The following is a 72089-nucleotide window of genomic DNA, read 5'->3' on the forward strand; positions in this document are numbered from 1 at the left end:
ACAGTATACGCATTGGATCAATAAAAGGATCGATTTTTGGAATGGCGATCAGGAATTGGAATAATCCATTTGGATACCATCTGATCTCAGGTAAGGAATCTATTTTACCAGTCTTAGGATAATCAGACTTGTTTTCACGGAGATATAAGCTTTTCCCCTATATGTGATATGGCTGTTTGACTGTGCGAGCGATCAGGAACTAAGAGAATCGATTTTCAGGGGGGGCGGAGCCAGGCACTCATGGAATAGGACGTGTTTCATGAGAGCTCCCTACTAACGTGCTAAAATACACTTTTCACCCCATTAGGCTAATGTAAAATCGACCAGAGCCTTCTTAATTGTAATATCTACTGAGCTGCGTTGTGTTCTCATGGCTCTAAGTCTTTTTACCAAAAACTGTGTAGCACGGCAGAGGAAAGGAATCAATGAGAGTGTTTCTATCTCAGATCTGGTTTATTCAAAGTCCAAAAAGTATACAAAAATGTTCTGGTTCAATCAATGAAAGTGCAATGATATTAGTAGAACGAGCACTATGCCGCAAGTCCCTAATATCAGTCTAATAAAAGTAGTTAAGAGTAACAATCTTCAATGTAGCTTCGGTTGTTGATTCTTTGTTGTCAGGGGAGACAACGGCTTCTGTTCCCGTGGCAAAACGTCTCAAGCAGGTCCTTCTCCGTTCGGCTGTGCATAAAAGATTTCAGGAGCTTCTCTCCTCGTCTGCTCCGTGCAGACTCTTTTAACGACTCAATCCCGCCCCTGAACGAACGTCGAACTGGTTCATCAGGGGGCGGATCTCTAAGTCCTGATTGGCCAAAGCTCACATCGGCCATTTTGGATTGGGGTCGTCTGCCATTCTGAATCTTAAAGAGGCAGGTCCCTTCTATTTTAGAGGACTAATTACCTTTCTAAAGTTTAGCGTTTAAAGGTATACACAGTGATGGGCAAGCTACTTGGAAAATGTAGCAAGCTACACTACAAGTTACTCTCGATTAAATATAGCTCAACTACAATGGAAGCTATCCCCAGATAAATGTAGCAAGCTACACTACAAGAACATGTCAAAAATAGCTAGCTACATCGGCACTACTTTTTTTTTTTTTTTTAACTTCATGATCAAGTTTCCATCAAACAAATAGACAGGCAAAATAAATGCTCAGTTTGATTGTTTATTATAAAACTGAAACAAGCCCTCGTCTGGCTTTTTGTGTCATCCTTTTAACATGAACTTGTATTATGTACAAAATCCAGGAAGGCAAGTTTAGCTGGGTGCAGCCTCTACAAAAGAAAAGAAAGAGACCATTTGGTTTGATAAGTTTTTATAGTATAGTTTGTTGATTACTTTTGATTCAGTAATGGTCTTTTTCTTTTCTATTCTATCTTTATGTATTATTTATCCCTAAACTCTGCATCTTCTGGCTGCCTGATACCCTCTCCTAGCTGAAACCTGCCCACTTTATCAACCAAAAACACACTTCTTCAATATCTGAATTTTAACTAATAATAACTGTCTTACTGCATTTTACTATTATGCTACCATGTCTATACTACCACCAACTATGCTAATATGTCTATACTACTACAGTACAGTATGTACTCAAGAGTATAACACTCAAGCTCGACACTGCTAGACAAACAATACTACTTATCCTTGGCTGCTAGATGTACCACTCCTGCTGACTTGTTGTACACAATTTGTAAGTTGCTTTGAATGAAAGCATCAGCTAAATGACCAAATGTATTTAAATATGTAACTCACAAAACATTCCATGGCCCCAAAATCATGTGGGGACCCCCCCTGGGGGTCCTGACACACAGGTTGAGAACCACTGCTCTAGGTGATATTTTCCCTTTTAGTGTATGTACTATTTATGGTAGTTTGTTTTTTCTTTTCTCCACCCCCATAATATTGTTCATTTTCTGCCTACAGTGAAACATGTTAGTTAAATCTGTTGACAAAAAGTGCACTGACTTGTGTGCTGTTTGGGAACAGTTGACAATGTTTATGTAAAGCTTTTCATCAGCTTACCTGAATATATGTGTTCTCAAGTTAGTGCTGGCCGTGTGGGATGTTGAGAGAAGCTTCGTTTTTGGCGGACACAATAAACACATATGTTGTTGTTATTGACATCATCTTCATCAATGCCATCAGCCCTGGAAACATCGAATCCTTCTGCTATTTCGCGCGGACTAACGGTTCGTTCATTCATTCATGGTCTGTGTTTAGATTTTTTTTACTTCCTGGTTTGCCGAGCTGGAGTGGCATGTCCCGCCCTATCCTGCCTCTGATTGGCCTACCCGTAATGTTTTGGTCTAATCGTGAGTCGTCATACTCATACCTAAACCAACCAACCAATCATAGTGGGTTTTCTCCAATAGCATCCAGCTGCAGGACAGAAGAACACGACACTCTCAGGACCGAAGACACTCTTTTTTTTTTGTGTCTGTTTCTCCGGATATGTAGCGTGTAGCGTTTTGCTGACGCTACGGCACTACTTGATTCGAAAACGAGCTGCGCTACAGAGATCGCTACTTGATTCAAAAGTAGCGACGCTACCATCACGCTACTGAAAAATGTAGTTAAGCTATGTAGCGTCGCTACTTGTAGCTAGCTACTGCCCATCACTGGGTATACAGTATCTAATTTTCCTATCTTAATAATTAGAGATTAGTTATTACTTGGCTTAGACAGTCTTTTCCCGAATTATATGGCCTTCTATATACCCAATTTAGACCTATTGTTGGTTTTAAGACAAACTATTACTTTTTATATATTCTATAATATTGTCTTTGAAGTTAGTTTAGTCTTCTAAATAAGTTACACATGTTTTGCCACATTAATCTTCTATTTTAAACTATATTACTGGCTTAATTAAACTTAACAATGGTTAATAAGTGTCTGGTTTAGTCTCAAATTAATCAATACACTGTAGGAATGCAGGTAATAATAGTGAAAACGGAGTCGTGTTCCGATGCAATAATACTATTTTAATACGCACTCTACTGTCGCACAACAACACTGCCATTCATCTTTCATTCGTCTCACTTTAACTACATCATCCCCCGCTAAGGATCACGGGAGATGTAGTAAACACCACCTAAGGCTAGGATGCCGTGAATTATGTCCCAGTAGCCACTACACATAGTAAACACCACCTAAGGCTAGGATGCCATGAATCATGTCCCAGTAGCCACTACACACGTCCCCCCAGAATTCACAAGAACTGGCCCCAAAAAACGTCCAGGGGCTCTGACGACCCGCCCAAAACGACTCCGGTACAGGCACAGGAACCCGAGGCAGTGGTAAAGCAGTAGGCTGGCCCTGAACAGGCCTCGGACGGCAGGTCCGGGGGTCCGCCGTAGCTAGAGTAGGCGTCGGGACTGCCCTACCAGGGGGCCGACCGCGGCGGGGCGGTTGGGCCAACTCAATGGGGCGGTCCAAATCCAGGTGAGCAGGCTTCAGGCGATCCACCGAGATCCGTTCTTCCCTCCCCCCCATGTCAACGACGAAGGTCTTATCGCCTGCCTCCACAACCCGGTAAGGACCATCGTAGGGTGGCTGTAGGGGGCCTCGATGGGCGTCGCAGCGGATAAACACGTACCCCGCTGCTTGCAGATCAGGCGGGACACGCACCCTTGGAACGCCGTGGCACGAGGTGGGGATGGGCAAGAAAGCCTTGGCCTTGTCCAGCAGAGCATCCCGCTGTTCCAGTGCTGACCAGGAGGCCGTAACACAGGGAAGAAAATCCCCTGGGACATGGAGGGGTTGGCCGTATACCAGCTCAGCTGAAGATGAAAGAAGGTCCTCCTTAGGTGCAGTACGGAGCCCCAGCATCACCCAAGGAAGTCTGTCGACCCAGGTGTCGCCTCGGAGATCGGCCTTGAGAGCAGCTTTCATCGACCGGTGAAAACGTTCACACAGGCCATTGGCCTGTGGATGGTAAGCCGTAGTGCGGTGGAGGGAGACACCCAACTGCTGGGTAATGGAAGTCCATAACGCGGAAGTGAATTGGGCCCCTCGGTCAGAGGACAGATCAGAGGGAACACCGAACCGGGTGACCCAGGTACCGATGAACGCGCAAGCCACGTCAGCTGTAGTAGTCGCAGTGAGTGGGACAGCCTCCGGCCAACGGGTGGCCCTGTCCACCATCGTCAGAAGGTGAGTGTACCCCCTGGAGGGTGGAAGGGGTCCCACCAGATCCACGTTGATGTGGTCAAAACGCCTCTCAGGCACATCAAACCGCTCCAACGGGGCTTTAACATGTCGATGGACCTTCGCGCGTTGGCATGCCATGCAGGTCTTGACCCAACCTCCAATGTCAACCTTCATCCTGGGCCAGACGAATTTCGCTGCCATTAGGCGCTGTGATGGTTTCCTGCCCGGGTGCGAGAGGCCATGGATAGCGTCGAAAACTTGTCGTCTCCATGCCCGTGGAACAACTGGCCTTGGCTGTGCCATAGATATATCACATAGCAGCGTCGTGCCATCATCAACGAAGGGAACGTCCGCCAACTGGAGGCCAGTAACCGCCGTCCTGCATGCCTGGATGTCTGGGTCTGAAACCTGATCCGCAGCCATACGGGCGTAATCAATTCCCAGGTGGACAGCACCAATGGCGGCCCGCGAGAGGCAGTCAGCCACGGGGTTGTCCTTCCCCGCCACATGCTGGATGTCAGTGGTGAACTCAGAGATGAAAGCCAGATGGCGCTGTTGCCTGGCAGACCACGGTTCAGACACCTTCGACATAGCAAAAATTAATGGTTTGTGGTCTACAAAAACAGTGAAAGGGCGAGCCTCCAGCAGGAAACGGAAATGTCTGACCGCCAAGTACAGGGCGAGGAGCTCACGGTCAAAGGTGTTGTACTTCTGTTCGCTGGAACGGGGCTGTCGGCTGAAGAACGCCAGGGGTTGCCAAATGCCCTCGACCAACTGTTCATATACGCCTCCAACGGCATAATCCGAGGCATCAGTTGTCAATGCCACGGGAGCCTCAGGCACGGGGTGCGTCAGCATGGTTGCACTCGCAAGGGCCTCCTTGGTATCCGAGAACGCCTTTGACATGTCGTCGGACCAGGCGATGGCATGTTTGGGAGTCTTGCCCTTGAGAGCCCCATACAGGGGGTGCATTAGGTGGGAAGCCTGAGGGATGAACCGATGGTAGAAATTCACCATCCCCAGGAACTCCTGCAAGGCCCTAACCGTGGTAGGGCGTGGGAGCCGCAGCACCGCTTCCACCTTTACTGGTAATGGGACCGCTCCAGCAGTAGTGATGTGGTGGCCAAGGAAGTCCATGGCAGGCAGACCAAACTGACACTTTGCTGGGTTGATGATTAATCCATGCTCTCTGAGGTGACTGAAGAGGAGTCGGAGGTGTGTTAGGTGTTCCGCCTTGGACGTGCTGGCTACCAGGATATCGTCTAGGTAGACGAACACGAAAGACAGGTTGCGCAGCATGGCGTCCATTAACCTCTGAAAGGTCTGAGCCGCATTTTTGAGGCCAAAAGGCATCCTCAAAAATTCAAAGAGCCCGAATGGGGTTATAACTGCCGTCTTGGGGATGTCCTGAGGGCTAACCGGCACCTGGTGGTATCCCCTCACCAGATCCACCTTTGAAAAAACAGACGCTCCAGCCAGGTGGGCTGAAAAATCTTGTATGTGTGGAACCGGGTAACGATCAGGTGTAGTGGCGTCGTTAAGGCGCCGGTAGTCGCCACACGGACGCCAGCCGCCGTTGGCCTTTGGAACGAGATGGAGAGGCGAGGCCCAAGGACTGTCGGACCGACGAACGATGCCCAGTGCCTCCATGGAGGCAAACTCATTCCTAGCGATGGTGAGCTTGTGTGGGTCGAGACGACGAGCCCTAGCATGTACTGGCGGGCCCTCCGTGGAGATGTAATGCACGATTCCATGCTTAGTGGCAGCGGACGAGAAGGTGGGTGTTGTGATGTCCGAGAACTCCAACAGGAGGCGGGAGAAATCATCAGTGGGCGCGACGGCGCTGGACAGTGTCATTGTGGCCGTGTCACTGCGCTCACATGCTAAGGAGCCAAAAGTCTCAGCATTGACGAGCCGGCGATTCCCCACGTCTACCAAGAGACTGTTGGCGCAGAGAAAGTCAGCGCCTAGGAGGGGAGTAGACACCTTGGCCAACACAAAATCCCAGCTGAAACGCTGGTCAGCAAAACACAATGCCACGGTGCGTTTGCCAAATGTAGGGATCGCACTGCCATTGGCAGCTTCAAGGGCAGGGCCCCGTCTCGCTGAGTGAAAATCCTGAGTGGACGCCGGCAACACGCTCACCTGGGCACCCGTGTCACATAAAAAACGGCGGCCGGAGAGTGAGTCGGTGACGTACAGCAAGCCTACAGGATGGCCAACACTCACGGCTGCTAATGAGTGGCAGCCAGTGCGTTTCCCGACCCACCGTAGTTACAAGGTGGCAAACACTTTTTAGCTTTGTTCCCAAACTTTGCGTGGTAAAAACACAACCCCGATGGCCTCACCCGGTGGGGCATAGCCGCGGCAGAGATAGAGAGTGGCTGGAACCCCTGCTCATCAACGGTGTAGGCTGATGCTGCCACACACCTCTTCCCAGCTGAGAAAAATACATCTGCTTCCCTAGCTAGCTGGCGAAAGTCAGTTTTGATGGAATTAGCCATAGGTAAACGCACATAGTCTGGCAGCTGTTGCAAGTAAAGCTCCTTAAATAGAAAACATGGCCCATGGTCACCCAGCAGAGCTAACATGTGATCCATCAGTTCAGAGGGCTTTGAGTCACCCAATCCAGGTAGAGAGAGAAGCTGGCGAGCACGGTCAGATTCAGACAGACCGAAAGCCTCCTTCAGGTGTGTTTTTATAGCCACATATTTGTCATGTGTAGGTGGGTTTTCCAGCAAACTCACCACTCTCGCCGCAGTTGAGTTCGTCAGGGCTGCTACCACATAGTAGTACTTTGTGGCGTCCGCGGTAATGTCCCTGAGAGCTAATTGGGCTTCAGCCTGTGCAAACCAAGCGTTGGCACTCCGCTCCCAAAACTCCGGCAGCTTGAGTGAAACGGCGTTCAAAGTGCTGCGATCCGCGTTCTGTTGTTCATCAGGCATGTTCAATGTAATCTCCGAAATACGTCCAGGAGAAACGTCAGGGTCACCAATGTAGGAATGCAGGTAATAATAGTGAAAACGGAGTCGTGTTCCGATGCAATAATACTATTTTAATACGCACTCTACTGTCGCACAACAACACTGCCATTCATCTTTCATTCGTCTCACTTTAACTACGTCATCCCCGCTAAGGATCACAGGAGATGTAGTAAACACCACCTAAGGCTAGGATGCCGTGAATTATGTCCCAGTAGCCACTACACATAGTAAACACCACCTAAGGCTAGGATGCCGTGAATCATGTCCCAGTAGCCACTACAACACTATCTTATAACTATTGAGGCTATTTTCCATACTGAATTACTATTAGTTTTGGTTGCTGTTTTTCACAACTTTAGACAAATTGTTCCTGTGTTTAAATGTAAACAGGGCTGTTCTGCCTTCCTGTCTCCTACCATGTGAGACCAGATGGCTTCTTTGAAGTAGAGCCCCCAAATGGCTGAGGGGGGTTCTTCTCAACAGTTCTATCTTTTACAGCGGACTGTTGAGTAGCATATCTTACCCCCTATTGTTCTGCTCAGCTCGGTAAACAATCCACTCTATTGAAATGCTAACTTTAGCCAGCTAGTGGCTCAGTTTTTATTGTTTTACTGCTCCCAAGGGTGGGGGAGAGGAGAAAACCTATTTAACTTAATATTGTATGCTAAATTAAGCACTCAGGCTTGTCTTAACCCGTCCCTTCAGCAAGTTGAACCAGTCAATATGACTTCCAGATTTGCCTGACCCTTTTTGGTCCCACTATAGTATTAGTTTTGCTTACTTTATAGAATCTAATTGGTGTCTTATCTTTAGCTTTGCCACTTATAATTACTTCTAGAAGAAATGTATTTGAATAAACTCTTTGGGGGAAAAGCAGAGCACTTATATATAAATAACAGAGTGAATCTATTTAGGGTGTATGCACTGGACTCTTACATTTCTCAGTTATCTCCCAGTAGCGGTCGACCTTAATTCAAAACTCATAACAATATTTCATAACTCATAACAGTTTGAGACTGAGATTTTACCACAAGGCTTTATTTAATTTTTATTTGTTATTGATTTTCTTGTTGATTCGTCGAGTGTCAACTACTTTCGTCAACTTTTTTCAACTTTTTGCTGTGTTAATGGAGACCCGAGCCATGAGTACACCAGCCGGCAAACTATCACCGAAACCATCCTCGCCTTCACCCGAAATCAGTGAAATAAGTGAAGCTGTTCTCTCGGTCATGACCAATCTCCATGCAGACTTTGAAGTACGCTTCACTCACGCGCAAAAAAAGGCACAGGCGGAATCTTTTGATACTCTTCATCGGGCAGTGACGGAGGAAATTAGGTTGGCGGTCGACCCGTTGAGAGAGAAGATGGAGTCACTACACGCTACCTCCACGGCTAATGCTAACGAACTAGCTTCGCTAACGGCAGAAGCCTCGCAACAGGGCGAGAGGATGGCGTGTCTGGAGAGTTCCCTGCTGGCTAGGCAGGCTGACGTTTCCAAACTACAGACGGTAATTGTTGAGATGCAGTCCCGGGAGAGGCGTTACAACATCAGGATCATTGGTGTCCCGGAGGGCCGTGAGGGAGGTCGTCCCTCGGAGACCATACCGGAGTTGTTGCAAAAGATCCTGGGAAAGGATGTCCTCCCCAGCCCACCTGTGTGCGAGTCGGCTTACAGAGCGGGCAAGGCCAGTCCTGCAGGGAACAAGGGGCCGAGGCCCATCATTGTTAAGCTAAACAGGCTACAACAGAGGGAGCTCATCATGCGGTCAGCTCGTGCCAGGAGAGGTGAACTCAGTCTCTGCGATCACAAAGTGGCCATTTTCGAAGACTTTACGCCGGAGGTTCAAGCACAGAGAGGCGAATACAAAGTGGTCATGGCCAGGCTATGGAAATTGGGCCTGAGGCCTACGCTGCTCTTTCCCGCAAGATTATCTGTGCTGCTTAACACTTTCAGTGCCGGGCCGTGTTTTCCTTTTTACCCCGTTGATGCCACGCCACGGTCCACGGCCCATGTAACGTTAATATCGCCTAATCTATGTTTTAAATTATGCTATGTGTCTAATCTGCCCATCGCTTATCAAAGAATCATTTTCCAGTCAACATTGGCAAAGCAGATTGTGTTTTTATCGCTTCATTTCCTTTTTTATAGCATTTTGAAAACCACTCGGTTTCGAAGAAAAAACAACACATTCCATGATAATCGCCTTTTACTGGAATATTCCAGAACGTTATCATTTGTCGGTCTATTTATGAATCGTTTTCAAATAAACGCTAGATGGTCGATATTATGTGTGCGCACGCACGCTCGTGCCGTGCGCTGATAATCGCTGCTATTATTTCCTCATGGCTTTTACAGTGAAACAGCCATATCACATATAGTGGAAACGCTTATATCTCCATGAAAACGAGTCTGATTATCCTAACACTGATAACATAGATTCCTTACCTGACATCAGATGGTATCCAAATGGTATATTCCAATTCCTGATCACCATTAGAAAAAGTCGATAAGTATATTGATCCAACGTGTGTACAGTATAACCCATGATCGCCGCGGCTCAGAGGCTCCAGAATGAACTCTGGACTGGAATCTTTTTTTTCCCCATCCATTTTCATTGAGTCTATTCCAAAAGGGTGATTCACCATCTGGGAGATGATAGGGGCGCTTTTTTCCCATCTGATCGCCGGCGGCCCCTGGATCTCCAATGGTAGGCTCGCGTGATGCAATATGATTTCAGATCGCTAATAAAAAAATTAATAAAAAATTCAGAGAAAAGCCGTGACGTGGCTTTCAACGTCACGATCGTAAACCCGAGATTAGCCGTGAGTGGCGCTCAAAGTGTTAAGGGCGATGAACGTCGATCTATTTGGTCGATGGCTAAAGCGGAGGAATATCTCGGGGGGGGGGGGGGGGGTAGCCGAGACCGTAGCTTAATAACTGTGTCGGGTGAGTGACGTGACGATATGGGCCTAATACATTGATATGGCTGAATAATCACAAATATCTGATATCATGCCCAAACAGGCTAACTAGCCCTTGCCCATCCAAACTAGCGGGGCATCCTAATGACTTCTGTTACTTGCTAATGCTGACCTCGTGGTCGTACATGTGTGTCGCCTCTATGAATGCTAGCGAGCTAGCTGGACAATGTACATAATGGATGTTAGCGGGCTAGCTGGATTCATCACTAGCTGACGCGCTAGCCTCGGGCTAACTAGCATGCTATATCTATCGCCCTTATCGGGACATTCGAGACACGTTAATGTTTACATATTTCTTTTTATTGTTGCTGTTTAAATAACATCTGTTTGCACAATGTAACTGTGATCGGGTCCTGCCTTAACTAACTTCTTGTATGCTTTAATTTTTTATATCCATTTGTATTTGAGTGTCGGGAGTGGGACGCTAAAAGCTGATCCTACAGGAGCGACGCACTGTGGTAACCGGAGGTTTTGGGCACATGCTCAATTGTTTATTACACTTGTATTTATATAAATGCTTAATGTGGTTACAAGTGTTACTGTTGGCGGTGATTTAGGTTCTGATACAGACGTTATTTACTGCTGGCTGAAGCATTAGGACGGCGATACGCAGATTCAGAAGTAGTTAGTTACAGGGATGGCGTTGAGTTATTATATAATAATAGCAAATTTTTCCCTTATGGTTGGCTCATATTAGGGCCAATGTTCACGTTTGTTTTCACGAGTAATACCTTCGGTTGATCTGTTTTGTTGTGTTTCTAGGTCTTGTTATTTTGTTTAGACTGGGTTTCACCAGATTTGAGCCTTAGGCTCAGGTCATTGAATGTCAGGTTATATATATATATAATATATAATATCAGGTTGTGTCAGGTATAGCTTATTACTACCTCCGAGTTAATGAAGGTGTTTACTCCTATTCTTACATAGGATTTTTGTCATTTCCAGCCTATGTGCCTGACCAGAGGGACGGTGAAATGCTTGCACCTTGACCAATAACTTTATTGTTTTGTTTCTTAGACTAGTGGGGGGTTTAATCAGGGTTTTATCTAAAGAGGGGGTCGGAGTGAAAAGCGTCTTATTGGATCCATGATTCCAGTGGGAAACGGTAGGAAGATGACCATCCTTAGCGGATGGATCATAGGGAGGGGATTAGAGAGTGGGTATAGGAAGGTTAATATTAGGATGGGTGGGTTAGTGTATAGAGTAGAAGTAGGGAGGGTTGTAACTGGGGAGGTATATTTCTGTGTTTTCTGTACTGTTGTCCTGTATATGTGTAATTGTTCCTCCTCTGAACTTTTGGGATTGACCGTCTGGGCCCGCCTGGATCAGCGCCTCTGTCCTCAGCCTGGCTGCACTGGTATGTTCTCTACACATTTAGACAAATTCGACCATGGCTAAATTGAATATCTTAATTTGGAACACAGGAGGCCTTAACACCCCACACAAGCGTACCAGTGTCCTTTGGTTATTGAAGAGAAGAAGTATTGACATTGCTCTACTTAGTGAGACGCATTTATTGGTAAATGATGTATCAAGACTAGCAAATCGACAATATCATGTTATCTCCTCATCCTCAGCCGACAATAAGACAAAAGGAGTCGTTATAGTTACAAGACGTAACCTAGATATCAAAGTCCTGGATGTATGGTCGGACACGGAGGGAAGGATTACTATAGCAAAAGTTGAGTTTTCTCATAGGAAAATAGCAATAGTCGCATTGTATGCCCCTAACACATTTGATTCAGCGTTCTATAAAACAATCACAAAAAATATGTTGGAACTTAATGGATACGCTCTCATTGTGGGTGGAGATTTTAATGCGTGCTGGGATGCAGAGATGGATAGATCCGCGTCCTCTGAAACACATGAATGACCAAAAACAGTCCTCTAAGGCCCTCAGGATGTGGGCCCAGGACACTGGGCTCGCAGACCTCTGGCGCGTATCCAATCCCACCCTCAAGGATTACTCTCACCTGTCAGCCAGACACAAAACCTTCTCTCGAATAGACTATGCATTCGCGTCCCCTAATATTTTTGATAATTTCGACATCTCATTGGTTCCCCTAGATCTCTCAGACCACAAGGGGATTTCCCTTATAGCAACCTTTGGCAAGCTCTCCACAAGAGCTCCCAGATGGCGTTTTTAACTCAACCTTATTAAAAAGCGATGATTTCTGTACTGAGTTCAGAAGTAAACTAGTTGAATTCTTGCAGATCAACGTCGGCACAGTCGAAGACCCTAGGGTCCTGTGGAACGCATTAAAGGGATTTATCAGGAGTCATTTCAAATTTTTCGCCTCCAATTTGCGTAAATCCCGGTCAAAAAAACGAGAAGGACTGGAAACATTATACGCGGACCTATACGCATCTTTGCAAGCTAACTATAATGAATGACTAAACACACAATGCAAGATAGTCAAAAAAGAAATAAACTCCATACTTAAACAACAGTCTGAGTTTTTAATACATAGGACAAGGCAAAATTACTACTTTCACGGTTCCAGGCCTAGCCATCTACTGGCAATGAAAATACGCTCGAATGATCATTTCTCAGATATTCCTTCGATCAAGACACGACAGGGAACAGTCACTACTGATTCGAAAAAGATCAACAACACTTTTAAAGAGTTTTACTCACAGTTATATAGCTCAGAGGTCAATTTCGATAATTCTAAATTTGAGTCGTTCATTGGCGGGCTTGAGATACCCCACATTTCTGAGGAAGAGGCTAAAGAACTGGGAAAACCGATCACTCTTATGGAACTTAGGGAGACGATTGCTGAAATGCAAAGGGGTAAGGCACCAGGCTGGGATGGGATTCCACCCGAGGTATATTTAGCATTCTGGGACCAATTGGGTCCATTGATGCTCGATATGATCAATTACGCTATCGAACAAGGGGAGTTCTCAAGAGATGTCAACATGGCATTGATTTCTTTACTTCTCAAAAAGGATAAAGATCCCAATGACTGTGGAAGCTATAGGCCCTTGAGTCTTCTCGGGCTGATCTAAAAGTGTTTGCCAAGGTACTAGCCCGCCGCCTGCAGAAGTTTATGGCAGTACTGGTACATTGTGATCAAACTGGTTTTATCCCGGGGCGCCTGGCTGCAGATAATCTTAGGAGGCTATTACATGTAATCGATAACAGTAAAGACAATACAGCTCCGGCCACAGTTCTGTCCTTGGATGCCATGAAGGCATTTGACAGACTAGAATGGTCATACCTGTGGAAGGTACTTGAGGCTATGGGGCTTGGAAAACGTTTTATTCATATGATTAAAGTCCTGTATGCCTCACCGTCGGCAATGATACTGACAGGCAAAAACTGTTCCACACTTTTTCCAGTCTCCAGATCTTCTAGACAGGGTTGTCCTCTGAGCCCAGGACTATTCGCGCTTTCCCTCGAACCATTGGCCCAATTTATTAGGCAATCAGAGGAAATCATCCCCATAATAATCAATAATACACCACACAAAATTGCTCTCTATGCGGATGACCTACTGATTTTTATGAATGACCCCTCCCAATCAGCCACAAAATTACTGGATATAATCAACGACTTTGGTAAATTGTCAGGCTTTAAGATTAACTGGAACAAATCAGCCTGCCTACCTCTTAATGAGCTGGCCAAAGCGGTGCAACTACCAGCTGATATCCCCATAGTGGAACATTTTAAATACTTAGGCATAGAGATATTCCCCACACTAAGTCAAACTACTAAATACAACTTCACGGGTACTTATAATAAAATACACCAGGATCTAGATAGATGGTCGTCCCTTCCTAACTCTTTACAGGCCCGGGCTTCCATAATCAAAATGAACATCCTACCTAGGATACATTTTGTTAGCTCAATGCTCCCCCTGCCCCCTCCAATAGACCACTGGCGCAAGGTACAATCGATGATATCTAAGTTCATCTGGAATAACAAACGCCTGAGAATCAAAAGAACTACCACTCAATGTAGGAAACAAGATGGGGGCCTCGCAATCCCTGATTTTAAGCTTTATTTCTGGTCCTTTTCACTGAGACCTCTGATGAGCTGGCTAGACCCTGTAGATGCTGTATCTTGGCGCTCCTTAGAAGCGGCAGCGGTCTCACCGCAAAGATTACAGGATGTAGTATACTCCACAGTCTCCACTATCCCTATTTCAAAATGCCAACTAAGATAATAATAATAATAATAATAATGACTTGGATTTATATAGCGCTCTTCATGAGACCCAGAGCGCTTCACAGAGTCCATTATTCGTTCATACACAGTCATACCGGTGATATGGACCGATCATAACTCACGTGATCCAAACATGGCGTAATGTACAGAAGTCGTGTGCGGTTAAATGCCCATGGCACCTGGACTCTCCAATTTTTAATAACCAGCAACTACTTGTTGGGCACAAACCGGTTAATATTCCTCAATGGCAAAGGAGGGGAGTTCATACTCTGGGGGATATCTATGATAAGAACGGCCTTCGAGCGTTTCAGGACTTAAAATAATTTTATGATCTTCCCGGCGAGTCCTTCTTTCTTTACCTTCAACTAAGGTCAGCGCTGAGGGCTCATGGCGTGCCGTGGGCTCAAGCTTTGCACCCACACCCCTTCCTCAGGCTCATAGTGGACAGGACGACCTCCAGAGGGTTTGTCTCAGACTTTTATACGCTCTTAATTCAATCCATGTATAAAAAATTATCATTGGATACAATCTGGCGTGGGGATATCCCGGAGTTGGACCCCGAGTTTGACTGGGATGAGGTTTGGACAAATGTGGCATTGTCCTCCCGCAACCCCAATCACCAGCAAATTAATTTTAATTATATTCATAGGACCTATCTTACACCTAGGAAGCTATTTGCTATGGGACTGGTAACCGACTCTCTGTGCACTTTGTGCTCTCAAAGGGCCACTGGCACTTATATGCATATGTATTGGGATTGCCCACCAGTAGCCCGCTTCTTGAGGTCAATAACGGACAAACTTTCAGATCTATGTGGCTTAACAATCCCATTCACAGCTGTTACACTACTCCTGAATGATATAACGACACTAACCGCGTCCATACAACAAAAAAGGGTTATCCTGGCAGGTGTCACAGCAGCGAAGAAGCTGATAGCATTGAGATGGAAGGAGCCTGAGAAGCTCACAGTGATTAACTGGTCCCTAACACTGATGGATGTGATTTATCTTGAGATATCCACAGCGCGGGTGATTGGGGTGGGACAGGCTGGGATTGAACTGTGGGTCGCAGCAGCCGAAAAGGTCAGAACCGCTGTGTGCGGCTGAGCGGGGTTGGGGTGCTTGTCCGGGGGAGTCCGGCGGTCTTGTGGGAGGGGGAGGAGGAAATGTCTTGTTTGTCTTGTCTTTTGTGTTGTCCTCCTTAACTTTAACTGGGGTGATTTTATTGGGGGGGAGCTATTTTGCTATTTCTTTCACTATTTGGGCACTTTTTCAAGTACTCAAAAACAGCATTTTTCTACCTCAAGATCTTAAGCCGTTTTGAGGCTGGGCTCCATCCACTGTGTGGCCTGGTGGCAATTGCGTACGTGGGTTGGTCATTACCATTATTACTGTATTTATGACACCTTCTGAACATCAGGTTAGTATATTTTAATGTGTTGTTTTGTATATGATGTGTGTGTGTGTAAACATGAGAGCTAATGCTGTCTCTTCTCTCCCTGTCAGGTGGAGATGCTTCCAGCTGCAGCCGAACAGACCGCAGCGCTTACAAGCCCCGCACATACAAGCCCTGCACATAGCAACCCCTCGCTTCCATTGGCTGATTTTGGTCACGTGATTTGGGTCCCACCCAATGGCTGAGGTCTTCCGCGCTTAGATACCCCTCGCTTCCATTGGCTGATTTGGGTGGGTCACGTGATTTGTGCAACCAAAACATTACGTGAAACTAAGTGAAGAAGAACACTAACAGATATAAAGTTTATAAACAAAATGGGCGCATCTTTCAACACCCCTGCGGCGGCGTGTCCTTTGTGTAAGTCTTCATATCGCGACCCGATCACATTGAAGTGCGACCATCGGTTCTGCAAGCACTGTATTGGAGACTTGTGGAGTGACTCCACGACCGGACCGTATTATTGTCCCGAGTGGCAGTGCCACACAGAGTACAAGACGCTTCCCTTTGAGACAATAGTAACACGGCCGTCCGCATCTGGATCCCTCGCCCTCGCCCCTTGCTGCACCGCAGGTATGTCAGAGCTTCAATTGGTCATTCAAAACTAAATTAAAAGATAAACATGTTTACCACATGCCCCCCCACTCTGTCAGGATCTAGGGGTAACAGTACTGTATATTTGAATACCGTTATGTCACAAATGTATCAGTACTAAATACCTATATGTCCCTATGCCATAAATGTCATGTATGTTGTGTATGTCATAAATGTCTATATGAATTGAAAATGGGGGACCCTGATGGAAACAAGACAAACGTCTTTCTCAGGTCTGCATCTGAAAATGGGGGACCCTGATGGAAACAAGACAAACGTCTTTCTCAGGTCTGCATCCCCTTAACAATTGTATGTATTGAGCCGTACTGTATTGTACCCATTCTGCAATCTGTTAAATAAAGTTGTCATTAATTCATTCAGGCTTTCCCACGCCAGAAGAATGGTGGAGTGCTCCTTTGGCATCATGGCGGCTCAGTGGAGGCTGTATAGGAGGGTGCTGGGTGTGTCTCCAGAGGTTGCGGAGAAAGTTGTGAAAGCAACATGTATGCTCCACAACTTCATGAGGTAGGCTATATATAAATATCTGTATGTCATAAATGTCCTGATAAATTGAAAATGGGGGACCCTGATGTAAACAAGATGAAAGTCTTTCATCCCCTTAACAGATGTTTGTATTGAGCTGTACTGTATTGTACCCATTCTGCAATTAATAATGTTTTCAATCAATCAATCAATCAATCAGGTGGGACGATGGATCTGTGCCAGTGCCTGTGGAGCCAGCAGAGCCACTCCTTGGTGCCCAGGCCCTCAGAAGGATGGGAAGCAACAACGCCACCAGAGAGGCCATTACTGTCAGGGAAACCTTCACTGGGTACTTCTCAGCTGCTCAGCTGCAGGATAGGTGCCATGGCAGAATGGGATCATCTGAGGACCTCCTACTCCTACCTCCCGTATTCACCCAAAGGCTCTTTTCAGAGCCACCCAAAGGCTCTTTTCAGAGCCACCTACTTTGTGTTGAGAGAGTTGTTCCCATGCTCAACCAAGATTGTCCTTGTACAATAACTATTTATTACCAACAATTTTGTATAAATGTTATTCATAACTAGCATAATGTTTTGGCTATTACGATGCAAATCAAGATTAAACTTTGACCAATGCATATATACATATTACAATTATGGGCACAGATACATTTAGACATTGAATTGATTATTAGAACAGTGCATATTTATTTTATTTACAGATCATCAAAGGCACAGGTAAATTAAACTGATTACAATTAAATTAAATCATTAAAAACAAGTAAACCTAAAAACAATTGAACTGATTACAATAAAACAAAGAACCTACAACTCAACTGGAAACTGAGCCTCATGCAAAACCTGCTGGATTTTCATTCTGACAAGTGAATTCTTTTCAAAAAAGGAGGTAGGGACCGCACTCAGAATATCGTTGTTTTTATTTTCAAGTTGTTATAGCGCACTGCTGTGCACACTGATGAAGGCCGGATGGCTGAAAACGTTTTGTGCGCTATAACAACTTGAAAATAAAAACAACCTACCTCCTTTTTTGCAACTTAATTAATGTTGGACTACGCACCTGTCTGAGCGCAGTGGTTACCCCCTTTTTCTACTAAAAGTGAATTATTTTCACCATCAAGTGTGTCCAAAGCTGGCAGCAGGCTCAATAAAAAATGTTCATTGCTGTTTCCTGCTGGTAGGTAGTCAGGCGGGTGGTGGTGGTGGAGGAGGAGCCCTGCCCTGCGGTTATGTCCCCGTGTGCAGCAGGTGGTGGAGCAGCTATCTCCGCTGGTGGTGCAGAGCTGTTATGTCCCCGACGGACGATGGAGGTGCCAGGGACCTCCCTCTGTGGAGCAGGTGGTGGAGCAGCTATCTCCGCTGGTGGTGCAGAGCTGTTATGTCCCCGACGGACGATGGAGGTGCCAGGGACCTCCCTCTGTGGAGCAGGTGGTGGAGCAGCTATCTCCGCTGGTGGTGCAGAGCTGTTATGTCCCCAACGGACGATGGAGGTGCCAGGGACCTCCCTCTGTGGAGCAGGTGGTGGAGCAGCTATCTCCGCTGGTGGTGCAGAGCTGTTATGTCCCCGACGGACGATGGAGGTGCCAGGGACCTCCCTCTGTGGAGCAGGTGGTGGAGCAGCTATCTCCGCTGGTGGTGCAGAGCTGTTATGTCCCCGACGGACGATGGAGGTGCCAGGGACCTCCCTCTGTGCAGCAGGTGGTGGAGCAGCTATCTCCGCTGGTGGTGCAGAGCTGTTATGTCCCCGACGGACGATGGAGGTGCCAGGGACCTCCCTCTGTGGAGCAGGTGGTGGAGCAGCTATCTCCGCTGGTGGTGCAGAGCTGTTATGTCCCCGACGGACGATGGAGGTGCCAGGGACCTCCCTCTGTGGAGCAGGTGGTGGAGCAGCTATCTCCGCTGGTGGTGCAGAGCTGTTATGTCCCCGACGGACGATGGAGGTGCCAGGGACCTCCCTCTGTGCAGCAGGTGGTGGAGCAGCTATCTCCGCTGGTGGTGCAGAGCGGGGCAGTGTTGTGGATGGACCAGGGCCCTCCTCCTCACTGCTCAAACCCTGGGTCGTCTGGGTGACAGACGACAGAATATTTCAGTTTTGGAGATAAAACTAGAATAATTAAATTAAGTTTCCACTTTTTCCAGTTTTCCACAAAATGCCAAAGCTATATATATATATATATATATAGTTTGCCATTTATGTAAACAAACCTGATTACATCAGTGGTATCTCACACACATTCTGTGAATGTTTAACAATAAAAACCTTGTGACTGGAAATGTTATCTATGTCCATCTGTGTTAAATCTCTGTACAGCTTTTGACTAGTTAATATATGATCAACTAGTATACTAGGCAAAGACACTAGGTTACAGTCTGACGGCCTTCTTATAAACAACAGCCAAGGTTGAGGAAGGAGATATGACATTCTGGTCTCTGATGATGAACTGAGCACTTTTCTGTGGGCATGGAAACAGAAATAAACTGTTCTATATTTTTATACAAATTGACTCGATCTGAATTCCTACAGCTTCACTGTTTGGCTCATTGGAATATTCCACAACAACCTTCATCTCCTACTCCCTGCTTGCACTGAAGTGATCAGGCCCTAAAGTCAATTATTACCTCTGACATATATGATGGAGGCAAGCAAGGAGTCCACAGTCTGCTGGCTCTCCATCTCCCTGAAATAGCTGCTGGTCTCCCTGTCTTGCAAGTGTGGCTCTAAAAAACTGAGAATGCTCAAATATTTCCATCTTTTTCTTTCTCCAGCTTCTGCTCCACTCTTTTTCTCTTTGTCAGCCTTTCTATCTTTTCTATATTAGGTCTGGAGTTGCCCTCATTAAAAACTGATTTGGAGTCTTTGGGTAAAGGAGTAACCTTAGCCTCCTTCCATCTCTGTGGACATAGTCCCACTTGTATACATCTATTAATAATATGACACTGGACTTGCTATGATCGTAGCAGTAATTCTCAATAATTTACTATCCAAGTTGTCTGTGCCAGCTAACTTGCTGTCAGGTAGAGCCTGGAGTAACCTTTCAATATCACTAACCTCAACCTGTTGAAAATCAAATGTACACCCTTTATCTTTCATTATGATATTCTTAATTATGTCATTTGATTTTGTATTGTTTGAGATGTGCATTCCCTGCCTGAGCTGAGATATCTTACTTGCATAAAAATCATTAAAATGGTTGGCAATATCACATGGTTTGGTTAGGACAATTCCATATGACTCAACAAAAGGTGTACAGACATTGGATTTTCTACCCATAATTTGATTTAAAACATTCCATAGATTTTTACCATCATTTCTCACATCATATAACCATGGTTTAAAATATTCCCTTTTTCTCACCTTATTTAACTTTGTGACTTGATTACGTAAGGAACGGTACTTTTGTCTGTCATCTGCAGAACTGGAACACACTGATGCTTTTTTGGCTACAGTATGTCTCTCTCATTCATTAAAATTCATTAAAAGCTACTATCTATCCATGGGGCTGATTTGTTTCTGACATAAATAAGTCCAGTGCAACCTCTGGGTCATCCTCACAACATACCTCCTCCCAGTTTATACCCAACATTTCATTAATAAAACCTTCTACATTAAAACTCTTATATGACCGTGAGTGAAATTTCAGGGGAGCTCCCACAGACCGTAGTACAATATATACATACATGAAACACATATAACACTGTACATAACAGAATATTTTAAATAAAGTGCATGATGAGTGGTAACAGTGATTATCAAGTCCAGGTAAGTGCATGGTGCACGTGAGGGGACAGTCAATGAGCGTTTAACAGTCTGACTGCTTGGGGGAAAAAGCTGTTCTTAAATATTTAACTCTTGGCATGTATGGACCGGTATCTCCTCCCTGAGGGAAGGAGCTGAAAGAGGTGATGTGCTGGGTGAGACTGGTCCTTGATGATACACTTGGAGCGGTGGAGGCAGCGGGAGGTGAAGATGGAGGTGATGTTTGATAGAGGAGTCCCGACAATCCTGCCTGCCGCCTTCACCACCCTCTGTAGAGCCTCTTGCTCTGCCTTTGTGCAGCTGGATAACCACACAGACTTCACACAGACTGTCTGTACAATACTGCTGTAGGCCTATAATACTTATGTAAATAAGTAAGGCAATTGAAATATATCTGCAGTACAGCTCAATACACACAATTGTTAAGGGGATGCAGACCAGAGAAAGACTTCCATTTTCAATTCATCATAAATGTACAGTTCCCTCCCCCTTGTATATATTTACTGTATGTCACAAATGTAACAGTACTGCATGGTCTGCATCCCCTTAACAATTGTGTGTATTGAGCTGTACTGCATTCTGCAACCTGTTAATAAAGTTTTCAATCAATCAATCAATAAATCAATAAATCAATCAATCAATCAATCAATCAATCAATCAATCAATCGGTCACCGTACCCATTCTGCAATCTGTTAATAAAGTTTTCAATCAATCAATCAATCAATCAATCAATCAATCAATCAATCAATCAATCAATCGGTCAGGTCACGTGTACCCATTCTACAATCTGTTAATAAAGTTTTCAATCAATCAATCAATCAATCAATCAATCAATCAATCAATCAATCGGTCAGGTCACGTGTACCCATTCTACAATCTGTTAATAAAGTTTTCAATCAATCAATCAGGGCCTGTGGTGGTCACGTGTACCCATTCGGCAATCTGTTAATAAAGTTTTCAATCAATCAATCAATAAATCAATCAATCAATCAATCAATCAATCAATCGGTCACTGTACCCATTATACAATCTGTTAATAAAGTTTTCAATAAATCAATAAATCAATAAATCAATAAATCAATCAATCAATCGGTCACTGTACCCATTCTGCAATCTGTTAATAAAGTTTTCAATCAATCAATCAATCAATCAATCAATCAATCAATCAATCAATCAATCAATCAATCAATCGGTCACTGTACCCATTATACAATCTGTTAATAAAGTGTTCAATAAATCAATAAATCAATAAATCAATAAATCAATCAATCAATCAATCGGTCACTGTACCCATTCTGCAATCTGTTAATAAAGTTTTCAATCAATCAATCAATCAATCAATCAATCAATCAATCAATCAATCAATCAATCAATCAATCAATCGGTCAGGTCACGTGTACCCATTCTACAATCTGTTAATAAAGTTTTCAATCAATCAATCAGGGCCTGTGGTCACGTGTACCCATTCGGCAATCTGTTAATAATTCAATCAATGAATCAATCAATCAATGAATCAATCAATCAATCAATCAATCAATCCCGCAGTGCAACGTGACCCAAAATCACGTGACCAAAATCAGCCAATGGAAGCGAGGGGTTGCTATGTTCGGGGCTTGTATGTGCGGGGCTTGTAAGCGCTGCGGTCTGTTCGGCTGCAGCTGGATACTATTGGTCAGGTGCTGCCCATCCCTACTGAAGAGTGCTGATTGCTAATGAATGACAGCTGATTGGCAATCAGCTCAAGAGGGATGGGTAGTCAAATACCTGACGGCACACACACATCTCGGCGCCTCATTCTCAGTCAATTGCTCAGTCTTTGAGTAGAGTGAGGTTGCCATTGTGTTTACATGTTTGTGGGAGATGTATATACTGTTGGCCACCTTGGATTCATCCTGCACATGGGTAGAGTGGTGTTTCTATGTTTAAGAAGGTGAGCTTGTATGTTTAAAGTATATGTATGTGGATCTTGTTGGCTTCATGGCATCCTAAACCATGAGCTGTACGGTTAGAGCGGTGGTTCATCCCACACTCCATGTGATAGGAGGTGGATTGGTGTTCATCCTAAACTGGAGCGGCATGATTAGAGTGGTGGTTCTTTGTGTTTGTCCAGACTTGGTTACTATTATACTTCCCTTGTTTGTTCTCCCCTGATCTCTCCCTGTTTGTTAATTGTTGTGGGTTGAAATCCCCACCGACGACATCCCCTTTTCCCTTTGGGAAAAGGCCGTGGATTGAAACCCCCACATTCCAATAAAACCTTAATTTACCATTTGAAAACGTCTTGTGTTTGCTATTTCCTACCTGCCCGGGACTATTTTGAAAACATTTACTGAGAGAGGCTGTTTCTGTTCATGTACAGCCTGCTCCAGATACTCTTCAGGTGCGGTCGTTAGACCTTCGTACATGACAGTTATGCAGCTGAGAAATCTCTTGACATCACAGATATGCACATTTTAAGATGACTCAGTTCAGTGAGGGTGAATAATGTGAGTGGAATTGGAAGAATGCGCCAATGTGAGAATTAGAGACATAGGTCTTATTAATATAAGTCCACATGGCTGGGAAACGGTACTGAATACTGGGAGAGGCCATTTATAAGATAGTACCCCTTTAAATTTTAAAATGTTATACTCTGTTTTTATAATTTGTTATTTCTGTTGTTATTATTATTGTTGCTGTTATCTTCCTGTGAAGTTCTGTGTATTATTATTATGGTTATTGTGTTGTCTTGTTTTCATGTAAAATAATAATAAAAAATAAAAGAGAATCGATTTTCAGCTTGCGGCACCAGCGTGCATACGTACACATATACTATCGATAATCTAGCGTTTATTTGAAAACGATTCATAAATAGGCCGAAAAATGACAACGTTCTAGAATATTACAGTACAGGGCGTTTATCACGGAATCTTTTTTTTCCCCTTGAAAACGAGGGCTTTTCAAAATGCTATAAAACGGAAATGATCCGATAAAAAAACAATCCGCTTCGACAATGTTGACTGGAAAATGAGTCATTGATAAGCGACGGGCAGATTAGACACATAATTTAAAACATAGATTAGGCGATATTAATGCTAACATTGAAGTGGATGGTGGGCATTCAAGCACTAAATGTGCGCCCCCTGCTGGGCACTGAAAGTGTTAAAGGGAAGGTGTTATTACTGTGCCTAGCCCAGTGTGGGAAGAACTTGAGTCTGTAGTATAGAGCGAGAGACGGTGTTCTCCCTCGACGACGGAGACTATGGATACACTACCACGATCACTCACTACATCCCCACCGGGGACGCGCACCCCATCAAACAACGGCACCGCCGGATACCGCCTCACATCTTTCAGGAGGTGAAACGACACGTGCAAGACCTGGTCGCTCAGGGTGTCCTAGTGGAGAGCTGTAGCCCATGGGCGTCGCCAGCTGTGATAGTGATCAAGAAAGACGGCTCCGTACGATTCTGTTGCGACTACCGTCGACTAAACAATGTGACACACCGAGATGCGTACCCCCTACCCCGCATAGAGGAGTCCCTAGATGCCCTCGGGCAGGCCAAAATCTTCTCATCCCTCGACCTCACCTTATGTACATACACCGATATGCCCTAACATGTTACTTGTTTATTGCACAACGTTACTTGTTTATTGCACAATGTCGATTCTATTATATGTTATTTGCACATCGTTGCGGGCAAGACCACCCGCATTTCATTGTATACTTGTATGCCGTGACAAATAAATCTCTTGACTTGACTTGACTTGGCTACTTTCAGGTGGCGGTGAAAGAGGAGGATCAAGAAAAGACGGCCATCACGATGCCCTTCGGCCTCTATCAGTGGACCCATATGCCCTTCGGGCTGTGCAATGCGCCGGCGACGTTCCAGCGGTTGATGACCGCGGTGTTAGGGGACCTGGCCTTCGATGTCCTGTTGGTCTACCTCAACGACGTATTGGTGTTCTCACGGGACTTAGAGAGCCACTGTCAGAAGCTGGACCTGGTGTTGGGACGCCTCCGCGAACACGGCCTCAAACTCAAGCCCCGGAAGTGTTTCCTCCTCAAGGCGGAAGTCAAATTCCTGGGACACATTGTATCTGCGGCCGGGGTCCAAGTCGACACCGACAAAGTAAAGGCCCTGGAGGACTGGCCGGCGCCACGCTCGGCGAAAGAAGTGCGACAAGTGATCGGATTCATGTCGTACTACCGGTGATTCGTGCCCCACTTCGCCCAAGTGGCGCAGCCTCTACATGCCCTCATGGGGAAATAAAAGAAAGGGTTCGCTAAAGGACGGACCGAGGCCTTCCAATGGACTCCAAAGTGCCAGGAGGCCTTCGACCACCTGCGAGGGTGCCTAATGGACACAGTTTATCACCATCGGCGATACCAGTTCCACCCCGGCCCCAGTCAACCAAGGTGTCCCCCAAGGCTCTGTATTTGGCCCAATTCTGTTCACCATTTACATGCTCCCCCTCGGTCAGATCATCCGCCGCCATCGCCTCAGCTTCCACTCTTATGCTGACGACACACAACTCTACCTCTCCACCAAACCATCCACCCATCTCCCCCCACACTCCCTTATCAACTGCCTTCACGAAATAAAAACCTGGATGTCATCTAACCTTCTCAAACTCAACAACAATAAAACTGAGCTCATGGTTGTGGCACCCAAGGCCCTGCTCCGGAAGGTTGGGGATCTCACCCTCAACATTGACGGCTGCTCCATCTGCCCATCCCCAAAGGTCCGCAACCTGGGCGTTATCCTGGACTCCACCCTTTCCTACCAAGCCCATGTCAGTTCCGTCACCAAATCCGCCTTCTTCCACCTCAGAAACATATCCAGACTCCGACCATCACTCTCAGACTCCACAGCTGAGACCCTCATCCATGCATTTGTAACCTCCCGCCTGGACTACTGCAACGGGGTCCTGTCCGGGGTCCCAAGCAAAACCCTGGACAGGCTCCAGTATGTTCAAAATTCAGCTGCCAGGGTTCTATCCCGCACCAAACCCTGGCAGCACATCACCCCCACCCTCATCCACCTCCACCTTGGCGCGACCCGAGTCAGTCGCCATGGGTTTTGCTCAGCAACGAATGTGCACATTTTTTGTTATTATGTTTGTTTTTACTACTTTTTTTATCGAAGCATCACTGGCCAGTCACTTATTGACCTAAACTCCGGACTCAAAGAGGAGTTTAGAGACACTTTATCATGCCAAGAATGGCCAACGGAGATCAGACGAGACAAAGACAACGCGGGAGACAAAGACGGCCGCAAGACAAAGAAGAAACACAGGGGGAAGAGGAGCGGGATCAGATTAAGTTTAAGAAGATCTGCTTACCGTCCGGCTATTCCATCTATCTTCCTGGCGAATGCTCGTTCGCTAGAGAGTAAGATGGATGATTTACGAGCGCAGGTCCGATTCCAGCGAGAGATGAAGCAATGCAATATCCTGTGTTTCACGGAGACCTGGCTGAAAACAGTGACTCCCGATCACAGCATCTCTCCCTCCAACTCCTTCACCATCTTCAGAGCGGACCGTACAGAAGCCTCCGGGAAGAGCATCGGCGGGGGTCTATGCCTTATGACCAACAACGGCTGGACTAGCCCCGGGGAGGTGAAGATACTCTCCCGTTCATGCTCTCCCGACATGGAACACCTCACGATCCAATGTCGCCCGTTCCATCTTCCGTGCGAATTCACTGCAGTGATCATGACTGCAGTGTACATCCCCTCCCAGGCGAACGTCGGCAGGGCGCTAGGGGAACTACACGAACATCTGAACACACACCAGATCAAGCATCCAGACGCAGCCATGATCATAGCCGGGGATTTCAATCAGGCGAATCTGAAGAAAGTCATGCCGTCTTTCTTCCAGCACATCGTCTGCTCCACAAGGGGAGGAAATACACTCGACTACTGTTACACCCCATTCAGAGCCGGATACAAGGCTGTACCGGCTCCACCATTAGCGGGAGCAACAAACACGTCGGATCCTGCCGCCATCTTGCTGGTCCCAGCATATAAACAGAGATCACGTGACGCCGTCGTGTCACGTGAGGTAAAAAAATGGGACGACCAATCAGAGGCCACGCTTCAGGACGCACTAGACGCCGCCGACTGGGGAATGTTCAGGAGGAGTAACAGTGACGTCAGTGATTACACAGACGCTGTGGTGTCATTCATAACAACACTGGCTGATAGTATCGTCCCCACAAAGAAGGCGAGGGTGTTCCCAAACCAGAAACCATGGGTGGACAGTACCATCAGAGCAGCCCTGAACTCTCGCACCACTGCTTATAACCGGGGCAGAGAGTCAGGAAACATGGAAGAGTACAAGACAACAGTCTACACTCTGCGCAAGGCTGTCAAACTTGCTAAGAGGACGTATGCCGACAAGATGGAGGCACAAATGGCACAGAATGACACAAGAGGCTTATGGCAGGGACTGAGGGCTATAACTGACTACAAAGTCAGCGCCCCCTCAATGGGGAGCGACGACGCCTCCCTTGCGGACCAGCTCAACACCTTCTACTCGCGGTTTGGTGCAAACAGTGGCACTGCTAGCCCAACGGCTAGTGACGTCACTGGTGCGCCGGCTGGTGTGGAGGGGGGGGGGCATCCGCGGGGGGGCGGGGACGCTCTCTCATTGACGGTACACAGTGTGAGAAGAGCATTTATGCAGGTGAACACCAGGAAGGCTGCTGGCCCAGATGGTATAACATGACGCATACTTAAGTCCTGTGCCAACCAGCTTGCCCCGGTGTTCACCGCCATATTTAATCAATCCCTGGCGGAGTCAGTGGTCCCTGCCTGCTTCAAGATGTCTAACATCATCCCTGTACCGAAGAAACCCTCCCCAACATGTCCAAATGACTACAGACCGGTGGCATTCACCTCTGTGGTCATGAAATGTTTTGAGAGGCTGGTCAAGGACCACATTTGTGCCTCCCTCCCCAGTGATATGGACCCTATGCAATTTGCATACAGGACAAACAGGTCCACTGACGACGCGGTCTCCCAGGTACTGCACAGCACCCTCTCCCACCTTGACCGTCAGAAGGGGGGCTATGTGAGACTGTTGTTCATTGACTACAGCTCAGCGTTCAACACCATAGTCCCCACCAGACTGGTGGACAAGCTGATCGAGCTGGGTCTGAGCTCCGCCCTGAGCGCCTGGGTACTGGACTTTCTGAGTGAAAGACCCCAGGCGGTCAGGGTGGGGGGTCAGACCTCCAACACCATCACCCTGAGCATCGGGTCCCCCCAGGGATGTGTTCTAAGCCCCCTGCTGTACTCACTCTACACACACGACTGTGTGGCCAAGTTCAGCTCCAACTCCATAGTGAAGTTCGCAGACGACACGGTGGTGGTGGGGCTGATCTCGGACAATGACGAGAAGGCCTACCGGGAGGAGGTTGAGGTACTGGAACGCTGGTGCCAGGACAACAGCCTGCTCCTGAACATTGGTAAAACCAAGGAGCTGATCGTGGATTATAGGAGAGGACAGCAGGAGACACACACACCACTGATGATTAACGGGGCTACCGTGGACAGGGTGAGCAGCTTTAAGTACCTGGGGGTCCACATCTCAGAGGATCTGACATGGTCAACACACATAGACACAGTAGTAAAGAAGGCGAAACAGCGCCTCTACCACCTGAGACAGTTAAGGAAGTTCAGAGTATCGGGGAAGATACTCCAGTCCTTCTACACAGGAGCTGTAGAGAGCATCTTGACTGGAAACATCACTGCCTTTATCTTCTCCACCACAGCTACCCAGACTGCTATGCTGGCTTCATTAACACCTAAAATTCGTGCAGTGGATATCTCTAGATAAATCACATCGAGATAGGTAAGAACTAGGGATGTCCGATATTATCGGCCGACCGATATTATCGGCCGATATCGGCAGTAAAATGTGATATCGGAAAATATCGGCATCGGTAAAAAAAAAAAAAAAAACAATAACAATATTTGTTATATATATATCCAGTGAAATTATTAGTTACCTGAAATTATTCAGTTTTTTGGACAGGGAAACCCTGCATATATCGGTATCTGTTGATATCGGTTGGTATCGGTATCGGAAATTAAGAGTTGGACAATATCGGAATATCGGTATCGGTAAAAAAGCCAATATCGAGCATCCCTAGTAAAAACCCATACCTTCCGGCACATTTTATCTGGTTGAATCCAGCGTGACGCTATCAACTTTTTGGCAGCCGTAAGACCGGCCAAAATTTGTCTCTTTACATGTACAGAGGTCGATAACTGAGAAACATCATTCAACAACAATACAGAAGGCAGTGTAGGTATGGTCAGAGATAAAAATTCTGATAATTGAGTGGTTACTTTTCCCCAGAAAATCTTAACAGGAGGGCATTCCCAATACATATGCATATATGTACCAATAGCACCGTTTGAACACAAGGAGCATTGAGAGTCTTGTCTGAGACCCATTAGGTGCAAACGTCTAGGAGTCAGGTAAGTCCTATGAACAAAATTAAGATTAATCTGTTGGTGATCTGGGTTGCGTGATGATAGCCGAACGTTTTCCCAGACTGCATCCCAATCAAAATCTACTTCCAGGTTTGGGATATCCTTCCTCCAAACCGAGTCTAGGGGAAGGACCTCATATGAGGACGTAAGTAAGTGGCGATAAAAGTCAGAGACGAAGCCCATCAAAGAACTCTGTAGACTTTACGGGATCTCTAAGAGCCGTACTACGCCCTACCACCCCCAGGGGAACGGCCAATGCAAGAGGTTTAACCGGACCATGCATGATATGCTGCGTAGCTTGCCCGCGGACAAGAAGCGGGACTGGAAAGAACACCTGCCAGAGCTGGTACTTACGTACAACTGCCACGTGCACTCTTCCATGGGGTACGCCCCCTTCTACTTGCTCTTCGGGAGGGATGCAAGGATGCCCAGGGACGTACTGGGTGGCAAAGATGCCGTGGACGGCGATGCGGAGAACTTGGACGAATGGGTCCAAGGGCACCACGAGCGACTGAAGGCTGCTGCGAAGGCCGCGGGAGCCACAGCTAAGCATACGTCTCATAGACACAAGGATCTACGACCGAAAGTCCAGAGGCGCGCTCGTAAGGGCCGGAGACCGGGTTCTGTTGAGGAACCATCGACCCAGGGGTCGTAATAAGATCCAAGACAAATGGGAACCTACGCCCTATCTGGTGGTTGCACAGAGCCATGAAGGGACGCCTGTCTTCACTGTCCGGCCTGAAGAAGGGGGCCCGGAGAAGACTGTCCATCGGGACCAGCTCAAGCCCTGTACCTTTCCCAATTCCAACCGGGAAGGGTGTGCGCGGGTCCCCCGGAGGACTCCTACCTGCTCGCAGAGCTCTTCCGAGACAGACGTGGAGCCCGCCGTTTATCGTCCTCGGGAACCGTGTCCCAGAGCATGTAACCCACCCAGGTCCCCTCGGGTCGTCGCTGAGGTCGTGCCCGACGCGGGAGGAGAGGTGGAGTCGGACTCATCGGGAGAGGACGGCGAAGACGGAGGCGAGGAGGGCGATGCGGGCGACCAGCCTGTAGCTCAGGAGGACGAGGCCGCGGCCGACGACCTGTCGGTGGGAACGGACGAGTCAGACACGGGGTCTGAAATGGGAGGAGTCGGACCACTCCGGCCACAGAGGAGCACCAGAGGTCGGTTACCCGCCCGGTATTGTCACGACTACGTGCTCAAGAGTGTGTTCGTTGAACAGTGTTTGCAAATTTTGAATAGTTGTGTGAAACTGTTGGTCTAAGGACCGTATACATGTGTGCGTTTCACTGGTGTAACTCCACTAAACTGGGGGTTGTGTAACTTGCATGGGGACTTTGCAAGTTTAAAGTAGGGGGAAATGTAGACACCTGAATATGTCTGACAATAATTCAATGTGTTTAACGCTAATTCCTTGCATTCCCTGTGTTCGTGAGGAAGTTGTGTAACCGGCTGACCGCTCTTGATCCTCCCTACCCTAACATTGACACTTAACTTGCTACCTCTCTTGATCCTCCCTATCCTAACATTGACACTTCATAGTGGGACAGGATACAGGTGCCGCCAGGGGGAGCTGGTGACGACGTTGGGCAGGGAGATACAGGTGAAGAAGGATGGGCTCAGGGCGCGGCGCCGACGGAGGCACTTCCTCTTCATCGTTTTCCACAGAGGGAAGAGGACGCACAGAGCTGGAGCTCCAGACCTCGAGCACGCGAGATATAGACCCAGTTACGAAGCGGGTTAGTAATGAGTATGCGATAGCTTAGCTTTTAGTTAATGCGGAAGAGACATTGGGAGCGAAGCAGCAGACGAGCGACTGCCAAAGAGCGTGGTAGATATTGCCCACATTGCGTTTTAGCTGAAGTATATGCGTCATGACAGGGGGTTTACCACGACCCACAGCTTAGCTTCAGTTAGGCTAGCACCACAGTTTAGCCCGCGTGTTGCCCCACCCCTTCGGCCCAGCAGCGGACGTCACTACACTGCACGCTCCTCCAGCCCCTCCGAGCCGTTGCCCCAGCAGTCACCTGCCCAACGTCTACCCAGCCCGGCTGCCTGCTATCACGGGACCTCTGGACGGCCATCTCACCACACGGACGGTTGGTGGTGGGAGCGGGCCCGCCATTTGGATAAGTACAGCAAGTGCTCCGAGTGCTGAAGCTTTATCGGTAGACATTCGCCACTGGGCGGCGCGGGCGAAGAGAAAACAGTGCTTTGAACTGACGCTGATAACAGTGTCTAGGGGCGCCCTGACCATTTATTATTTTGGGGAAAAGCCGGCTATAGATAGGACTTTTATTTGTAACGTGGGCCCACTGTCATTTGGTTTGAGTGTGATAATAACGTGTGTTCTTTTATAAAATTCCCATTCAGTAGCCCTTTATCTTTCTCCCTTCTCCTCCCCTCTCTCCCCACCTATGGAGAAGCGGAACAGTATATAGACCCTTAAAGGGAAGGTGTTATTATTGTGTCTAGCCCAGTGTGGGAAGAACTTGAGTCTGTAGTATAGAGCGAGAGCACTAGGTGCCCAGTGTGGAAATAACTTTCATAGAGGTGTAATAATTTGTAACGTGCATCAGACTTCCAGTAAAGGAGAAGTAAATGGGACCACTGTGTGTGTGTCTGTTAATGTGCATCTTACCTAACCCTTTCCTTTCCGGGTAATGTGCATTACAATTTAACTCTTTCCCCACCCCCTGCCTATAGTTCATTGTGAAAGGTCTCTACTCATCATTCGGGAAGGGTACTACTTTGGGGAGCGAATATATCATCCATCTTTACTGCCATCGGGTGTGGGAGGGCCCAGGAAGTATTGGGGGAAGTGTGGGTGTGTGGGGAGCTGCTGTTGATCGCCCTGGAGGGCAAGAAGGACCAGCGCACCATTCCTAGGTTAGTGAATCCTAGGCCCCATCCACTCCCGCTGCTCAACCTCCACTTCAACATTCCTGGCCTACAGTCAGGGACCCAGCTGGACCCAGCTCTGCTGCGTTCTCACTACCAGGTGGCCGTGTACATCCACTCCCATAAAGCAGGGATAATCCACCCTGCTACACATGCTATTGAAGCTAAAGCTAAATTGTCCTTTTATGACAGATTTGAAAATTACTTTTGAAGGTGGCAATATTAGCCAGTTAGTGCTGCCCTTATTATGGATGTGCCTGTATATTCGTTATGTCAATTAATGTGTTCGATTGTTTGGAGGTGTGTGCAGGGCCGCCTCAGGGGGTGTGCGAGCAGTGCAGTCGCACAGGGCCTCGCGGGAAGGGGGTCTCGCACATACAATTTTTTATTTATTTATTTATTTATTATTATTATTATTATTATTTTTTTGCGATGCCCCCCTTCCCGCGAGGCCCCTTTTCATCACAGACCTAAAATCTAGTTTTGCTTATATGCTTATATATTTCACATTAGACACGTTTGTAGAATGTGTCTGACTTGTTCCTGGCTCTGCGGCTCTGAAGCAGACATACTCACTATTGGAGCTCTGGGGCTCTGCAGCAGACATACTATTGGTTTCAACGAAGGGAGGGGTTACATCATGTGTACAGTCGGCCGGCATGCGTCAGCTGCGTTTGACTATTTCGCGCGTGCAGCATTGGAGGTTATGCTTAGTTATACCAGCCAAGACGAAGAGGACGGTCATTCGGCAGATGGACTGAAGATGAAAGTTGTTGCATGTTAGACAGTTCAGTCAGGCTAGCCATGTCGGCTTAGCTAAAGGCAGGGACAGCTAGTTAGCTTTAGCTACGTTATAATATCGAGTGCTAACGTGTGGTTCAGTCGGGATAGCCATGATGATGTCGGCTAGTAGCTAGCTTAGCTAAAGGCTAACTAGCGTTAGCTAACCTAGAGAGAGCGCGTGCAGCATTGTTATGCCAAGATGAAGAGGACGGTCATTCGGCAGATGAACTTTGTCAACTCCACGCGGTTGTCTCCATCCTCTTGGACGTTTGGTGAGTTTTTAATGCACTCTATTCTATTCCCGCCGTGGATATCTCTCTCTCTCTCTCTCTCTCTCTCTCTCGGGCCGGCTAGCTATCGTGGCTAAGGCTAACGTTATGTTGGCTAACGTTATGTTGAGCCAAGCGGGCCGGCTAGCTAACGTAGCTAACGTTATATTGAGCCAAACGGGCCGGCTAGCTGTTGTAGCTAATGTTATATTGAGCCTTAGCTGTCTTGCTTATCTCTCTCATACATGCTCTCTCTCTAACACACACACACACAGACATGCTCTCTCTCTCTAACACACAAACACACATGCTCTCTCTCTCTCTTTCTAACACACACAGACATGCTCTATATCTCTCTCTAACACACAAAATGACATGCTCTCTCTCTATATATTTCTCTCTCTTTCTAACACACATATACATGCTCTCTCTCTAACACACACACACAAACAGACATGCTCTCTCTCTATCTCTCTCTTTCTAACACACACAGACATGCTCTATCTATCTCTCTCTCTTCAATTCAAATGGGCTTTATTTCACATTCTTGTATTTCTCCCAGTAGGTATGGGAGTTTTGAGTTATTGTCCATGTTTTCAAAGTCTCTTTGGGTGTTTGCAATTTGTGGGAAGTATATGTCTTGGTATAGTGGGCAGGTTGTTAAGAAGTGGAGCTCGGTTTCCACCTCATCTTGTGTGCAGTGGGTCTGTCTTTGCTTGGGAGCCAGGTCTGCCTATGGCGGCCTTTCTCGATGGCTAGGCTGTGCTCGCTGAGTCTGTACCTAGTCAAGGATCTTCTTAGTATTGGGTCAGTCACAGTGCTCAGGTATTCTGCCACTGTGTACTCTCTGTTTAGGGCCAAATAGCATTTCAATTTGCTCTGGTTTTGGGTTGTTTCTTTCCAATGTGTCTCTCTCTCTCTCTCTCTCTCTCTCTCTCTCTCTCTCTCTCTCTCTCTCTCTCTCTCTCTCTGGCCTTGCTCTGGTGGAGGGTCAGGGGCATTGCCGGGTCTGTGCAGCGATAACACTGTATATTGACTGTAGAACGGGAGCTCTCTCTCGCTCTCTCGCTCTCTCTCTTGCTATATGTTGACTGTATCATGCCCAGCCTCGGGCAGCGCTATTATTTAAGAATATGTTGACTGTATATAAAAAAAAAAAAAAAAAATTATATATATATATTTTTTTTTACCTTTTAAGGGGGGGGGGGGGGGCTCGCGTTTAAATCTTGCACAGGGCCTCGCATTTCTCCCATGCCGCCCTGGGTGCGTGCATATGAGTCATGAATGCTGAGGGGAGGTTGGCCCAGAGACACATCATGGGCACAGGGCCCAGAAATCCTTCCTTCGCCCCTGTTGGAGGAAAGTTGAAGCCATTCTGGAAGGATTTCCCTGCACTAAGACATCAGGTCTGAGTCTTGACTCATGATTAATCAACAATTTGTTATATACAGACAGTAGTTCCTAGTTAGGTACTTATTCATTATTATAGTGCCCCATGCAGTTAAAGGAAAATGCCTGACTGTACCATAGACCTTCTACCTGGTACCACTCCGCCCCGCGGTCGCATGTTTTCTCTCTCTCGCCCTGAGACGCTGTCTATGAACACCTATATTCAGGAAGCACTGGCCGCGGGGCACATACGTCCGTCTACCACCCCTGCAGGCGCTGTTTTTTTTGTAGATAAAAAGGATGGTAGCCAGCGTCCTTGCATTGATTATAGGGGATTAAACAACGTTTCCATTAAGAACCGCTACCCTCTACCTCTCATGGACACCGCCTTTGAGTGCTTACAGGGGGCACAGGTCTTCTCTAAACTTGATTTACGTAATGCATACAATCTGGTCAGGATTAGGGAGGGGGACGAGTGGAAAACTGCGTTTAACACGCCCAACGGGCATTATGAGTATTTAGTCATGCCCTTTGGTTTAGCTAATGCTCCGGCAGTTTTCCAAGCCCTGGTTAACGACGTGCTGCAGGATTTAATTGGGGTGTCAGTGTTTGTGTACTTAGATGACATCCTAATTTTTTCTCGCAATATGGTGCAGCACCAACTGCATGTTCGTGAGGTGCTACAGCGTCTCCTCAAGCATCAGCTATTTGTTAAGGCAGAGAAGTGTGTGTTTCACACTGACACCGTTTCCTTCCTGGGGTTTGTGTTGACAAAGGGTGATCTTCGCATGGATCCAGCCAAGGTGAGTGCAGTCTTGGACTGGCCACGCCCTTCGTCGCTCAAGGAATTACAACGTTTTTTGGGCTTAGCACATTTTTACAGTCGTTTTATTCGCAATTTCAGCGCCTTAGTCAATCCTCTGACAGCTCTCACTAAGGCCTCTCTCCCTGGCTTTGAATGGTCGCCTCGGACAGAGTCAGCCTTCTGCGACCTTAAACGTCGGTTTACCTCCGCCCCTGTACTGATCCGCCACGATTCAGAAGCTCCGTTTATAGTGGAGGTGGATGCCTCTGACATTGCGTGTGGGGGGGTGATCTCTCAGAGATGCTTAAAGGACGGGAAAGTGCATCCTTGCACTTTTTTCCCGCGCCGGCTGTCTCTGGCCGAGCGTAACTACGACGTGGGTAATCGGGAGTTGTTGGCAATCAAATTGGCACTGGAGGAATGGAGACATTGGTTGGAGGGGGCGGCACAGCCTTTCATTGTTTGGACTGATCATAAGAACTTGGCTTACATCCAGGGGGCTAAACGCCTTAACGCTCGCCAGGCCAGGTGGGCGTTATTCTTCACTCGATCTCCTACCGGCCTGGTTCCAAGAACGTCAAGCCTGATGCTCTGTCTCGTCAGTTTGATTCTCCGGACCGGGAGGAGAAGCCCCACCCAATTATTCCACATGCCCTTATTTTGGCTCCCGTGTCATGGGGCATAGATAGTGTTACAAAGGATCGGATTAAACCGAATATATATATTTATTTATTGATATATATTGCATAGTATTTGTATATCGTTTGATATCCCTTGTATATTCCTTGTACATATACACGGAATATCCCTTTAGCCCAGACCATAATATTTCATTCTCCTATTGGACAGCGGTCCACCGGCGCCAGGGACCGGCCTCCGGAGTCAGGTTCAAAGTCACCGTCAAGACGTGTCTGGACATGCCCGGCCTTGCCCAGGGATACGCGACAGAAATGAGATTGGCACTAGTTTGTTCACCGTGCGTATAAATACGGCGCAGGTGAATACAGAAGCCCCTTAGCCCCTTAGTGAGTTACCCAATAAGTTGAAGCCTCACCCACGATACAACGTGCGGTGAAGTATGGCCTGTTTGGCCCCAGAATAGAGCATTGAGACCGCGTGCGAATTAATAACTGAATTGTCAGAGTTTGGCGCTATACCGTCGAGTGCGACATATTTCTATTAAGTCAATAATAGTCTATTTGTGTATAGTGTATCGTGCGGCTAAAGTTCTACAGTGACCAGCATCTCCAACGCTTCCTCGTATTAGCTAGAGTTCTTATCCAGGCTGGGCTGACCACATGGCGCTTTCACCCGAGGAGACCTAGACGAGAACCGTATGGACATGTACACTGGATTAATCTACCCGACGACTACATAGCCCTTTGCGGCTGGAATATATTTGCTTTGGTCCTGTGATTTATGGAGCGGATAATCGCCGACGCCTGCACGTGTTGGATTTACCCCGCGAGGAGTCAAGTCGAGTCGGCGCCTCAGAGAGCCTGAGGCCGACTAGCTTTCTTCACTGTGGAGCTACAGTCTATGGAGAACAGCTGTATTCGTCTGTGGATCAAGAGGCTATTGCACCGGCTCCTGTACCTGGAGTCTCCTTAGTCATCGTTGACCAGACGTTCTACTACCGACAGATCTTCTACCCCTGCTGGCTTACAACCAGGGGGACCCTTCCAGTATCGCCCGCTATATTACTAGTGTACCATAGATATAATTCCCTAAGATTCAGGTTGTATAATTACCTCCTGCGTGACCAGAGAATGGACATTCATTGTTGATTTGCCTACGCACATTCCTTTGCCTTACAAGTGCATTCAAAGAATAATGTAAAGTATATTATGTACCCTTTGCTCCATTAAATACTTGATTATACCTTTGTGTGGAACCGATTTCATTGTGGGAAGTGTTCATCATATTCATATATCATGTACTGTATGGCCAGTAATTAAAGTACATAAAGCGGTAGTGGTTTAATGATACCATACTTATCAATACAGTCAGGGAATTGTACCCCTCAGTTACAGATAGGGTGGTAAGATCGGCTCTGGCACGGGAGCCCGATCCCGGTGGGGTGTGCCCAAGGCTGCACGCTCGCGACTGCTGCAGTGGGCACATATCTCTTCACTCACCGGCCACCCTGGGGCCGCCAGGACCCTAGAGTTTATCCGTAGGAGGTTCTGGTGGCCTACAGAGGAAGGGGATACGCGTTCCTTTGTGGCGGCCTGTCCGGTGTGCGCGTGTAGTAAGACCTCTCGCCGTGCACCGGTGGGTCTTCTCCGGCCTCTTCCTATTCCCAAACGTCCCTGGTCGCACATATCCCTGGATTTTATTTCTGGCCTTCCCCCGTCAGATGGGTTCACTACCATTTTGGTGGTAGTGGACCGCTTCTCCAAGGCGGCCCACATCATTCCCCTTCCCAAACTTCCCTCGGCTCGAGAGACTGCTGACCTGGTGGTGCAGCACGTCTTTCGGGTCCACGGGTTGCCAGTGGATATTGTGTCTGACCGGGGCCCTCAGTTCACCTCCAGGTTCTGGAAGGCATTTGCCTCCAGCCTCGGCGCCTCTGTCAGCCTGTCGTCTGGGTTCCATCCGCAGTCAACCAGGATCTGGAGGGTGTCCTGAGATGTTACATTGCCGGGTGTCCGGCGACGTGGAGTAGGAGGTTGGCCTGGGCTGAGTATGCGCATAATACCCTCCTCTCCTCCTCTACTGGTATGTCTCCCTTTCAGTGTCAATATGGTTTTCAACCTCCTCTGTTTCCCGAACAGGAGCAGGAGGCTGAGGTACCATTGGTCCAGGCCCACGTGGTTCGCTGCCGCAGGACGTGGAACCGGGTTCGGATGGCGCTGCGGAAGGCCTCTGTTAAGGCTCAGCACCAGGCTAACCGCAAGCAGCGTCCGGCTCCGGTTTTCCATCCTGGGCAGTGGGTTTGGCTTTTCACCCGTGATCTCCCTCTCCGGGTGGAATCCAGGAAGCTAGCTCCCCGCTTCATAGGACCCTTTAAAGTGGTTCGTCGGGTGAACCCTGTGGCTTACAGGCTGCGGCTCCCGGCCTCTATGAGGGTTCATCCGATGTTTCATGTGTCCCTGTTGAAGCCATTCCTCTCATCTCCCTTGTCCCCGCCACTTCCTGCGGTTACGCCGCCCCGCATCCATGGCGTTCAAACTGTCTACACGGTGCGGAGGATCATGGGTTGTAGGCGGAGGGGTAAAGGGTTGCGGTTCTTGGTGGATTGGGAGGGGTACGGGGTAGAATATATATTATTGCTCAAAGTGTTTCTGATAATAAAAGAACACATATTCGAGAAGAGCAACACCATCTCCATCTCCTTCTTCCGTGTTACACAAGAACTCAACATTTCTTACCTGGATTCCTAACAGACTCCTGTATAAATGCTCTACGCAGGTTTGTTTGTAGAAGAGGACCCATCTCTCATTTAAGATCGGACAATGGAACCAATTTTGTTGGTGCTAAAAGAGAGTTGAGGGAAGCTCTCGCTGCTTTAAACCACAGCTAAATACAATCAGCTTTTCTGGAGGAAGGAATTCAGTGGAGCCTCAACCCACCAACAGCCTCTCATCATGGAGGTGCATGGGAGCGCATCATACGGATGATTCGACGGATACTAGCATCAGTTCTACACCAGCAAACCTTGAATGATGAAGAATTTCATACAGTGCTGTGTGAAGTCGAAGCCATTCTTAATGACCGCCCCATAACAAAGTTGTCTGGAGATCCGAACGATCTGGAAGCTCTCACTCCCAATCACATTCTCACAATGAAAAGAATGCCAATCTTACCACCTGGATTGTTTGAGAAGTCCGACCTCTACCTCAAAAGGAGATGGAGACAAGTCCAATACATCTCAGACCTTTTTTGGAAACGCTGGCTGAGAGAATACTTACCTTTGCTACAGGAGCGGCAGAGGTGGAGTAAGGAGAGACAAAGTCTTATCCCTGGAGACATTGTATTGATCGCAGACGCTACAGCTCCACGTGGTTCCTGGTTACTTGGAAGAGTCCTGGAGACCTATCCCGACAGGAAAGGACTGGTGCGTTCGGCACGAGTGAAGACCAAAAACGAGCACACTGGATAGACCAGTAACTGAACTTTGCTTGCTTCAAGAAGCTGCAATTTAAAGCCTCTAATTCAGAGAATTGTTTTTTGAGTTATTTTGTATGAATTTATTGGCTCCATTATGTAAATATGATTATGAATTGTTCCTGGCCTCCTGCCATTCTCAATTAGGGATCGGTGGGTTGGAGCCAAATTGCCTTTCTGTTTATTTTGTTTTATTTTAACTGATGGTGCAGAGGTGTGGCATTATCAGTCACCATGGCAACCACCACAGGGGGTGGTTACCCATTTATACTGATCAGTGGGTGACGAGCCCCAGGTGTGCAAGGGGAATAGCCAAACAGTTTTTGACCGTGTTCGTGTTGATGTGCTGTATAGGTCGGCGTTCAGTGTTATTAGTTTAAAGAGTTTTTGTATATATTTTTCGGTTTATAGTGGTCAATAAATGGATTGGCATATCCGAAATTATACGAGCACTCTGGACATTGAATTATTCAAGCATGCGTCTAACTCAATTCAACCCACTTGCCCCTCACAGTAGGCTTATAGGTAAAGGCTCTACACTTCAGGCTAGACTAGAGACCACTAGAGCAAAGATCCACTAAAACTACTATAAGCCCTGAACAGCTGGAAATAACACCTACATCTGATGGACCTGATAGCTGTACACACCAACCATGGCCTATAGCCTACTGTGCCTACGTGTGAGTGTCTCCCTCGAACACCATTTTATTTGTGACTTTTTAAAAATTGTATTTCTTATTTCTCTAAATTTTTTATATTATTCTTTATACCTTAACTTTTGATTGATGTACGCAGATGTGACTGCATACAGTATGACATATGTTGACATACTCCATGATACAACTCAGGTACTCTGCTCTGGCAATGGCGGGAGGCTTATGGAATTGTCAATCAGCAGTCAAGAAAACTGACTTCATTACTGCCTACGCCCATAGTCAAAATCTGCAGCTTCTGGATCTAACTGAGACCTGGATAACCCCCAATAACTCATCAACAACTGCAGCATTATCTACAAACTATAACTTCACTCACACATCTCGACCCTCCAAACGGGGTGGAGGCACTGGCCTCATGACATCTCCTTCATGGGCTACAAACTTAACACCACTCCCAGAACTGTCACTCTCCTCCCTCGAATATCATGCAGTATCTGTCTCTAATCCTTTCAATCTCACCATTGTTACACTCTATCGCCCTCCAGGTCCCCTCGATCACTTCACAGATGAGCTGGACATGCTTCTAAGCTCCTTACCGAAAGATGGTACCCCTCTCCTTCTATTGGGCGACTTCAACCTGCCTGACTCATCTCAGTCGGTCCCAGTGGTCTCCCTCCTACAACAATTTGACCTGACTCCCACTGCCATGCCTCCCACCCACAAAGCAGGCAACTCCTTGGATCTCATATTTTCCCGTAACTCCAGCATCATTAACACCACGGTAACTCCCCTACATGTATCTGACCATTCCTTCATATCCTTCTCACTAACTCTCATGCTTAACCGAAAGGTCTTCACCCCAACTCAAACCGTCTCACTCAGACGCAACCTGCCCTCCCTATCCCCCTCCACCCTCTCCTCTGACATAATATCCGCTCTACCTTTGAGTGACACCTTCTCTGCCCTCCCCACAGAGATGGCAACCTCCACCCTCCTCTCAGCCCTTGCAACCTCCTTCGACAAGCTCTGTCCCCTCGTTGAGAAACCTGCCCGCTGTTCCCCACCCAGTCCATGGCTGACGGATGCAGTGAGAGAACAAAGACAGGTCCTGAGAGCGGCAGAGAGGAAGTATAGAAAGTCACGCCTCACTGCTGACATCGACACATATCACAACCTCTTGTTAACATTCTCCAAAACCATTACTAATGCCAAAGCTTCTTTCTTTCACCATAGGATCGAAGCCTCTGCCAAGAATCTTCGCAAACTGCATGCTACCATGTCCTCCCTCCTCACTCCCCCCCCACCCCCTCCTCCCTCATCTTTTTCTGCCGAAGACTTTGCGATCTTCTTTGAGGAAAAAGTGGAGAACATCCGCAGCTCCTTCTCCCAACCCCCACCCATTACAAACACTGAATCCAGAACCTCATCCTTCACTCTGTCATCTTTCTCTCCCATTACAGAAGCCGAGACCCTGACACTGGTAACGTCGAACCGTCCGACTACATGCCAGCTGGACCAGCTACCCTCCCCACTCCTCCAGACCATAGCACCGGACATCCTCCCATTCCTAACTGCAACCATCAACTCCTCACTCAACTCTGGGGTGGTCCCCACCTCCCTAAAACAATCCAGAGTCACGCCCCTCATAAAAAAAACAACCCTGAACCCCACCGTCATAGGCAACTATCGTCCTGTCTCTCTTCTCTCCTTCCTTTCTAAAACAATTGAACATGCTGTATCCAACCAACTTACTGCTTATCTCTTACAGAATGACCTCCTAGACCCTAATCAGTCTGGCTTCCGGACTGGCCACTCCACAGAAACGGCCCTCATTGCGGTCACAGAGGCACTTCACTTAGAAAAAGTGAAAGGCCTCTCCTCTGTCCTGATTCTCCTAGATCTATCTGCAGCCTTCGACACAGTCAACCATCAAATCCTCCTCGCGGCCCTCGCAGGAATGGGAGTGGCTGGATCTGCGCTGACATGGCTGACATCATACCTCAATGACCGCTCCTACAAAGTGTCATGGAGAGGGACTCTGTCGGCCACCCGCCCCCCTGCGGACGGGTGTCCCCCAGGGCTCGGTCCTAGGACCCCTTCTCTTCTCCCTCTACACTAGATCACTGGGTAACATTATCACGTCTCATGGCTTCTCATATCATTGTTATGCCGATGATACTCAACTCTTCCTCTCCTTCCCTCCCTCAGATATCCACGTCTCTGAGCGGATCTCGGCCTGTCTGTCCGACATCTCCGCCTGGATGACGACCAACCACCTCAAACTGAACCTAAGCAAAACAGAATTGCTCCACCTGCCGGCCAAATCCTCCCCCCTGACCGACCTCTCCATCACAGTCGAGAATGCAGCTGTGACCCGCTTCCTGACCGCCAAGAACCTTGGTGTTGTCCTCGACGACCAGTTGAACTTCTCTGCTCACATCGCATCGACAACCAGAACCTGCCGATTCCTCCTGAGCAACGTCAGAAGGATCCGCCCCTTCCTGGCAAAAGAAGCTACCCAACTCCTCGTCCAATCAACAGTCATCTCCCGCCTCGACTACTGCCACGCACTGCTAGCTGGCCTCCCGGCCACTGCCACCAAGCCTCTTCAACTCATTCAAAACGCAGCGGCCCGCCTGATATCAAACCTACCGAAGTCGGCCCATGTCACCCCACTTCTTAGGGACCTGCACTGGCTCCCCATTGCTGCATGTATCCGCTTCAAGGCCCTCGACCTAGCATACCGTACGGCAAAGGGAACCGCTCCCGCCTACCTCCGGTCAATGGTCTCTAACTACACACCCTCAAGTCCCCTACGCTCTGCATCTTCTGGCCGCCTCAGACCTACTCTTATCCAAGCTCTGGGAGGGTCATCAAAGAGAAGCCGCCTATTATCAGTCCTTGCCCCACAATGGTGGAATGAACTACCCACCCCAGTTAGGACAGCCGAATCCCGTCCAATCTTTCGCCGTCGACTAAAGACGCACTTCTTCAACCATTATCTGAAATAATAATAAAAAAAAAAAAAAACTAACCTTACTGTCATGCACTTGTCCTAATAAACTAACCTACACTGTAACACGCAACACTTTGATGAATATTGTTACTCAGCTGATAGAGTTGTACCCTTCCTGATGACCTGTCGTACAGAACTTGTAAGTCGCTTTGGATAAAAGCGTCAGCTAAATGACTAAATGTAAATGTAAATGTAATAGGAAGTGCTGAAGTCTGTTGCATTTGACCTTGTCCTATTTGTTTTTATTTCCCCCCTCCTCTGATGTAGAGGCCAAATGCTTATACTCCAAACACAGGAGAGGGGGGAAGAGGGAGAGGGAGAGAGAAGAAACGGGAGAGTGTAATGGGAAATATTAAAGGACAAAATGATGAGCCGTTTACAAATCATTCTGAGTCATTATTTATAATAGAAACGTTTCTTTCACCGTGGCCACAATGAAAGGACAGTTTACAGTCAGAGACAACATGTTCACACAGTAGCATCTGGCCATAAAGTGACGAAGAGCTCCGGTCAGACGTAAATTAAATACACAGTTGTCAGACGTAACATAATACATCAGATATGTATGATGAAAACAAACTAAAATGGTTCCCAGTCACTGGAAGCAACAACAACCTTGCTATGGCTGGGGAGATGTTGGTACATTGGAATCCCTTAAAGAGACACACACATTACATAGCTGTTCAGAGTGAACCAGTCAAGCTGTCTATAATGACATGATAATATATTCCACGACAAGAGAGAAGAAGAGGGAGAGAGAAGAAGAAGGAGAGAGAGAGAGGGAGAGAGAAGAAGAGGGAGAGAGAGAGGGAGAGAGAGCGAGGGGGAGAGAGAGGGAGGGAGAGAGAGGGGGGAAGATAGGGAGGGGAAGGAGGGGGGAGAGAGATGGAGGAGAGAGAGGGGAAGAGAGGGAGAGAGAGAGGGAAGGAGAGAAATAGTAGTGCCTCGTCCTAGTAGGACCTCGTCCATGTTTTTTCTTTTTTCTTATTATGTTTTTTCTTTTTTACTACATTGTTCTTTGCACTTTAACTTCTGACTGAAGTACACGGATGTAACTGCATATGACATGTGTTGATGGCAACAACAGTAATGGGGAGGGTTGCGTGGGGAGGGAGGGGGGAGAGGGTTTATTATTTGGGGGGAGGGGGGTCTGTTACTTTTTGAATCCTCTTTTTCTCCGCCTGATTTTCTGTGCTTTTCCTCCCATCCCAATTTAGTAGTTATGCCAATTCCCCCCTCCCCTACCTGGTTGTTGTGCGCATGTGCCCCCTACTGGTCGGTCTAGGGAGCCCTGAGGTCTACCACATGCTTCCTCCGACACATGCGGAGACAGCCAGCGGCTCTCTTTTCACCTGACAGCGCGGACTCTCATTGGTGAAGTGTAACGCGTGGGAGGTCACGCTGCCTTCACCACTTCCTGTCTTTTGCTGTGCAGGCGCCAAGACCTGACCTGTAGGAGCCGCTGTCCACAACGCCAGATTACCACCCATCAACTTCCCTCCCGCTAACTCAGCCAAGAGAGTTAGTATGACGGCTGGCCCAAGCCGGAGGCAATGCTGACACCTGGATTCGAGACCGGCGTCTCTCGCATTGGTGACAAGCGCAATCTCCGCTGCACCACCCAGCCGCCAAGGGGGGTCTGTTACTTTGACATTGTTCTAACTATTACTACTATTGCTACTATTTTTCTCACTGTTTTCCTCTGATATAGAGGTTAAATGTTTATGTTCCATGCACTTTGACAGACGTGAAAATTAAAAAAAAATACCTGTTCATTGTAAACTGTTTGTAACCTGAAAATGCAAATAAAAATAGATTGGGAAACAAGAGGGAGAGACTAGGAGGGAGAGAAACAAGAGGGAGAGACTAGAGTGGAGAGAAACAAGAGGGAGAAACTAGGAGGGAGAGAAACAAGAGGGAGAGACTAGAGTGGAGAGAAACAAGAGGGAGAAACTAGGAGGGAGAGAAACAAGAGGGAGAGACTAGGAGGGACAGAAACAAGAGGGAGAGACTAGGGGAGATAAATAAGAGGGAGAGACTAGGGGGAGATAGATAAGAGGAAGAGACTAGGAGGGAGAGAAACAAGAGGGAGAGAAACAAGAGGGAGACACTAGAAGGGAGAGAAACAAAAGGGAGAGACTAGAAGGGAGAGAAACAAGAGGGAGAGGCTAGGATGGAGAGACTAGGGGGGGAGAAACAAGAGGGAGAGACTAGGAGGGCGAGACTAGAAGGGAGAGAAACAAGAGGGATAGACTAGGGGAGAGAGAAACAAGAGTGAGCGACTAGAAGGGAGAGACTAGAGGGGAGAGAAACAAGAGTGAGAGACTAGAGTGGAGAGAAACAAGAGGGAGAGACTAGGGGGAGAGAAACAAGAGGGAGAGACTAGAAGGGAGAGAAATGAAGGTTATTCTATAACCCTAGTTATATGAGTATAGCGAGCGCTCTGCTCTATTGGAACTATCCCTTTAATCATTCTATCAATGAAAAAACTTTCTCCACATGTACGCACCTACTCACCTCTGCCTGACCACACCCACATCCGCTCCTATATAAGCGGGGTCGTGGCCACACAATCAGCTCCCCAGTCTTTCACCGCCAAAAAGGGAAGACCGTGGGGTCCTCAGTGAGTCAGAGCAGAGCGCTCGCTATACTCATATAACTAGGGTTATAGAATAACCTTCGTTATAAATCGTATAGCTTTCCGCTCTGCTCTATTGGAACACAGGAGCTGAGCAGAGCGAAAAGCTTGACAGATGTACCCGCTGAGGCCCCCTACAACCATCAGAATACCGGGGAGGATCCGAGCCCCCCGGCCGGGAGGGAGATCGGACCCGACTGTGCGAAGAGGGTTTAGCACCTCAAACGCACAGGGTGAGCAGACCGTGGGACTTACCTTTGTTTAGAAGGGCCCGCGACCACTCGAGCGCGCATCCCACATGCCACCAGGGAACGGACGTGAAGCAAAAAAAACCTGTCACAGCCCCCAACATCACGGGGTCGGGTTTAAAAATAAAACCAAACCCTGTGGCAAGGCGGTAGCAGCGGAGCGCAGAGGAGGTCCCAGCAGCGGCGGTGGTGACGGTTGCGACAACCGCAGACCTCTGCCGGTGTTGTCTCCGCCTCACGTCCCCAGTCGCAGTGGCATCGGGTCGGGGAAAATGGGGTTGGAGCACGGAGCACTCCTCCTCCATCTCTCTGCAGGCCGCCGTCATCTGCTACATAGCCGACCCAAAAAGTCCAGCATTGGAGAGGGGGGCCGTGAGAAGTGGGATCCTCCTCTGGTCCGGTACCGCCGCCTGCTCCAGCCAAAGGTGGCGCTGGATGAGAATGGCCAGGGCGCGCTGTTTCCCGGCGGCTATCGCCTGCAGCTGAGTCAGGTGCAGGATGGCTCCAGAGACTACGGGGGACAGAAACAAAAGGGAGAGACTAGGGGGGAGAGCAGTGGCGGCGGGGGGGAGGGGCTAGCAGGGGCTTAAGCTCCCTCTGAAAAAGGCTTAGCCCCCTCTAAGCCCCCCCTCCCAGTTATGTTTTTTATTTTATTTTATTTATATATAAAATACATTACGAATTCCGTTATATTGGACATATGTCTGTCACTATAGCCAATTGAAATGCTAGAAATGGTCACGTGGACTGGGAGAACCAATGGAATAGTCCCACCGGGCCGCGTGTATATTTAAAAAAACAAAACAAACATATTTGGATAGCTTCTTTGCAACGGGGAAATATAACGCTTCTTTTAATAAACAGGAGCCATACTTAAAATACGGGTTTATCGCAACAGGTCGGTGATTCTTGCGTGCCGAGCCGACGTCCTCTCTGCATAATATGTGGCGACAACAACAACAACAACAACAACAACGATGAACAGCAATGATGACAACTGTGTTCAAGTTGGCAGATAAAGTAGCTGCATTCAACGCCAATCTGGAATTGGAGGGCGGCGAGTGGATATTTAACGTGTTTCAAACATTAGCAGGGATTTTGGAGGACTTAACAACAAACAAGGTATGGTGAGTCATGTTTTCATGCTGATCTGTTCATCACTCGCCGCGGTGATCTGCAACAGCTGATCTGCTGTTCATGAATGAACAGTGTTGGGACTAACGCGTTACAAAGTAACGCGTTACAGAAACGAAGTTACTTTTTGCCGCAACTAGTACTCTAACGCATTACTTTTGAAATTCAGTAACGCTACTTACGTTACTGAATGGTTCGTCACTGCGTTATTTGCGTTATATACGGCGTAGATTGATAGCGAGCGGTAGTGATTATTATTATTATCCTCATCCCCACCCGCGTAGAATGATACGAGGCGAGTCTGGCCACTGGCCAATCAGAAGTGCGCAAGAAATGCGGCTACGGAAAGAAATAGACCCTCTCTATTGTAAACAAAACAAACGCTCGCTATGAATCTACATAAAAAGAACGCAGTAACAAACTAACAAACCATTTAGCAACTACTTGGAGAGATAATTAATATACAACATGGAAACGAGATAAAGAACATGTTTGAGGCGCTGCTGGAGTCAACTGGACTAACGTAACGTTACTACATCTCAACCACCGCAGACTTTGGTGAGTCAGTGCAATGTGTTCACTGAAACTCAAGTTGATCAACGGATTTTGACTGTACGAAATCTGCCAGGGAATCTCATAATACTAATCAAACAATATAAATATAGTCCTTTCATGCACAATTGATATCCTAACTATTCTAACGTTGCAATGCTTTGATTGATATCTTAAACAACGTTGCAACTTGCAAGATGGTGAATGAATGAATGAATGAAAACTTTATTTAACAGATTGCAGAATGGGTACAATACAGTACGGCTCAATACATACAATTGTTAAGGGGATGCAGACCTGAGAAAGACGTTTGTCTTGTTTCCATCAGGGTCCCCCATTTTCAATTCATATAGACATTTATGACATACACAACATACATGACATTTATGGCATAGGGACATATAGGTATTTAGTACTGATACATTTGTGACATAAACGGTATTCAAATATACAGTACTGTTACCCCTAGCTTTGGGTAGGGCGTTCCACATTGTTGTGGCATAATTGCGAAACGTTAGTCCCTTGTTTGAGCCGAATCTGGGTTTGTTGAGCTTCCTCTGGTGTAGTGGTTGTGGTATTCACTGACCTTTGGGAAGTATTTTGACATGTACATGGGTACCCCGGTCGTATAGTGTATCTTGTAGACCAGGCCCATTGCAAGTTGCTGTACTCTGTCGTCTACTCTAAGCCATCCTAGGTTGTCAAAGTGGGCAGGGGTGAGGTGGGTTTTAGGAGTAAGGTCAAGTAGTAGTCTGACCAGTTTGTTTTGTAATGTTTGTAATTTAGTTTTAAGCGCCTTTGAGGTGCTTTGGTACCATGAGGTGCAAGCATAGTCGTAGTACCCTTGAATTATAATGGTTATAATGAAACGCTCCGGCGACATCAAGGCTGTTCCTTCAACCGGCGCACTTCTTATTATATGACTCGGGACAACATTTGTTTGTGTCAGATTTGTGTTTGTATCTAGACCACATTGCTTAGCAGAGTTCGGTGATGTGAATGGAAACTGTCAAGTTGATCAACCGATTTTGAGTACTATAGGGCATGGGACTCGGGAGCAATCTTTTTTTTTTATCTTTTTTTTAAAATAACTAAATAGTTACTTTTCACAGTAACTCATTACTTTTGGGTGTAAGTAACTAGTACAGTAACGAAGTTACTTTGAAATGAAGTAACTAGTAAAGTAACTGAGTTACTATTTTTCAGTAACTAGCACAACACTGTGAATGAATGAATGAAAACTTTATTTAACAGATTGCAGAATGGGTACAATACAGTACGGCGCAATACAGACAATTGTTAAGGGGATACAGACCAGAGAAAAACGTTTGTCTTGTTTACATCAGGAAACCCCATTTGCGAGTGCTGCTCGCTTATGCCTGTTTTTTACTGTTGTGAAGCACACTGTGAAGCACACAGTGAAGTATGAAAAGTGCTATACAAATAAAGTTATTATTATTATTATTATTATTATTATTATTATTATTATTATTATTATTATTATTATTATTATTATTATTATTATTATTATTATTATTATTATTATTATTTTCTTTTTTATTGGTCTTTTTCCCCCTCCATTTTCCTCCGATTTTCTCCCATCCCAATGTTAGTCGTATGCCAATTCCCAGTCCCTTCCTGGTCGCTGCGCACTTACCCCCCACAGTCAGATCATCTGGGAGAGTGGAGGCTACCACGTGCTTCCTCCGACACACGTCCAGCCAATCACCGCTTCTTTTCACCTGGCAGCGCGGATTCTCATCGAGAGGGCGTAGCGTGTGGGAGGACCACACTATCCCCCTCAAGTCCTATCCGCGCTTAGCAGGCGCCCCGACCGAACTGTAGGAGTCGCTGTTTACAACGACCCGGACCCACCCCGCCAGCTTCTCCCACCCTCCAATACAGCCAATTGTATTGGTGCAGACGGCCAGCCAAGCTGGTGACAACCCCGGAGCTGTGAGCTGGATTCGAACAGGCGAATCCAGCTCACAGCTCCGGGGTTGGTGACGAACGCAATCTCCGCTCGGCCACCTAACCGCCTATTATTATTATTATTATTATTATTATTATTATTATTATTATTATTATTATTATTATTATTATTATTATTATTATTATTATTATTATTATTATTATTATTATTCTTTTTTTTATCCACTTTTTCTCCCACTTTCTATTTTTCTCCAATCCCAATTTTCATATCGTCCAATGCAACCCTCCCCTGTCTTCGAACGTTGTTTCTTGCCTCCCACAAGCCGGCTGCAATGTGGACTAAGTCATACATAGCACGAGTCCCCTCCGATACTCGAGGTAACAGCCGTCGCATCACCTGCGCGGCTCAATCTTTCAGCGTCGGGGGTCTGGGCTTTGGAGGGGCCCCGCCCCCGTTGCTTCTTGATTCTACTGCGCAGGCGCACCAACCGACCTGTAGGAGTCGCTGTCCACAACGCCCGATCCCCACCCTTCAGTTTCCCTCCCCGTAATACGGCCAATGTGTATTACTGTGGACGACCAGCTAAACTGAAAGCAATGTGGAGAGCGGGGCTCGAACAGGAGCCATCCTGTTCGAGCCTAGTCTCCAGCATTCGTTGCGAGCGCTTTGCCCACTGCGCCACGTAGCCGCCCTATTATTATTATTATTATTAAGTGTATGCACCCGCCGCGGTGCTGCATTTTTCAATATCAGTATATTAAATTAGCCATTGTTTTTTATCCTGGCCCGCCAAGCAAAGGCTTGGGGAAAATCTAATTGCAGACGACCCCATATTAGCCGTTATTTTGTTTGTTTGCATTCAAATTCATTAGCACCTGCTATAAACAATCCAGCCCCCCCAGAGCTCCCCCAATGCCAATTCTCTGGCGCCGCCACTGGGGGAGAGAAACAAGAGGGAGAGACTAGGGGGGAGAGAAACAAGAGGGAGAGACTAGGAGGGAGAGACTAGGGGGGGGAGAAACAAGAGGGAGAGACTAGGAGGGAGATAAACAAGAGGGAAAGACTAGGGGGGAGATAAACAAGAGGGAGAGACTAGGAGGGAGATAAACAAGAGGGAGAGACTAGGAGGGAGAGACTAGAGGGGAGAGACTAGGAGGGAGAGAAACAAGAGGGGGAAACTAGGAGGGAGAGAAACAAGGGGGAGAGACTAGGAGGGAGATAAACAAGAGGGAGAGACTAGGGGGGAGAGAAACAAGAGGGAGAGACTAGGAGGGAGATAAACAAGAGGGAGAGACTAGGAGGGAGAGAGCGAGCAGAACCGGAGCAAGAAGTCACAACTGTGACATTTGAATCCATTTCTGTAATGGCCCTTCCAGGCGCTTACAGAGAAAATGTACTTATGTTCTACTTTCCTCTGACATTGTGCTATTAAATCTAACTGGGGACCCACTATCAGGAGAAGTTTAATGGACTGCTCTTTGGCCTGGATATTGCTTTTACACCGGGAGTAAATGTTGCGATAACTCATTGCAGTGATTCTGTATGGAGCTGACATGTACGGTGCTGACTAAAATCAAATGTAAAATGTAAGATCTCACATACTGTATGATATTAGTAATTGCTAGAGTGTGACGACCCCCACTTCACCTGCAAATGGGGAGTATTCTGACTCACCAGGAAGCATGGTGGAGTGGGTGGCTTGTTAACTGTATGAGTTTGTTAATAGGGAAGAACCCTTTTCTTTAGGGGGAGGGTGTGACGACCCCCACTCTACCTGCTAATGGAGAGTATGTTGACTCACCAGGAAGCATGGTGGAGTGGGTGGTGTGGTAAATTCCCAAACATAGACTCATGATTAACTAATGTGTAGAAATACTTGGCCCTCAAAACAATAATTCATAGATTGTGTGTGTGTTTACATAGACTGATTGCCATTGTGGGCACACAGGTCGATTTACACATGAAGTGAGTGGTCAAATGATTCTATCTACGACAGGAACCCAAGGGCCATCTGCCATGGCCTGGGACAATGGGCTCTGTAAGATCAAAACAAAGACCAAAAGGTCACATAAACATGTTATCTCGCTGGAGTTTCCTGTGACACACACACACAGACAGACACACACACACACATAGACACACACACACACACACACAGACACATAGACTCACACACACACACACACAGACACACACACACACACACACACATAGACTCACACACACACACACACACACACACACACAGACACACACACACACACATACACATTCACACACACACAGTCACACACACACATACACACACACTCACACACACACATTTTCACATACACACACACACACACAGAGAAGATCACTATTGAAATCCTTAATTTGAGCTCCAAACAAGCTAACTATTTCCTGGTATATTGTACTTATAATCTTGAATTAAGTCATTGAAGTAAGTTAAAATATAATTAGGTTTGGTCATACTTAAATGTCTACAATTAGTTAATGTGTCTGTGCTGTTTCCAATTTATGTTCAATTTGATTAATTGATGGTTTTATATTCTGATCTATTCTCTTCTATCCAGTTCTAATTTAATCTGTTATTCAGTTATATTCTATTCTAAAAAGAATGATTAAAGTCAACAGACTTAGTGATAAAGAAATATATCTGTGTTTATGTGGGCAATTGTAATTCAAATATAGATATTAGGAAATGAAAATGATGCAATGTTTAAGGTAGATTGTTAGTATTATGTGAAGGGGGTTGGGCTATTAAGCCAAACCCCTATTTTTCAAATACCAGCTTAGCAGTCCTGTGATTGGAGGAAATAATGTGATGATGTCATCAACTCCGAGACACTGGGCCTTGGCTATAAGATGGGGTGTGACGGGGGGAAAGGAGGACTCAGGAACAACCCAACCACAAGACAAGACCTCTCCACCATCTCACCCATCTACAGCAGGCAACAAGGACAAAGGACTTTTTGGAGGGAAAACAGACTGCTTTGTTTTGTCAGCCAGACAACAAAGACCATCAACAACTTATCAACTATCATTCGTTATACTGTAATATTAGTCTGGTTGTATCACTCACGGCATAGTGTTTGTGATCACAACTATAGCATTTTCTTATTGTAATTTGTATACACTCTTAAACTTTGATTAAACAGCTGCTATATAACCTTTTTCCTCCTAATTCCTTCTGCCTGCACTGCTCAGTTTGAAGAGAAGTGATTCCCAGAGCTTTAAAGTATTGAATCACAACGCAGAGTACTAACGCAAACAGGTTCTGAGCAGAGCAGAACCGAAATAGCTTGGGAAATCCACTTCATTTTGGTGCCGTACTTCAGTGAATCAGAGCGCTCGTGTTATCACCACAACAAAAGAATTTTTTTTTTCTCTACACGCCGGTCGACGAGGAGAACAACTGATCGATCGATCGTCTTCAAGTGACTGGAAAAGTTACTAAGAGGTGAGTGTGATGATGTTTGGGTGCTCTATTCGAACCACGGAGGGGGTTGCTAAGACTTTAACCTCATGTAAGCATGATGTAAGGGAAAATTGAATTGAATGTTCTGGCTGGGGAGGGCGGCTCTGTAAACACTGTGCGTCGTATTTTCTAAAGTAGAGATTGAGCACACCGTGCGTGGTACATTTTAAAGTAGAATTTTAGCACAACTAACGGAGCGCCGCTGCCAGTCGGAACAGGAACATGTCTAGATTCGTGCTCAGAGTTAAACCAAGGTAAACAGGTGTGCGTTGTATGTCTTAAAGTAGAGGCTAAAGCACGCCGTGCGTCGTATTTTCTAAAGTAGAGATTGAGCACAAGTAGGTCTGGTTTAAACCTTGGGCACGGCGGGCGTGTTAAAATTAGACTGCATTAGGCTGTAACAAAAAATAGTACTTAATGAAAGGTTTACCGGTCGCGCTGCTGTGCGGCGTTCGAGAGACGGTAATGTGCGTGAATGCTGATTTTGTATTTTTTATTTGTGTTAGGAAGCGTGTATGAATGTATAGTTGGCGAATGTTTATGGTTAGGAGTGATTGGTGGGACGTGTGAGAGTATAGTTGAGTTATTATGTAATTTAAGTCACCGGTTGGCCGTGGGGAAGTGTAATGGTAACGCCGGTTTTCCGAGGCCCGTGGAACGCAGCGGCAGTTAGCTGTTGTATTAGCCTCTGAGGCACCGGAGGATACGGCGGACAAATAAACTTAAGTTCAAATGTATAAGGTCGATCGATAGTGTCTTGAGATTACGGGGATGTGTAAGGCACTTAAAAGTTTTCATATTCGTGGCGGATAAAATAGATGTGTAATGTTTAAGGTGATTGGGATTATCTAGACCCGACCCGGAAGTCGTTCTAAGCTCGCCGGTGAAGACGACGGAGGGGTCAAACTAGTGTTTTGCTGTTATGTTTTTATATTTCTATTTAGATCACTACACTGGCGTTTTGAGGGAAATAGGATTCTGTTGTGGGGAATGTGGTTTTATATTAACATTGCGAGGAGACGGCCCGCGCGGCGGAACGGGTCGTTGGGAAGCGTTTTTATGGGATCATGGGGGAAGCTAAGCTAATGCTACCTAGCCGCGCTAACGGCTGAAGCGGTCGCCGGTTGTGACGTCATAAGGGTGCGCGGTCTGATGGCCTACGCGCGCTGGATTGAAGCTAACGAAGCTAATATGCTAAGCTAACTGTGCTGACGTCATGGCAGGACGGGGCTCTCGGGATGTCTCGCGATGGGACAGCCATCTTGGTAGGGGCGCCGAGCGTCCATCTTGGTAGGGGCACCGAGCGTCCATTTTGGTAGGGGCGCCGAGCGTCCATCTTGGTAGGGGCGGCGGGCGTCCATTGTTAAGGGGAAGGTGGAGTTTATTTAGGTATACGGTAGGGGGCAGAAGAGGACAGGATGAATATGTTTGGATTCTGCTCACAGAACGTTTTCATTGTACACTCTCTCTCCCCCTCTCTTCTCTTTCTCCCCCTCTCTTTCTCCCCATCTCTCTCTCTCTCTTTCTCTCTCTCTCTCTCTCTCTCTTCCTCTCTCTCTCTCACTCTCTCTCTTTCTCCCACACGCACCTTTCTCTCTCTCTCTCTCTCTCTCTTCCTCTCGCTCTCTCACTCTCTCTCTTTCTCCCACACGCACCATTCTCTCTCTCTTTCTCTTTCACCCCCCCCTCTCTTTCTTTCCTTCTCTCGCCCTCCTCTCTCCCTCTCCCTCTCACCTCCCTCCCTCTTTCCCTCTCCCTCCCTCTCTCTTTCTCTCTCTCTCTCTTTCTCTTTCTCTCTCTCTCTCTCTCCCTCTCACCTTCCTTCTCTCACCCTCCTCCCTCCCTCTCCCTTTCACCTCCCCCCTCTCTCCCTCTCCCTCTCACCTCCCCCCCTCTTCCCCTCCTCTCCCTCTCTCTCTTTCTCTTTCACCCCCCCTCTCTTTCTTTCCTTCTCTCACCCTCCTCCCTCCCTCTCCCTTTCACCTCTCTCCCTCTCCCTCTCACCTCCCCCCCTCTTTCCCTCTCCCTCCCTCTCTCTCTCTCTCTCTTACCCCCCCCTCTCACTCACTCCCCTCATTCCCACACCGCCTCTCTTCCATATATTTCCCCCCCCCTCGGCCCCCCCGAAACGCTTCTCTTTCTCTCCTAGTTTAGGGCCTGTATATAGAGGTTTTTTTATGGGTTTCAAACGCGGTGTAGTGCTAGGTATATTGTTTATTGCTGTTTATTGTAGGGGTTTCAAAGGCGGTAGGTTGAGTTTGGGACTTATTATGCGTATGTTGTTGTTCCATATTCAGTTTTATTGTTATTTTTAGGGAATCTCTAGTGCTGGCAGCGGTATTGGCTGGCGTTGGCGCTACGCTTTGTTCGACAAGGCGCTCGTACTTCTTTCCTTACATTTGGACGGGGGCTCAGTACCAGTTCATGTTGGTGGGCCGTAAGTCGGAGCATAATTACTCTGCTCGGCTGCGCCTGCGATGGGGGTGTGGGTAGACAGTTCGTCGTGGCTCACTGTCTGCCTCCACGCTTTGTGCGCTGTGTGCGACTCGTCGGTGCTCGTTGTCACACTGCGCACATTTTTCATTTTACCAGGGGTACGGGGACTGCTAAACGTCGTGGCGGGGGTGGGCTCGCTGTCTGCCACCGCGCATTAACGGGGGTGCGCTGTGCGTGCACTCGTCAGAGGCTCGCTGCCACACTACGCGCGTCGAATTATATTGTGTGTGGGTATTTGGGTGACTGGTTACGGTGGTGTCAGGGGTGCTGTATGTGTGTGGCAGTGGTTGTGAGTGGAATGATCTTTGGATATCCTTGAGTAGGGGGCCCGGGGTTTCGCGTTCCAGGTTGCAAACTGGGGGTGATGCCGTGGGCCACAGGACGAGTTGGCCAGTGGAATGTCATTGGTCGGCAGGATTTTCAATGTGGGGATGGTGTCGCCGCCTGTGGTTATGAACGGGTTGTGTGGCACTGTTCTAAATGCACGGGGACTTCAGTGACATAAGGCACTGGAAATTGATTTCTGTTCCCGTGAGGAGCGCGTTATTTTAACACCTAAGGGGTTAGGTGTTACGGGGGAAGTATAGTAACTGTGTGAGAGATTATGAATGGAAAATATGTATGTTACTGATATGTATAATGTAATATGAGCGAAATACATACTAGGCTTTCACGGACAGAAATAAATATAGTTACACATACACATAGTCATTTGCAAATAACGATTAGAGTAAAAGTGAGATTATTCACCTAAATTACCATGTCCGATACAGATGTTTAGAAATGATAGGCTGTAAATAACGAGTTTCTGATTGACCAACAGAAGGAAACGGCTGATGCGAAATAAGTTCCCCGGAGTTGTGTTAAGGAGGATCATAACAGGATTGAGAGTCTGGGTTTCCAATGGGGACAACTGGAAAAAGATTAAGGCTGTGTCATTGATAAATCAAAAACGAAAATTGCACAAATGCTCTCATGTGATCTTAGTATAGGAGATGCCCGACATTCCATGCTTAAAGACAAATGATGGATTGTGAATGGGAAATGTCACTGAAAATTAAGTGTATTTTTTGCTTCTCTCTTCACAGCTGCTCCAGGACGGATGGCCAGCGCTGACAATTCCGAACCCCAACAGGGAAATCAAAGAGGCTGTTGACAGTCAGGGGGTATAGTATCACAAGACCGAGATTGTCAATTCCTGTTTACACCAATATAGAAGTGTGAGTGAAATTAACTCAAGTTTGGTAAAAATAGTTTGAATACAGAGAAACTTGCTTTCCAAACGGTGACGTTACGAGTGTTTGAAGAAAGGTGAGAATGGAAAATACACAGATAGGAGCAACCGGAGGGTTAGATGCACTGACCATAGGAAGGGTGGACAATCTGTCTATTTCAACGACTGGAGATGTCACAATAAAAGTGACGAAAAGATGGCCAAAGATATTCAGGCCATTACAGAACCTTGTAGTTAAAGGAGGCCGGTATAGAATGCGTACCCAAATCAAGATAATGCCGATAACCTCTGCAGACATTACATTGACCGAATTGGACGTTAACTTGATTGACTGGAATTTGATCGACTCCCCTCTAGTGTCCAGTGAGACGGAGGGACTGGAAATAATGTCTTTTACTCCGCCACAGGGAGTCGTTGCAGCAAGCGACCCAGAGACAGCTGTATTACCCGAGTCAATCCACGCTGAAGTGTCCGTTGCAGATGACTGCCAGTTAAAGACGTGCCTCCCTCTCGAACAACAGCTAGCCGAGGCTAGACGGGTAGTGGACTATCTCCAAGGCCTAATCCAGTCCACACAGCCCGGAGGGGAGACAGGTTCCAATCGCCCCTCTCCCTCTGGAGAACCAGATGGCCAGAGACGGGCCCAGTTGGGGCCACAAGGGGGTCCCGTGCCGGAACAACAACCAACCCCAATAAGACCACCCACGAGGTGGCAACCACGAGGAAAAGGTGGAGGCAGAGGCAGGAATCCGAATGGCTACCGTGTGCGGCAGGTGCACTGTTGGACGTGTGGGACCCTCGGACACATTTCTCGGGACTGTGCAGAGCGGGACCATCTATCCACAACAGGGCGTGTTTGTACAGAAACAGGTGGCGGGCCCCTCCCAACCACGGGCCCCTCTCAAGGAACTGTGACTGGACCAAATAGGTACGTGGCTTTCTCCTCCGAACAGGCTCCAGGGAACCATGGCGATGATGGCATACCACCAGGACATGTTCTGGGCCCGATGACCCCAGGGTCATCCGGTCACAGGCAACTGACCCACCGGGTCCCACAACCCGGGGGAGACCGCCAGTGTTGTTGGAGCTGTGGAGTGAAAGGTCATTTTCAAAGGTCATGTCTGCAGAGGCCACCGGCAGAATAAAAATATATGCAACTGACTAGGGTAGAGGTGGGATATATTGAATGATAAAATATGCTCCTAATTAGATTAGAATAAAAATAAAAAATAAAAATAGATAGAGGTGTTAGGTGATTAGATTATGAATGAAAGTTACTAAAAACGGATGTATGGGTGACTGACAAATGCATGAACTAATCAGACTAACAAGAGGGTCAAATTATGTTAAATAGTTAATCAATATTAGACAGTGTGATGATGTGACACTGCGGCAGCTAGTGATCAGTAAATTATCCATGCTTGGTCAACATTCAGATTGATCAAAGGGTGGACTGCATGATTAAGAAATTGAAAAGACTCATAGTTGTTTCTAGTATTTTATAGTATTGATAGAAGCGTATTAACAGTTATGAGCAATAGGATAGGTGTTTATTTACTTTTATTTTTACTTCTCTTTTCTAGTGTGTTACGAGCAATTCCTGACTTAGGCCGGGAGCGTACATTTTGTTTATTCATTTGATTTCCCTTTTTTGTTTCTTAGTTAAAAATGAGCTCAGAAGAAAAAAGAAAAAGCTCGCAAGCTTGGTTTATTTTTTCATTTATTGGTTTGGCAGCGTTTTCTTTGTGTTTTGTTTTCTGTTTTCTTTCTTTCTGTGTGTTTTTTCTTAGGGTACCTGGCAAGCTGGGAGTGATCTCGACACATCAGGACGGGGTAGTATATGTCTGTAAAATGGACTGGGAACAAAGTGAAGAAACATGAGCTAGTTATGGATTTTTGTTCTCCGCCCATTGAATACCCAGTTTTAGGGGCTGGGGGTGTGTCGTGATTGGTAATAGTGTTGGGAAGCATGATTCTCTGTACATTAATGAAGCTCAATAGGTTTGGTCGCTATTGGCCAAATTAGTCTTGTGTAGGGTGTGGACATGTGCAATTGATAATTGGCTTGTGGTGTGGAAGATGTGTGTTTAAGGCGGACTGTGATTTGTTGCCATACACACAGGAGTACTGGGAGAGTGGAGGTGTCAGTGCTGACCGTCCGGTCTGGGTGCGGCTGTCCAGAGGACGACGGTAACGATGTTTCAATGTGTATTCCACATCGAGGGGTGGAGGAGTATACTGTTTTGACAGCATAATATAATGAGAGCCATGTGAATTTTTCAGAATTTTGAAAATTAATGATCTAAAAACCATGAAATATATAGATAAATGATTTGGAAAAGAAAGTTGTCAAAGCTCAGACCAGTAAAGAGAGTCTGAGGGAGGAAAATTATGGAAATTATGGATTCTCAATCAATTGTTGTGGTAGAAGTGACCTGCACTGTCCCCCGAAGCGATATATATTCACTGCAGGATACGGATGGGAGATTGGGGGATCCGCAGTCATCAGAGAGTGGTACAAGGAAGACCGAGGACTCCATCGGTACTGTTGATGCAGGACACTGGCTAGTGTCTACCCAGCGGTTCCATGGGGAGCCACAACACTGCGGAGAACCAGGAGACACCTACCTCTCGGGCCGGGAGAGTCTTGGCCAACGCAGTGACCGAGTCTTGAGGCTTCAGAGGGAAACGACAGACAACCAACGAGGAGACAGGCGGCTAGACCTCAGCAACAACTCCGGATGTCAACAGAAGCAAGGCCTCAACCATTGACCAGGGGGTCAACCAGCGAAAGGGTCGAGCAGCCAGCGACGACCTCCCCACCGCTGTGACAGCAATAGAAGATACAGCAGGGGGCCCTACCCCCTAATAGAGGTCAACACGAGTCAAGATGTTCTTGACAGAAGATGGGGTGTAATAGAAAGGCAATTTGCTTTCTAAATTCCACCTCCCAGAAAGTGGAATTGCACCCAGCAGTCGTGATACTGCATCAGCTCTGAGCAACAAAGAGGAGGCCGGGTCAAATCTAGAAAACATAGACCCCCCTCCTCAATGCTCCAAGTCAGAATTTGACAACTCACAGTTGAGACCAATGGAAATTGATCTTGGTACGAGAACAAGTTGTTAAAGACTGTGCACATGATCACAAACTGAAATGGCTAATTTGAATTTTAGGATCTGAGTGTGGCAAATCAGATATATATTTTATCCTAATAAAATGTCTTAAGTGTTATCTAGATAGTAGTGTGTAGAGATTGATATCTATGTTTGACATATTAAGGATAGGTAAACTATCCAAGTGGGGAACTGTGGTAAATTCCCAAACATAGACTCATGATTAACTAATGTGTAGAAATACTTGGCCCTCAAAACAATAATTCATAGATTGTGTGTGTGTTTACATAGACTGATTGCCATTGTGGGCACACAGGTCGATTTACACATGAAGTGAGTGGTCAAATGATTCTATCTACGACAGGAACCCAAGGGCCATCTGCCATGGCCTGGGACAATGGGCTCTGTAAGATCAAAACAAAGACCAAAAGGTCACATAAACATGTTATCTCGCTGGAGTTTCCTGTGACACACACACACAGACAGACACACACACACACATAGACACACACACACACACACACAGACACATAGACTCACACACACACACACACACAGACACACACACACACACACACACACACATAGACTCACACACACACACACACACACACACACACAGACACACACACACACACATACACATTCACACACACACAGTCACACACACACATACACACACACTCACACACACACATTTTCACATACACACACACACACAGAGAAGATCACTATTGAAATCCTTAATTTGAGCTCCAAACAAGCTAACTATTTCCTGGTATATTGTACTTATAATCTTGAATTAAGTCATTGAAGTAAGTTAAAATATAATTAGGTTTGGTCATACTTAAATGTCTACAATTAGTTAATGTGTCTGTGCTGTTTCCAATTTATGTTCAATTTGATTAATTGATGGTTTTATATTCTGATCTATTCTCTTCTATCCAGTTCTAATTTAATCTGTTATTCAGTTATATTCTATTCTAAAAAGAATGATTAAAGTCAACAGACTTAGTGATAAAGAAATATATCTGTGTTTATGTGGGCAATTGTAATTCAAATATAGATATTAGGAAATGAAAATGATGCAATGTTTAAGGTAGATTGTTAGTATTATGTGAAGGGGGTTGGGCTATTAAGCCAAACCCCTATTTTTCAAATACCAGCTTAGCAGTCCTGTGATTGGAGGAAATAATGTGATGATGTCATCAACTCCGAGACACTGGGCCTTGGCTATAAGATGGGGTGTGACGGGGGGAAAGGAGGACTCTGGAACAACCCAACCCACAGACAGGACAAGACCTCTCCACCATCCACACTCAAGGCGGGCAGGTCAGCAGGAGAACAAAGGACATCGCTTTTGGAGGGAAAACAGACTGCTTTGTTTTGTCAGCCAGACAACAAAGACCATCAACAACTTATCAACTATCATTCTTTATACTGTAATATTAGTCTGGTTGTATCACTCACGGCATAGTGTTTGTGATTACAACTATAGCATTTTCTTATTGTAATTTGTATACACTCTTAAACTTTGATTAAACAGCTGCTATATAACCTTTTTCCTCCTAATTCCTTCTGCCTGCACTGCTCAGTTTGAAGAGAAGTGATTCCCAGAGCTTTAAAAGTATTGAATCACAACGCAGAGTACTAACGCAACCCGGTTCTGGCAGAGCAGAACCGAAATAGCTTGGGAAATCCACTTCAGTGGCTCGTTAACTGTATGAGACTCACCTGTGCAGAGCAGAGGTGCCTGCACCTGAATATATGTGTCTCTGTCTGCTTTCTCCACTCCCAGGCACAGGTTGTACCAACACCCAAGCTGCATCCTTTGACATATTATAGCACTGATACTTACACCAAACACACACCACAGCATACTTACTCACTCATCCACACACTGCACTCACCACTGATTCTAATACAAAACATTTCATTGTTCATGTCCTCATGCTTTTGTTTGTTTAGATAGGATTAAATAAATCTTCTTTGTTAAATTGAACTCTCATGTGTTGACTTCCTTTATATGACAAACCTCTTCTGGTACGTCATATATGGGGGCTCAAGCCGTTTGGTGGACCTTTTGTAGCACATTGATTTGTTTGTAATTTGGCCTAGTGTGGTTGAATTGGTATTTGTGCTTGATAATTTTTCTAGCATTTGGAGTTTGTAATTTGACTGGCATTTGTGTTTTGGTTCCTGTTGGGTCAATTTGTTTGAGCTCTGTCTTAGTATAGAAGGGCTAATTAGGAAAGGTGATTAGGCTGCTTCTTTGGACTAGTGTCTGTGACCTGAGGTTTGCAGCTATAGTATTTGTAGCCTGTTGGCTAGAATTTGTTTGTAGCCTAATTATTTGTATGCCAGTGTTGGGGAGTTAGCACGTGATTTGTTCTTGGGGGTGTTTGTTGTTTGGGATTTGGGGGAAAGTAGCAGTTTGTTTGTGCAGATTTCTTGTGGTAGAGATTTGTTACTTTGTTTTGTTTGTTTGTTATTGCTTGTGTTGAGGCTTTGGAGTTTGATACCTGACAGTCTGTGTGTTTTGGGAACCATAAATCCCCATGTAGGCAAAGATGGCAGGTTTCCAATAGGGGGACTTGTCTTGGTATTTTCTTTTTTAGGCGGCTACAGACGCGGGTAGAGACAGGCACTGGCATTGGCGCTTGTTGTCCTCTCTGGAGCACGTCTCTGGCTCAGAGGAGTGGCTGTATAACAGGTACTTTTTCTGCCCAGAGAGTTCTAGTGCATTAGTACCCCCTGCATGTAGTGGCACGAAGATTGAGGTTTTGAGGTAGTTAGTTAGTTAGTTAGTTAGGCCCTGTAGCTAGTCTGGGGGGGAGGTTTCATTTGATCAGACCGTTTGTTTTTTAATGGTATTCACGCTTCATTGTCCCAGCATAGGTTTTGTTTGTTTTGTAGGCCTGGGTCGTATGGCACTTTGTTTGTGAGTGTGGCTCACTTTGTTTAGGCCAATAGTGCACTATGGCACTCAGTTTTGAGTGGCAGATGGAACTTCTGCTACTGCAGCACAGACAAGAGTTCGCTTTGGAGGAGGTTAAGCAAAAGACGGAGCTTGCCAAAATAGCTTTAGAGGAGGCAAAGCACAGACAAGAATTCGCTTTGGAGGAGATTAAGCAGAAGGCTGAGCTTGCCAAAATAGATCTGCAGCATAGGGAGCGGGATTTATTGTTTTCTCCTCGTCCACCGTTGTCTGTGTTCCCTGTTCCTGTATGTGACGTTTCTCTCATTTCAGGTTTGGGGAGTGGTGATGTGCAAAGAGGTGTGCGCGCTGAGTTGCCTGTTGATGGTGTGGACATCGAACTGGGTAACAATCTTGCTGAGGTGTGGGCCGAGGGGCCTCTCCCAAGTGTAGTCACCCATGACTCTCCTAGTCCAGACTCACAAGACTCTCCTAGTCCAGACTCACAAGACTCTCCTAGTCCAGGCTCACACGACTCTCCTAGTCCTAGGTTAGATGACATGTCAGGTGTTGTCCTTGGTCATCCGGCCTGTGCAGTGACGCAGGAAATGACAGCAACGTGTGATGCGCAGGGGGCTACCCGAGGCGCGGATGTTGAGACTGCTCATGTTAGTTTGGTTCTGCCTGGCCCATTACAGTCCGTGTCGCAGACTGATTCGGGTAAAGGGCAGGGCAGTGATCCGGCTTTGGAAACTCTGTTAGATACAGCCATGCCGTTTGGAAGAATTGTTGAGACAAATGTTATTGCCAAAAGCAAAAATACAACCTCCTACAGCCCACCAACTTTTGCCCATCTGAAGGGGGGGGGGGTGAATAATGGGGACTACAATAATGTTTCTCTCTGTTCCACTTCTCCAGTAGCCGTTCCTAAGGAGGGACTGCCATGGCTCCTACTGGCTTCCAGAGAGGTCGCCCAGGACATCACAGGGTTTAGCCCTAATGACCTGAGGTTTGGTCAGAAAGTTGGTGGTCCCATGACTATTCAGAGTGAGATATTTGGGAAGGAGAAAATGAAAACAGGAAAAAAGAGAAAGAAAAAGAGAATTGGAAAGAGAGAGAATTTTTTTTTGAAATCTTGTTTTTTTTTTATTATTTTTTTTAATTATTATTTACATGAAAACAAGACAACACAATAACAATACACAGAACTTCACAGGGAAATAACAGAAACAATAATAATACAAAAAAAAACAGAGTACAACCCTTTAAAATTTAAAGGGGTACTATCTAATAAATAAATGGCCTTTCCCAGTATTCAGCACCGTTTCCCGGCCGTGCGGCCCTATATTAATAAAACGTATATCTCTAATTCTCAAAAAGGCCCATTCTTCCAATTCACCTCACAACATTTACCCTCACCGAGCTGAGTCATCTCAAAATGTGCATATCAGTGATGTCAGAGATTTCCCAGCTGCATAACAATGTGGCAGATGCCACCGGGTCACACAGTGGTTGGAGCCCAGCCTCAAAACGGCCTAAGGTCCTGAGGTAGAAAAATGCCGCTTTTGAGTACCCGACTAGAAAAACAAAACAATGAACCTTCTTGAAAAACAAAAACCTACAGAGGTGTTCCATAGACTCACATGAACAGTGTAAAAGTGTCCAAATAGTGAAGAAATAGCAAAATAGCTCCCCCCCAATAAAATCCCTCAGTTAAAGTCAAGAGGACAACACAAAAGACAAGACAGACAAGACATTTCCTCCTCCCCCTCCCACGAGACCGCCGGACTCCCCCGGACAAGCACCCCACCCCCGCTCAGCCGCACACGACGGTCTTGACCTTCTCAGCTGCTGCAAACCACAATGTCAATCCCAGCCTGCCCCACCCCTATCACCCGTGCCGTGGATAACTCTAGATAAATCACATCCAACAGTGTTAGGGACCAGTTAATCACCGTGAGCTTCTCAGGCTCCTTCCATCTCAATGCTATTAGCTTCTTCGCTGCTGTGATGCCCGCTAGGACAACCTTTTTTTGTTGTACGGACGCGGGTAGTGTTGTTATATCGTTCAGGAGTAGCGTAACAGCTGCGAATGGGATAGTTAAGCCACACAGATCTGAAAGTTTGTCCGTTATTGACCTCCAGAAGCGGGCTACTGGTGGGCAATCCCAATACATATGCATATAAGTGCCAGTGGCCCTTTGAGAGCACAACGTGCACCAAGAGTCGGTTACCAGTCCCATAGCAAATAGCTTCCTAGGTGTAAGATAGGTCCTATGAATATAATTAAAATTAATTTGCTGGTGATTGGGGTTGCGGGAAGACAATGCTATATTTGCCCAAACATCATCCCAGTCAAACTCGGGGTCCAACTCCGGGATATCCCCACGCCAGATTGTATCCAATGATACATTTTTATACGTGGATTGAATTAAGAGCGTATAAAAGTCTGAGACAAACCCTCTGGAGGTCGTCCTGTCCACTATGAGCCTGAGGAAGGGGTGTGGGTGCAAAGCTTGAGCCCACGGCACACCATGCGCCCTCAGCGCTGACCTTAGTTGAAGGTAAAGAAAGAAGGACTCGCCGGGAAGATAAAATTATTTTAAGTCCTGAAACGCTCGAAGGCCGTTCTTATCATAAATATCCTCCAGAGTATGAACTCCCCTCCTTTGCCATTGAGGAATACTAACCGGTTTGTGCCCAACAAGTAGTTGCTGGTTATTAAAAATTGGAGAGTCCAGGTGCCATGGGCATTTAACCGCACATGACTTCTGTACATTACGCCATGTTTGGATCACGTGAGTTATGATCGGTCCATACCTTAGTCTGCATTTTGAAATAGGGACAGTGGAGTACACTACATCCTGCAATCTTAGCGGTGAGACCGCTGCCGCTTCTAAGGAGCGCCAAGATACAGCATCTACAGGGTCTAGCCAGCACATCAGAGGTCTCAGTGAAAAGGACCAGAAATAAAGCTTAAAATCAGGGATTGCGAGGCCCCCATCTTGTTTCCTACGTTGAGTGGTAGCTCTTTTGATTCTCGGGCGTTTGTTATTCCAGATAAACTTAGACACCATCGATTGTACCTTGCGCCAGTGGTCTATTGGAGGGGGCAGGGGGAGCAGGAAGGGCCGACCATCTATCTAGATCCTGGCGTATTTTATCATAAGTACCTGTGAAGTTGTACTTAGTAGTTTGACTTAGCGTGGGGAATATCTCTATGCCTAAGTATTTAAAATGTTCCACTATGGGGATATCAGCTGGTAGTCGCACCGCCTTGGCCAGCTCATTAAGAGGTAGGCAGGCTGATTTGTTCCAGTTAATCTTAAAGCCTGACAATTTACCAAAGTCGTCGATTATTCCCAGTAATTTTGTGGCCGGTTCGAGGGAAAGCGCGAATAGTCCTGGGCTCCGAGGACAACCCTGTCTAGAAGATCTGGAGACTGGAAAAAGTGTGGAACAGTTTTTGCCTGTCAGTATCATTGCCGACGGCGAGGCATACAGGACTTTAATCATATGAATAAAATTCTTCCCAAGACCCATAACCTCAAGTACCTTCCACAGGTATGACCATTCTAGTCTGTCAAACGCCTTCATGGCATCCAAGGACAGAACTGTGGACGGAGCTGTATTGTCTTTACTGTTATCGACTACATGCAACAGCCTCCTAAGATTATCTGCAGCCAGGCGCCCCGGGATAAAACCAGTTTGATCGCAGTGTACCAATACCGTCATAAACCTCTGCAGGCGGCGGGCCAGCACCTTGGCAAACACTTTAAGATCGGCCCCGAGAAGACTCAAGGGCCTATAGCTACCACAGTCATTGGGATCTTTATCCTTCTTGAGAAGTAAAGAAATCAATGCCATGTTGACATCTCTTGAGAACTCCCCTTGTTCGATAGCGTAATTGATCATATCGAGCATCAATGGACCCAATTGGTCCCAGAAAGCTAAATATACCTCGGGTGGAATCCCATCCCAGCCTGGTGCCTTACCCCTTTGCATTTCAGCAATCGTCTCCCTAAGTTCCACAAGAGTGATCGGTTTCCCCAGTTCCTTAGCCTCTTCCTCAGAAATGTGGGGTATCTCAAGCCCGCCAATGAACGATTCAAATTTAGAATTATCAAAATTAACCTCTGAGCTATATAACTGTGAGTAAAACTCTTTAAAAGTTTGGTTGATCTGTTTCGAATCAGTAGTGACTGTTCCCTGTCGCGTCTTGATCGAAGGGATATCCGAGAAATGATCATTCGAGCGTATTTTCATTGCCAATAGATGGCTAGGCCTGGAACCGTGAAAGTAGTAATTTTGCCTCATCCTATGTATCAAGAACTCAGACTGTTGTTTAAGTATGGAGTTTCTTTCTTGACTATCTTGCGTTGTGTGTTTAGTCGTTCATTATAGTTAGTTTGCAAAGATGCGTATAGGTCCGCGTATAATGTTTCCAGTCCTTCTAGTTTTTTTGACCGGGATTTACGCAAATTGGAGGCAAAAAGTGTGACATGACCCCTGATAAATCCCTTCAACGCGTTCCACAGGACCCTAGGGTCCTCGACTGTGCCGACATTGATCTGCAAGAATTCAACTAGTTTACTCCTGAACTCAGTACAGAAATCATCGTTCTTTAATAAGGTTGAGTTAAAACGCCATCTCGGAGCTCTCGTGGAGAGATTGCCAAAAGTTGCTATAAGGAAAATCCCCTTGTGGTCCGAGAGAGCTAGGGGAACCAATGAGACGTCGAAACTATCAAAAATATTAGGGGACGTGAATGCATAGTCTATTCGAGAGAAGGTTTTGTGTCTGGCTGACAGGTGAGAGTAATCCTTGAGGGTGGGATTGGATATGCGCCAGAGGTCTGCGAGCCCCGTGTCCTGGGCCCACATCCTGAGGGCCTTAGAGGACTGTTTTTGGTCGCTTGTTTCAGAGGACCCGGACATATCCATCTCCGCATCCCAGCACGCATTAAAATCGCCACCCACAATGAGAGCGTATCCAGTAAGTTCCAACATATTCCTTGTGATTGTATTATAGAACGCTGAATCAAATGTGTTAGGGGCATACAATGCTATTATTGCCATCTTCCTATGAGAAAACTCAACTTTTGCTATAGTAATCCTTCCCTCCGTGTCCGACCACACATCCAGGACTTTGATATCAAGGTTACGTCTTGTAACTATAACGACTCCTTTTGTCTTATTGTCGGCTGAGGATGAGGAGATAACGTGATATTGTCGATTTGCTAGCCTTGATACATCACCCACCAATAAATGCGTCTCACTAAGGAGAGCAATGTCAATATTTCTTCTCTTCAATAACCAAAGGACACTGGCACGCTTGTGTGGGGCGTTAAGACCCCCTGCGTTCCAAATTAAAATATTCAATTTAGCCATGGTCGAATTTGTCTAAATGCATAGAGAACATACCAGTGCAGCCAGGCTGAGGACAGAGGCGCTGATCCAGGCGGGCCCAGACGGTCAATCCCAAGAGTTCAGAGGAGGAACAATTACACATATATAGGACAACAGTACAGAAAACATAGAAAAATACCACCCCAGTTACAACCCCACCTACTTCTACTCTATACCCTAACCCACCCATCCTAATATTAACCCTCCTATACCCACTCTCCAATCCCCTCCCTACGCACCATCCACTAAGGATGGTCATCTTCCTATCGTTTCCCACTGGAATCATGGAACCAATAAGACGCTCTCCACTCCGACCCCCTCTCTAAATAAAACCCTGATTAACCCCCCCACTAGTCCAAGAAAAAAAAAAATTAAAATGATTGGTCAAGGTGCAAGCATTTCACAGTCCCTCTGGTCAGGCACAAAGGCTGGAATGACAAAATCCTATATAAGAATAGAAGTAAACACCTTCATTAACCCGGGGGTAGTAATAAGCTATACCTGACACAACCTGTTATTATATATTGCATATATATATATATAGCCGCCCTTCAACGACCGGAGCCTAAGGCTCAAAAACAGCCAAACACCGTCTAGACAAGGAAAACAAGACCTAAAAACACAACAAAACAGATCAACCGAAGGTGTTACTAGTGAAAACAAACGTGAGCCTTGGCCCTAATATGAGCCAACTATAAGGGAAAAATTTGCTATTATTATATAATAACTCAACGCCAACCCTGTAACCAACTACTTCTGAATCTGCGTATCAGCGTCGCAATGCTATAGCACAAATGGATAAAAGAAAATTAAAAAAATTAAAGCATACCAGAAGATAGTCTAAGGCAGGACCCGATCACAGTTAAATTGTGCAAACAGATGTCATTCAAACAGCAACAATAAAAAGAAAAAGAAAAAACAAAGGTTAGTGGTCAAGGTGCAAGCATTTCACAGTCCCTCTGGTCAGGCACAAAGGCTGGAATGACAAAATCCTATATAAGAATAGAAGTAAACACCTTCATTAACCCGGGGGTAGTAATAAGCTATACCTGACACAACATGTTATTATATATTACATATATATATATAACCGACCTTCAACGACCAGAGCCTAAGGCTCAAAAACAGCCAAACCCCGTCTAGACAAGGAAAACAAGACCTAGAAACACAACAAAACAGATCAACCGAATGTGTTACTAGCGAAAACAAACGTGAGCCTTGGCCCTAATATGAGCCAACTATAAGGGAAAAATTTGCTATTATTATATAATAACTCAACGCCATCCCTGTAACCAACTACTTCTGAATCTGCGTATCAACGTCGCAATGCTGTAGCACAAATGGATAAAAGAAAATTAAAAAAATTAAAGCATACCAGAAGATAGTTAAGGCAGGACCCAATCACAGTTAAATTGTGCAAACAGATGTCACTTAAACAGCAACAACAGCCAAAATACGTAAACATTAACGGGTCTCGAATGACTCGGTGCGGGCGATAGACTTAGCATGCTAGTTAGCCCGAGGCTAGCGCGTAAGCTGGTGATGAATCCAGCCAGCACGCTAGTATCTGTTATGTACATTGTCCAGCTAGCTCGCTAGCTTTCATAGAGGCGACACACACGTACGACCATGGGGTCAGTATTAGCAAGTAACAGAAGTCATTGAGATGCCCCGCTAGTTTGGATGGGCAATGGCCAGTTAGCCTGTTTGGGCATGACAATAAACATTTGTGAGTAGTCCGCCCTATCAATGTATTTAGGCCCACATCGCCACGTCACTCACCCAACACAGTTATCAAGCTACGGTCTCGGCTATCCCCCCGAGATACTCCTCCGCTTTAGCCAACGACCAAAATGATTGACGATCATCGCCCTTACACAGCACAGATAATCTTGCGGGGAAGAATAGCGTAGGCCTCAGGCCCAATTTCCATAGCCTGGCCATGGCCACTTTGTATTCGCCCCTCTGTGCTTGAACCTCCGGCGTAAAGTCTTCGAAAATGGCCACTTTGTGATTGCCGAGACCGAGTTCACCCCTCTTGGCACGGGCCGACCGCATGATGAGCTCCCTCTGTTGTAGCCTGTTTAGCTTAACAATGATGGGCCTCGGCTCCTTGTTCACTCCAGGACTGGTCTTGCCCGCTCTGTAGGCCGACTCGCACATGGGTGGGCTGGGGAGGACATCCTCCCCCAGTATCTTTTGCAACAACTCCGGCATGGTCTCCGAGAGACGACCTCCCTCACTGCCCTCCGGGACACCAACGATCCTGATGTTGTAACGTCTCTCCCGGGACTGCATTTCCACAATTACCGTCTGTAGTTTGGCAACGTCAGCCTGCCTAGCCAGCAGGGAGCTCTCCAGACACAAGAAAACCAATAACAAATAAAAATAAAATAAAGGCTAATGGGGAGAAAAGTGTATTTTTGCACGATAGTAGGGAGCTCTCGTGAAACACGTCGTACTCCATGAATGCCTGGCTCCGCCCCCCAATATGAAATCTTGTTATGGTCATTGTGCTGAGTTAAATAAGGTGGTTGTGCCCGCAACATTTCAGCACCTAATGACATGCATCTGGGCGTGGTTGACCATTTAAAATTAAATTATTTTGTTAACGTGCCACCACGTGCGTTTGGACTACCCATTTATGACAACCCTCTGGTTCGTCATATGGGGGCTTTCTCCACTCCTAAGCTCAGGAACTTTTGCTCCACATATTAATATTTATGTTTGACAATTGGGGACTTGTTTGTTTGATACTGATGTTTATTTGTATATACCAGGGATATCTGGAAAGGTTATAAACAATTTTGATTTGAATTTAGAGGGAGAAAATAAAGAGTTACACTGTAGAGTTTGCTGTGAGGTTTTTGAACCAGTGACTCTTAAGTGGTCTGCACACGGCGGGCGACAGACGTCGCCTGGCGATGTGATCGCCTGTCGCTCAATGACAATCGCTTAGCCCCCCACACCAGAGGCGACCGTTCTCAGGTATAATAAGTTATGTGTCGCTCTGTTTAGCTGGGGGTGTTTCCCCCCGGGAGATATAGGAGGGCGGACCGCCGGGACCGGACGTTAGGTTGTTGTGAAGCGGGTTAGCTGGTAGCTGTGTTGTGCAGTACGAGAGAGTATTAACCTGTAAAACCCATATTGAGCTGGAATTAAACCACCATATACGAATACAACATCTCCTCATTCTTCCTGACATTACTGCATGCCTGATCGCTACGATACGTTCATTACCAACGATTGGACAAGTATTGTTATGCAGCTGCTGAGAGAGTGTATTTTTCACGGAAGACGCAAACTGTTTTGTTCTCAACCATAATTTTCTTTGGACAATAAACCTTACAAACTATATCAGCTACAGCCTGGACATTAAACTCTGTCAACATCCACAACTTCTTTTGTTACCCGAGTATAAAAACATCTAGTAGTACATCGTGGCGCATTGTTCATTTATTAGTTAATGACAAGCGGCCACTACAGCTTCTCAAACTAACGTTATTTATTTAAATTGTTCCCGTTAATAATAATGAACATAAGTAGCATGGTAATAATACGGAGGTTATTGATCAATGAATGTATTGAATGATACATGAATGGTGTACAAATGATACACCAGTAGAACTGTTCTGTACTACTTCTATAGAAGTCATGTTATTTCCTCATTGTCCTGGCTGCCGTCGCCTCCAAAAATAGGATCGAGGCGATTTTTAGCGAGGCGACAGAAATAGCTGCGCGACCGTCGCTTCAGAATCTCCTGCCGTGTGGGTTCTCTCATTCATAACAATGAAGGCGATACAATTCTGTCTGTTGGCTCGCTAAAAAAATCGGTCGCCTGGCTAAAATCGCTCGCCGTGTGGGGACCCCTTTAGTTTGCTTTATTTAGCTCTTTCATATCCCTGTTTGACAAATGTTTTT

The sequence above is a fragment of the Notolepis coatsorum genome (genome assembly GCF_963971535.1).
Source record: "Notolepis coatsorum genome assembly, chromosome: 6".
Taxonomy (NCBI): Eukaryota; Metazoa; Chordata; class Actinopteri; order Aulopiformes; family Paralepididae; genus Notolepis; species Notolepis coatsorum.